The 72,089-nt window shown below is 42.7% G+C and overlaps 1 protein-coding gene and 1 long non-coding RNA gene across 2 annotated transcripts in view; both read right to left on the bottom strand.

Annotated features, from left to right (window-relative positions):
* Window positions 1-19,429: 19,429 nt before the first annotated feature.
* Window positions 19,430-43,337, bottom strand: YWHAQ (tyrosine 3-monooxygenase/tryptophan 5-monooxygenase activation protein theta). Its single transcript, XM_054062596.1, has 6 exons — window positions 43,189-43,337; window positions 41,030-41,414; window positions 24,645-24,768; window positions 21,994-22,157; window positions 21,532-21,627; window positions 19,430-20,504 (listed from the first exon to the last, which is right to left on the bottom strand). Exons 2-6 carry the CDS (start codon window positions 41,321-41,323, stop codon window positions 20,445-20,447), a joined length of 738 nt encoding a protein of 245 aa, XP_053918571.1. The 5' UTR covers window positions 41,324-41,414; window positions 43,189-43,337; the 3' UTR covers window positions 19,430-20,444.
* A 16,623-nt stretch (window positions 43,338-59,960) lies between these two features.
* The window catches only part of LOC128851717 (uncharacterized), a 20,484-nt gene continuing 8,355 nt past the window's right edge, over window positions 59,961-72,089 (bottom strand). Inside the window, exons 2-3 of the long non-coding RNA XR_008449125.1 lie at window positions 66,578-66,656; window positions 59,961-62,865 (exon numbers count right to left, since the gene is read on the bottom strand). This is a non-coding gene — a long non-coding RNA (uncharacterized LOC128851717). The remainder of the gene's footprint in view (window positions 62,866-66,577; window positions 66,657-72,089) is intronic.

Raw genomic sequence — 72,089 nt, 5'->3', positions numbered from 1 at the left:
CCTGCTTACAGAACCAGAGCTTTGACACTGCTTTAAATCAAAGCAGGAAGGGGTTAAAATGTCATCCTAAATCACTTTAGGCAATTTAGGCAATTCTGTTAGCCTTGATGCTGATGTGGACAGGTCCAGTGGCCCCTGGTTCCACTGTGCACACTGGCCTGAACAGACCTTGCAAAGTCTAATTTGGGGGGGGGGGGGTTTGTGTCACACCACACACATTCTATTTGGTTTGATCATTGTGATAGCTTATTTGTAATTTTTAATCTACTGTCAGCACTGGGGTTACATTTATAAGTATATACAACTGTCAGAGAGCAACCAAATTCCTTTTAAGTTCAAGGATTCAATTTTTTGAGCTTGGTTTGTTTGGTATCAGATTTTCTTTTCACCAGGGCAATTGTTTGGTAAGACTCATGGCTGTAGTAAAAAAAGAAAAAAAAGAACAAGTGGACCTAAATTGAAATTTCTAGGGTTTGTTATGTTCTGGTGCTGAAATACATCCTGGTGATTTTTCTTACCCACAGAACAACTGTCACAGGCACCAGTGAAAGTTAACATTTCTGATACCAATCTCCTTTTCAGAGGGCATCAGACACTTCTATTGGTTCTCTTTTCTCTCCTAAGAAAAGAATTTCTCTGATTTGGTATATCCTCCAGTACCTGAAGGGGCTACAAGAAAGCTGGGGAGGGACTGTTTATAAAGACTTGTAGTGATAGGATGAGGGGCAATGGGTATAAACTGGAGAGGGGCAGATTTACACTAGACATAAGGAGGGATTTCTTCACGATGAAAGTGGGGAGGCCCTGGCCCAGGGTGCCCAGGGAAGCTGTGGCTGCCCCATCCCTGGAGGTGTTCTAAGGGCAGGTTGGATGGGCCTTGGGCAGCCTGATCTAGTGGGAGGTGTCCCTGCCCATGGCAGGGGGGTTGGAATTAGGTGGGCTTTAAGGTCCCTTCCAACCCAAACTATTCTATGATTCTATTATTTATTAGCATTGTTAATGTAAAAGCAGCTAATGTGGAGGTTTTAGGAAGCAGTGAGATGTGGGCTAGTCTCCAGCTGTACTGTTTTAATGTATGAGACGCTGATTGCCAGTGTACTCCCGCAGCCCAAGCAAAAGCTGGCAGCTGGACAACTCAACATTATCAAGCTTCAAAAAAAAATTAGTAGAAATTTTAACTGATTAAATTTTCACACATATAGATTTGGGAAGATCTGTTGGGAATCTACCTTATGCTGACTACTTTGGCCATATATCTGTGTGTATCTGTATGTATCTCTGTCCATATATATGTATGAACAGTCCCTGTCTAGGCTTAGAACTGTACGGGAAACTCTTTTGAGCAAACCGTGAAATCGGTGTTCAGTGGCTCCATGAGTGAGGTTTATTCCCACGAGTGAGAGTTGCAAGGTGGAACTCCTGGGTTTTACTTTACCCATAAGCTAGGTTGGCAATGTGGGACTTAGGTGTAAATGGAGACTTAAACATGCCATGAAAAATTAATATATTGAGTGCTGCACAGTCTGCATTGCAAAGAAACAAAAAAAAGAGTAGTCTAGGTTAATGCCATCTAGGCATTTTTGGTAAGATCTCAAATAGGAAGCAATTCATGGAATACATGGAACGTAGCATTAGGCTTTGTTTGGCATTCCCCATTTGAGCTGTAGCAGTCCACACTTGTGAATGTGGCGTTGCTGAGAGTTGCTTGAAAAGAGACAAACGCAAATAACACTGTGCATCTTCCTTGGGTTCCACAGGAAAACAGGAGCCCAGAGCCACTTGCTCAAGTGCTCTTGGAAAAAATCTGCCATGACGAGATGTTGCAGTGACTTTCCTTCTGTGTAATGAGAAGCTGCATGGCTGTCTTAATGCTCCTATAGGTACCATCTTGAAAGCTTCAATGGAGGGGCAAGACCAGGATAAGAAGAATAAATTCTGATCTCTTCTAATGACCTGAGAGCTTTGCAGCAGAAGGCCAAGGCAGATTCAACCTTACCGTACACCGCTGGCTGAATGAGCCCTTTCGCACCAAAACTGGAATAATGCAGGCAGATTTTCGCTGAGCTGGTGCAGCTCTCAGTGTCAACAAGCTCTCAACCTGTTTGGAGGTTTCATTCTTGTTTATTTTTGACCCTGTCAACTCATTGGTATCTGAGCAATCTAAGTGTGAAGCGTTACTGCTGCAGGCTAGCAAGCACTCACACTCTGAATAGATGTAAGTGACTGCACTGAGCGGGAAATCTGGATCCACCTTCTCACAGTTTTCTCAGACAAAATTGTCCTCCTGACTATGTGAGGGAGACCAAGAGGATTTATTTTTAAGTCACTTCTTTGCAAAGAAAAGAAATTCACCAGATGCCTTAGGTCTATGAACACTATACCAAGATCTTTACACTACCAGGATCTGCACGTGCCATCTGTTTCCAAATAGAAAAGGAAATACCTGTGAGCGACATATGTCAGGGATACCAGTTCACCACTGCAAAATGGGTCTGTTTGTGTCTTTGGCTTGCATGCAACCTATGGATGTCAGTCTTGGGAGCACCAGCTGGCTCATTTCATCTAACAGCTGGGGTTCAGGTTACCCACACAGGGCATCCTCAAGGTGGAACTTTGATGTAGGAGCTGCGCTTGAACTGATTAAAATCTACATGAAATTCAAGAGTCACCAGCCCATCAGCTGAGATTTCAACCATGGTTTTTATATGTCTTTATATTTATAGGCCTTTGATCTCTCATTTTCATGGTGCCTCATTTCTATCCCCACTGCAGGCTTTTCAGTTCCGCATGCTGAAAATGTGACTCATACAATTGCCACTCCCCAGCCCGACCTGATCACACTCCTCTGTGATTTGCTCACCAGCTAGATCTGCTATGGGACACACAATGGGAAGACAAAGAAAAGCATACTTCCAAGGAGCACTTCTGCCTCAGGAGAGTGCTGCTAGAAGGCATATTCCCTTCCTACACCTGTGCAGGCTCTCCTCCTTCTCCCAGTCTACCTGTACACCTGGAGGTTTGTTTGGAAGTATACTCTGCGTAGTGGTAGTAAAAAAGCCTTGAGAGATCTGCCCTCTGGGTCAACAAATATGCCAGAGCGCTAGTTTATTCGAGCTGTGACTTAGACTGCGCTGGTAGCACAGCTCTGCCATCACAAGGCACCAGGGAGCACTTTGGTGATTCTCTAATCACAAATGTCGAATTAGGTCAATAGTCTCCAAAAGGTTTGGACCACTCAAGTGTAGTGAACTCTCAAACCTTATTGTACCCATTAAAATCCTGCCTGAAAACATGTTTTCATATGGTTATGCAAGACCATACCGGTGGCTCTTGGGGCACGATAAAGAAAGGACTGGTTGGAATACTTTAAGTAACTCAGGGTAACTCTGCAGATGCAGAGAGACCTCCAGACAGGTCTTTTCACCCTTCTGTGTGTGAATTAGCTTTGTAATGGTAGAGCAAGAAAATTGATATACAATAAGTATGCAATGTGAGTGCTAAGGATTTGTAGTTATTGCACACCTGCTGGCCTAAAGCACCAATTTAAAAGAACGGGGGAATAACCTGAAAATAAGCACAGTGCTAGACCTATTCTTAAGTGATTATCTTAGAGACAGTTTTCTTTATGAAAAGTGAGACTGATACTTAGAGTTCCTGTTTCTCACATATACGACTGCGTGCTGTTAATGGTGAAGGACTGGTAGGCAGGAAGTTTCTGAGGTCCCTAAAGCACTAAGGACAAGCACAGAGTTTACTGCAAATCAAGGACAGAAGCTCATACTCTGTTATCACTCTTTCAGTGTTTTTGATCTCCAAAGAATACTGCTTTATATTTAACTAGGGATGTTAATGTACCTGTTAGTAAATGAAAGTATTTTTGCACTTGAGAGAAAAGATAATAAAGGGAGTGTTTGAGCGAATGTCTGTCCTGAGCAAGTGCCTGTTAGTTAAGATAGTAGGTAAACAGCACTGTAATGAAAGGACTCAAACTCTTTTGAACTTGCTGAGGAAGTATGTGACAAATATCATCAAGAATGCAGTTCAAAGGATACAGTTTATCTCTAAGACACATGCAGAAGGCCTGATTCTGATTATATGCCGCTTGTATACCTGGCTATAGCTGAATCAAACTTACTCTGCTGTCAGAAACCAGCAGTGGACAACTGTCCCTTCTTGCTCTGGGATATTGAGAAAAGCTGACCCCATGGGGCCAAGGGAAAGAAGGACTCTGCAATAGGCCATAAAGAGGGCATGGAAGATGAGGAGGTCAACAAGGTGACCAAGAAAAGTTTAAGGGAAAAAAAAAATCAAACTCTGTAGTGCCATCAGAGCTTTTGCTCTTGCATCGATGATCCGAGGGCTGGAGCACCTCCCATACGAGGACAGGCTGAGAGAGTTGGGCTTGTTCAGCCTGGAGAAGAGAAGGCTGTGGGGAGACCTTATAGCGACCTTCCAGTACCTGAAGAGGGCTACAAGAAACGTGGGGAGGAACTGTTTACAAAGACTTGTAGTGATAGGACTAGGGGCAATGGCTATGAACTGGAGAGGGGCAGATTTAGACTGGACTTAAGGAGGAATTTCTTCACTATGAGAGTGGTGAGGCACCGGGACAGGTTGCCCAGGGAAGCTGTGGCTGCCCCATCCCTGGAGGTGTTCAAGGCCAGGTTGGATGGGGCCTTGGGTAGCCTGATCTAGTGGGATGTGGAACTAGATGATATTTAAGGTTCGTTCCAACACAAACTGTTCTATGATTCTATGATTTGTTCCCTTAACTCTCCTTCTCTGCTTTTCTGTTGCCCTTTCAGCTTCACAAAAGCTGTTCCAGTTTGATCAGTTCCACTGTGCTGAATGTAGTTTGTCTTCATAGATATTAGTAATTAAACTGCACTGAACTCTATGCGCATCCATGGTTTGTTTCATTGGCTGGTTGTCTTCTTCATTTATTTGTGTTATTTCCAAATATGGATAACAAAAAGGAGGGAAAGGTGTAAATAGTTATGTCAAATCAAGGTCTGGAAAACCTGGTTGACTGGAAGATTCCCCAAAGCTGACTGAGAAAAATCAGACACAAGCGGTAACACTTTTGATGGAACAACCATGGACCTTCTTCAACTTGTTGGGCAACAGTGTTTGAATTGCAAGGCTCCTGAACTCTTATAATGATGGTCATCACTCTTGGGCATCTTCCAGAGGATTCCAGCCAGCAAGTTCTAGTGGCGCTTACAGAGGCCTTGCTGTAGGGGTCGTTTCCCAGTAGGAGTTAGCAAGATCAGCAGACTGTCCCCTGCAAATTTAACCATCCTTTTGGTCCAAAAGAAAACCATCCTTTTGGTCCAGTTCTTCTATGTCTTTTGATGAGAAACATTGCTGGAGCCAGTGTAGGCAAGGATGTGTTGCTCCTTTTTTTGATGCAGTTATACTGAGATTAAAGAAAATGTCAGTTTCCAGGACTTTTTACCAATACTAAAGCGATTAGAACAAAATTAAACCAGTTGCATTTTAGTGTGTTGCTGTTGGGCATCTTTTCTCATTTATCACAGCTGATGCAAAACCAGGTCTTTTTCCCTTAAGAATACAGATTATTTGCTTTTATAAGTATCTGAGTAACGGCAATCTAAAGCGTAATTCACCGAGCCCCACTCTTCAGAACGCAGTGATAGTTCACCAAGAATAAAACCACCACCACTGACTAGACAAATATCTTTGTACTTACCAGCTTTTTGCAACAAGGGGTCTAAAATAAAAATAGGATAGTAGAAAAATAAAAGCAGTTAAGATCTTGAGAGAAAAACAGCTAAATCCCTGCTTGTGTGAGATGAAATAAGTATAGTGGCTGAGTTCTAACACAGGATGAGTCTAATGTAGCTGGTTTTCAGTGGATTAGTAAGAACAACTGACTACGTTCATGCTTTTAATGCTATGTAGAGTATTAGGACTGTGTAGCATTAAGTGTGTTTCAAAGGCAAGGCCCTGAGGAACCTGTAACTTTGAAGTCGGACCTGCTGGGAGAGAAGAGTTAAACCAGGTGATTTCCAGAGGTCCCTTCCAGCCTTAATGATTTTATGACTCTAAAGCATTAGTGAAACCAGCCTGCTTTTATTAAAATATTAGCCCTGCTAGTGGCTTACAACATTGTCTGATGATAAGAGCAATGCAGGTGTGATGTGAAGCTATAAAAAGTTATCATCAGTACTGTATAAAACCATAAAGCAATGGCTGTATTTTATAAATGCATGTGCAATGTAGGGAAACAGTTTAAATATGAAATGTTTTTGTAAGATCTCTTGTCTTGCTCCTATTAGTATGAAGATATTGCATATACGATAGTAAGTAAACCTGAGTGGTTTTTATATTGTATGTGTTTATTAGACTTTTACATTGTTGTTTTTACTGTGGAAGCCTCTAGTATTTCCTATAAGAACTTCAACAATGTTCAGATGAGCTATTTGAAAAGTTAAATTTCATTAAAGAATAGGTATTTAACTGTCTATTCTTATGTAAGTCTACAAGAACATCTGGAAAATAGTTTATCTCTGTCTTTAAGGATTTATGCTTTTATTTCTGTTTTTCCAGACAACATGATGAGTAATTCCTGTGTCAAATGTTGTTTCTAAATAGTCCTCACCTGAGATGCCATAATCAAAGTATTTGGTACAAAATTTTAACTGTAACAACATTTTTCTGTCCCCGTATGAGTTCAGAAATGTGAGTTATGCAAAGGCATGAATCGCTTGGAGGACTGCAGACTTACAGTTGATGGTGTGTAGTTACTGGCGTGGGTTCAGCCTAGGTCCTTAGCAACCAAAAGTTGTTACCATCTGATTATAACTCGATTTCCAAAATGAAATGAGTCAGTCTTCTGCAAACAGATGTGGTCACGACTCACAAATAAATAAATATACATACATATACAAATACATATAAAATATAACATAATCTTTATAAATGAAATATATATTTCAGTACACACACCCCAGAACAACTGAAACCAGTTGGCGTGCTGCTTATTACTCCTCCCTCCCCTTTACTTCCTATAAATGTAGTGCATCTTTTAGGTTATAATTTTAAAGTAGGGATTCCAAATACCCTTGGCTTCCCGATGGAAATAAGTAGGAGTCTTGCTTGTTGTATTCATCCCATATTCTTCCATTTCCTTGATTACAGGCTTCAGTACCAGGACATTTCATTCTGGAACACTACAGAAACAGCCTCCCACACAATAAAGCACGGGAAGAATGAAAACAAATTTTGTCTTTTGATGCTTGAAATTGTTTTTTAACCCTAAACCAAATTGCAAAGGTAGGAAGATATTTGAAACATACAGAACACGTTAAAATTGTGGTAAAGCACGTTTCCTCACCACGCCGGTGTTCTAGGTTGCCGTTTGGATTGGTTGTTCTGCTAAGGATTCCAGGGTTTCTTCCTTGGTGAAGATCATAGTTTTTGTCTTTTAGATGTAACTCTTATTTTTACACTACTTACTTTTGAGTCTTGGCAGCTCTCACTAACGGAAAGTATTACTCCTAAAGAGACTTCTGTCATGCAGCCCTAAGGAGTGTGAATCTGGTACCGCTTACTTTAAGCCAACGTAAACATTACAAGACCAGATGCAGAATGCATTGAAAACCAGACAAATAAACCCGCCTTGAGTCTGAAAAATGGGAGTGTCCCAAAAGTCCTTGTACTCAGGTTTTTGTTATGCAGCCACATTAGCCCAACATAATTTGCCTTGCCATGGGAGGGGTAGTCCTCCTGGTTTCTCCTCCCATGCCTTTCTCCTGTTGCAGAACTAGGCTGGATGTGGATCAGGATGTGGTTGGGGAAGCAATAAATGAAAGGTGTCCATCTTCGTACTTGGTTTTGCATTCGGGCTGCCTGATGCCAACCCAAGGGAGGTCGTAGGGGCAAGCGCAGATGAGACAGCAGAAAGTTTTGGAGGCAGTATGGATTTATGTTGGACTAAATTGACCAAGTAACTGTAGCCTCAGGGGTCCTCCAAAGCATGGATCCAGTGCAGGAACTGCTTGTCAGCACAGGAGCTCCAGCACTTGCCACTGGAGCTTTGTACCGTGGCAATTCCCTTTTAATGAGACAGTCCTCAGACACCACTGGCAGCAAATAGAAACCAGCAGAGCTTTTGGGTTGCTCTAATTTATGAGGCTCAGACCAAGACATTTCATCCCACAACATTGTTTCAAAGCAAGGTGTAATGTTTTTAAGCCAAGAATCTTTGAAATAAGAAAACGAGTAAACAAATTACTAATAGCAGGAAGAGTTTTGGGAGTGGGTGGATGCCAGTGAATATGAAAGCTGAGTGACAAGGAAGAAAAACTACATGTACCAGTTACTTTTGTCTCAGTGAGGTAGGGCTCCAAGGCAGTTTCCCTGAACAGCAACAATCTCTCTATTCCATTTGGAAAAGGGAAACATGGAAAAACTTCTCAAGTCAAGGGAAAAAACAAGTAGTGACAGACAGGAAATATGCTGTTAAATGTAGGATTTTGAATTTTTGGTCATTTCTTCCACAAAGGGCCCTCAATAGTCACACATTCCTCATTTCTAAATGCTGAAGTTAAATTTTCTTCATAATCAGAGTACTTTTCTAATAAAAAAAATAAGATTTTTATATTCCACATGTATTTATATATATTTCTTAAGACCTTAAAGATATTTTTCTCATTGTCTGTTTTAGAAATTGGCATTGCTCTGCACAGGGAAATACTTTAGGAATGCAGGGTGTGGAAAACAGTTGCCATCCCTGTATCTTGTCTTTGGCTCCGCAGGTAGAGAGAAGAACTGATGACCAGTGCCAAAGGAACACAGGTCCAGCCTTTTACATCTGAGCAAGCATGTAGTAGGCACAGAATAATAGAATCATAGAATAGTTTGGGTTGGAAAGGACCTCAAAGCCCAACTAGTTCCAACCCCCTGCCATGGGCAGGGACACCTCCCACTAGATCAGGCTGCCCAAGGCCCCATGCAACCTGGCCTTGAATACCTCCAGGGATGGGGCAGCCACAGCTTCCCTGGGCAACCTGTCCTGGTGCCTCACCACTCTCATAGTGAAGAAATCCCTCCTTATGTCTAGTGTAAATCTGCCCCTCTCCAGTTTATACCCATTGCCCCTCATCCTATCGCTACAAGCCTTTGTAAACATCCTCTCCTCAGCTTTCTTGTAGCCCCTTCAGAGACTGGAAGGTCGCTATAAGATCTCCTCGGAGCCATCTCTTCTCCAGGCTGAAACACCCCAATTTTCTCAGCCTGATGAGAAAGGATGGGAAAGGAAAATGTCACAAATGGTCAGAGAAGATTTTACTTGCCAAAAAAAGGAGAAAAAAATTCCTTTGGGTCACAACAGCTTACGTCGCAGCCAAGATATGAGCAGCAGGAAAAAGCCATCTTAACACCAGTTTAACCGACTACGCAGGCAGTGATTTCACACCTTGAGTCGGCAAGGGAGCCCGTGCCATTTGTGTACAAGGTATGGTAATGTAGAAGTAGTCAGCACAGTGCTGCACTTCCAAAAGCTTGTTGAGGATGAGTTGTGTGGGAAATTATTAAATCAGGGTATGGATATATTACCTCTGTAACTTCTTTGAGTTTTTCTTCTCAAGTCTTGCATATATTCACCCATCAGCTGCATCAAGCAGATGCCTCGTGCAGCTGAGAAAGCAGTTCTGTACTCCAGGCAGAGCAGATGGCAACCCAGTGCTGAAAGTTTCTTCTAAAAGACCAGCATAAAGATGGAAGACTATATGGCATTCAATTAATCGGTGCTTGCAAGGTGATGGAATCAAGAAGAGCAGGTTTTCTTTGTTATGTTGGGAGACATGTTTTCCATATTTTTTTATCCTTCTTGTCAGTCATGTGCTTGTATGACTGGCTGGGGAATCGGAGACAGCTCTAATGGAAAAGAGAAATTAGGTCATCTGGTCCATCCTCACTGCCAGGGCATGACTGTTCCCTGCAGTGTATCACTTCCCACACAGTTATCTTTCCAACTGTCTTTTGTAAGATGGAAATGCAATTCAGAGTCCCATTTGGTTACCAGAGCTTTTGAGCTTAATGAGCGAGACAAGGGTAACAATTTGAAAGAGATTTAAAAGAAAAAAAAATTGAATCTCAGAATTTGCTTCTCAGTAAAGTTTTTAATAGAAAAATTGTGCAATATTGGGGATAATTGGGGACACTGGTTTCACTCAGACAGGAAATAGTTTCTATGACTCAATTCTACAAATTAAACAATAGGTTTCCTGCTAAAGAATCAAACAACTAGTTCAGTAAGTAGTTCAGGGAGCAGGCAGTACTTGTAATGCTCTGAGCAGACTCTCATCAGGAGACTCAGCACTGGTGCTGGTTGGCTGCAGGTATTCCACGCTGCCTTGATAAATTACTCTAAGTGCTTGGATTGCCATCCTTCAGCAGAGCGTCTCTGTGCAAGCACTCAGACTGTATGGAGCAGGATTGGTTTATTAAGGGAAAAAAAAGACAATTACAAAAGGGAAAACAACAATGTAACCTACACATACAGAAATTGACAGGCTGAGAAGGTTGGGGTTGTTCAGCCTGGAGAAGAGAAGGCTCTGAGGAGATCCTACAGCGACCTTCCAGTACCTGAAGGGGCTACAAGAAACCTGGAAAGGGGCTGTTCACAAAACCTTGTGGTGATAAGATGAGGGGGAATGGGTATAAACTGGAGAGGGGCAGATTTAGAATAGACATAAGGAAGAATTTCTTCACCATGAGGGAGGTGAGGCTCTGGCACAGGTTGCCCAGGGAAGTTGTGGCTGCCCCATCCCTGGAGGTGTTCAAGGCCAGGCTGGATGGGGCTTTGAGCAACCTGATCCAATGGGAGGTGACTCTGCCCATGGCAGAGGGGTTGGAACTGGATAATCTTTAAGGTCCCTTCCAACCCAAACTATTCTATGATTCTATAATTCTAAATGGCAAAGTTCCCTTCTGGCAGCTTTAGTATTACTAACTTCCACACTGCCTGCAGGTGAGAATAGCACCCATCTTTTTAGCCCTTGACTGCATTACGATGCTCATCGAGTAAGTTTAATGGTTTGAATTAGAAAGTGGCAGTCCAATGGGTTTCCTATGGTTTGATCTCCTTTCCCAAAGGACCTGTTTGCTGGGTGTTACTGGGAGGGGCCATTGTGTAGTATGGTTTAAGGATTCATTTTCCTAAGTTAGGCGGGGAATCTCCAAACACTGCTCAGTTTTGCTATGGAATTTCCTTTTGCCACCAGATTCTCAGCCTTCTCTGCCCTCACATGCTTATCTGCATCGCTTCTTGTAGTTTTTAGACCACCAGCTTTCACTGGATAATTTTGTTAGCAGTGCACCCTGCAGCAGCATTTTTACTTGAGAGGACCCAAGAGCATTTAAGGAATTTCAGCAGAAATCCAGGAGTTCAGAAACAAGCTCATCATGACAAAAGGAGTAATTTCTCCTTTAAAACTTCTCTGAAAAGATCACAAGCACCGCAAGCCCAAATACAAGTGCATGTGGTTGGGTTTTATGTCCTACCAGAGGAACTGTAAGATTTTCTTAGTGAGAAAGACACCCTTTCCCCTTCTCTAACAGAGGAAGAAGAGGTCTCTTAGGTGCTTCTGAGTTCAGGAATTAAACAGGTTATTCTCTACAGGTGCCTTATTAAATCTACAAATAAATCCACTTAAGCTTCTCCTTTTGCATCCAGGAAATTAGACTCAAGACTACAAACAGATTACAAGGCTATTCCTTCTCTACTATAAACTCTTAAGTCAACATGAAGTTCTTATCATGCTACGTATCCTTTAATGTCCATGAGAGCACTCTGCATTTCATTCTTTTACATAAATAATGCTTGACCTTGTGTTAGTTTAAAAGGGCTCTAGGGCTTTGCCCCATGGTTTTAGGTAGTTCTTGAAGCAGTCTACTAGTTACAAAAAAGTCATTAGTTATGAAAGCAGGGTCGGCTTTTCAGGCATGGGCTTCTTAGGATGTGACTTTTCTGGATGCTTGTGTATTTAACACCCTCCACAGCCAGGCTGTGAGGCTTTGCTGTAAAAAAAGTAATGATTAGATCCACTCTGACATGACAATTTTCATTGTTTTTCTTGAAGTAGCAGGTTTCTAGACTCCACTTGATGAGCAAAGATGTGATTACTAACAGAAGAACACACTAAATTACAGTGTTTTTGTGGGTGGAGCAATTTCATACTGGTAGAGGAAACCAAACCCCATTCCAGTACTACAAATTCACTGAATAGTCAACTTGTTTTCTTTCCCATTATTTTTGCTACTGCACTGTTTAATTCCAGTGATTTATTAATTAGTAATGAGGACTGCCTCAATTGTCTCGACAAGTGAAATATAGAGAGTCAAGTAATAAAGTTCCAGGATACTGATATTGATCTTACATTGGCATCTGTCTGGAAAGAAAAAGGTTCTCTATGTTACATTTGGAAGGCTTAAGCACGTTTTAAAAATTGAAGCACCTTTGACAAGAACGATCCACCCTTTCTCCTTTGGTTCTAAGTAGAGAACAATAGTATTTCAATTTGACTCATCAATCAATTCATCAATAATGAACAATTTTGTCTTCTACGACAGTGAAGTAACCAGTGACTCACCTTTATAAAGAGCAGTAATTTGGAAAAAGAAAAGAAAATGGTTAATTTCTTTCAAATATTGATGCCCATGCTGTTAAAGGTCATTCTAACAGGCAACCAAAATGACAACTTAAGAGATTCAATGCAATTGAGATACAATCGAGAGCAGCCCTACAGAGAAGGGCTTGGGGGTGCCGGTCAATGAGAAGCTTGACATGAGCCGGCAATGTGTGCTCACAGCCCAGAAGGCCAAACTGTATCCTGGGCGGCATCAAAAGCAGCGTGGCCAGCAGGGTGAGGGAGGGGATTCTGACCCTTTATTCCTCTCTTGTGAGACTTCATCTGGAGTACTGTGTCCAGTTCTGGAATCCTCAATATAAGAAGGATATGGAACTGTTGGAACAGGTCCAGAGGAAGGCTACAGAGATGATCTGAGGGCTGGAGCACCTCCCATACAAGGACAGGCTGAGAGAGTTGGGCTTGTTCAGCCTGGAGAAGAGAAGGCTGCAGGGAGAACTTATAGCGACCTTCCAGTACCTGAAGGGGCTACAAGAAACCTGGGGAGGGGCTGTTTACAAAGGCTTGTAGTGATAGGATGATGGGCAATGGGTATAAACTGGAAAGGGGCAGATTTAGACTAGATATGAGGAGGAATTTCTTCACTATGAGAGTGCTGAGGCTCTGGCACAGGTTGTACAGAGAAGCTGTGGCTGCCCCATCCCTGGCGGTGTTCAAGGCCAGGTTGGATAGACCTCAGGCAGCGTGATTTAGTGGAATGTCCCTGCCCATGGCAGGGAAGTTGGAACTAGATGATCTTTAACGTCCCTTCCAACCAAAAGTATTCTATGATCCTATGATTCTATGATTCCTCCTTCCTCATCTGTTTTTTCCCTTTGCAATGTAGATTCTGTGCACACACCCCAAACCAAAATGTCCTCCTTGCCTACCAAATAATTATTTTAAAAGACAAATCTACATATTGCAGACCATCTGCAAATGGAATCCCCACTAAAATCAGCAAAACTGGGAGCAAAACAAGGTGCAGCATTAGAACCTGCTTCTGAAAAACGGTCACTATTACAGATACATCGAAGCTCTGCAATTCCTACCATCACTGCACACTGTTAAGAGGCTCCTGGAGTGCTCTGATCTATTAATTTAAGATTTTTCTCCTGACAGCTGAATGCTTACTGGATTTTAGCCAACAAACAGCACTGACACAAAATCAAGTGGGTATAAACTAGGAGTAAGCTTTTTAGTTGTATTTGTAGCTATCAGCAGGGTGAGGACCTGGAACAGGCTTCCAATAGCAGAGGAAGAAAAGAATCTAAATATAAGGCTTGATAAACATGCTATGTAGTGCCTGTGATGGGACTGAGTGGGATGTGATGATCTAAGGGGTCTCTTCCAGTCTTATTTTAAGTTCATAAACCACGGCATGCGTTGTCCCACTTTGAAGCAAAATTCTCTAATTGGCACACTTAAGGCTCTCTTCTCCATAGGGACCATTTATGTTATAATAAATTAATATTGTTCATTACTTATTGATGCTGATGGTTTTGAATCACATTCAACAGTTCCACCAGAGGTAACGGTGCATTTTTGATACAGACCAGCACATAAATGTACTGTCTCGTTCCTGGTAGAAGAATGGAGCACCACATCCATGGAGCTATAAACATCTTTTTAGCCTTGATGACAAAAGAGACCTTCATGCCTCTGCACATCCACGCATCACTGAGTGTTTAAAGTAACAAGGTATTTTAAATTCTTTCCACTTTAGCGGTAATAATGAGACAGTCATGTCAGCATTCGGTACTGCTCTGATCTATGGGCTCTTTTCCTTTTTATTCTCTTGGCTTACAGTGCACTTTCAGTAGCCATCATCCAGTTGCACCTTCTCCTCTCCAGGGTCCTACACACCTTGCCGTTCCCTCTAATAAGTATTTTCATGGTGCAGGACAGTAGAACCACTCATGCCTTCAAGAACATCTCCTTACTGACCGTACAGCATGCCCAATCCTTACTCCAGATCCTTAGCAGAGAGTAGAAAGAAAGGGCAAGACCCAGAACAGCTGGAGTGGAGCAGAATGACCAGAACATTAGAAACACGTCTGTAGGAACAGAAGTTTTATGGAGGAGTAGTTCTACACTCAGTTGGTAAGGAACTAAAGGGCAAGCCTAGCAAAAGCTATCATTTTTTCTCCCATTGCGTATTATTGAAACTGTCACAAATGGGATAAAAATTGAGGGAAAAGGACAAGACAGAAGAGCAAAAATGTGGAGTCAATTAATCTGCCTCTAGCTATGGTACTAGTGTACACAAACTTCTCCAGCGATGCTTGGTACTGCTTGAGAAGTTCCTCTTGTTCTTCCCACTTATAATCATGTCAATCATTTCCAACAAACTGGCTGGTTTTCACTTTATGTAATATTTACTGGGCACTAACATTTATTTAATGCAATTTAGCATAGCTATATATTAAATATATATATATATACACACACTTGGAGTGTGTGTGTATATATATTTTCTGAATTTTATCAGAATAAAACCAGATTTTGCATGGGTACCTCTAAAACCAATGCTAATCCTGTTAGCATAACATCCTGCTTGAAGACCTGATCTATGAGAATTGAGTTACATTCTCAAGGTTCTGTATTTAAACTGATTAATTCTAATATTAAACGTGAATTAAGCAATGAATAAAGTTCACCAACTACTGAAACCTTTTAAATCAGATAGAATGATCTCGTTCAGATGATTTATTCTGACCAAATTAGCTGTAATTGGAATTTAAACCAGCTATACATTGAAACCAACGACAATCATGCTAACAGAGCAAAAGCAGCTTTTTATGCCAGTCCAGACTTTTCAGTAGGGATAAGAGAGCAGCAAAACCTTGATTCTGCCGTTTTATAAAATAGCTCCAAAGCATTCTGTTCCCTCCCAGTTCACATTGGTGTAACTTCTTCTCTGAGTAGAAACTTTGCATTTTCTAAACTAAAGTAGGCTGATACAGGCATCCTGTACTACAGAGTCCATAGTATCCCTAATATGCACACAAAAATCTCTTTGAAGACCGAGTTATGTGAATAACACCATAGCCTACAGCTTTGCTACTGCTGTATTGCTAAGGCCAAACTTTATTGCTCCCTGGTCATAATACATCAGTTTTCCTTAGAGTATGCAATTCAAATGATTTAGAGCACAGAAACAAACCTCTCTTCTCCCTCTCCTTTTCCTCCCTCTCTTACAGGGCTGTAACGAGTCCCTTTCAGTGTTTCCACCAGATTTACAACAAATCTGAAATGCCAACATCTGCTCAGCAATAACAAGATCAGCAGCTATACATAATGTGAAGCCAAGGCCTAACCCCCACCTCCTTCTCCTCCTGAACAGGTTTGACAAACTGTCCTTTCGTTTCCACAAGTAGATGTATTTTCTAATTATGATGACCACGACAGTATGAATGAGGATTTAACTCAGCAAAGAGATTGGACAACTAAGAATATCATTTGCAATAAAAGAGCTTATGAGCCACTTCTAATGGCATTTACAGAATCTCAGCTTGGGATTCTTGCCTTGATGTCAACGCACAGATCCTATGCTACAAACTGCCCTGATACAAGGTTGCACATACAGAAATTTAGGTTTTAAAATACTTAATCACATGGTTTGAGGCTACACTTTGTTATCAGAGATGTACTTGTGTCTGTTTATCGATGGAAGGATTCTGGACGAAGACAACAAAAGCATTCCTCCAGCAAGTTGGAGTCTTCGCAGAGTAGTGGAAAATATCATGGCAGTAATCCAGAGCTGGTACTAACATTTCACCCTTCCCACACTGGCATTTAATTCATCTGAAAGCCAGCCAAGCTGTAATTGCCGGAGCTTTCAGCAGCCGTGTCACCTAGCTGCACTCACACAAAAGAGGGCCATTAGTTCTTGTTACAGTGGTCTGGGATTTCAGTTGCAGAATTGGGATTCCAAGTCTGCAGTCTTCCAACAACGTTGAGAATAAATGTCAAAGTTTGTCCTTTTCCTTTCAATTTACCCCCTTGGTTTGGTACGAAAGATAATTTTAGGTGGCAGCAGCCCTTTCTCAGACGTATTTAGGATGTTGTTATTACTTTGAACACCACACTAACATTAAAAATGCTGGTATTTTTTGTGTGTTCATGAAAATCCTGGTTACCTGAATCAATATTTCTACTGCCTTCTTTTTTTTTTTTTGTTTTGGGTCTGTGTCTCTCTCTAAAGTCTAAAGCTTTCACCAAGATCCTAAACCCAAAAATACCACACAAACCCAAACTTACCCTGGTCTCTCTACACTGCTTCATACTGCACAAACAAAGTCAAGTGCAAAGGAGCAAGTGCTCTGTTTGCTTTACAGAACCGTAATACGATTTGTGTCCTGGTATGACTGGTAGCTGCCGCCACACCAAGGATGCTGCAGCTAGACCTAGAGAACAGGAAAAGAAAACAGCGCGTTTGTTGATATTACTAATTCTTCAGGATCTTTGTTGAAATGAAGTACAGAACTCCTTGTTTTGTTGCTGAACTGAGTTAATAGCACAAATACCATAAAATAGAGAGGTTTAGTGGGAAGTACCGCCTCTATTACCATAGAATCATAGAATTGTTTTGGTTGGAAAGGACCTTAAAGCCCATCCAGTTCCAACCCCCTGTCATGTGCAGGGACATCCCACTGGATCAGGTTGCTTAAAGCCCCACCCAACCTGGCCTTGAACACCTCCAGGGATGGGGCAGCCACCACTTCCCTGGGCACCCTGGGCCAGGGTCTCACCACTCTCATAGTGAAGAAATTCCTCTTTATGTCTGTTATCACCCATCCAGCAGGAAAGTGAGAATTCTTTTTTTCCTTAATATTCCGAAAATACAGAGAAGGAAGTTGAAACAACTAATGCACGAGTGTGAAATTGGTTATGGAGGTTAAGACAACAACTCTGTCCCATTGTATACAACGTATTCAGCATACAAAAATCCCATCCCTAGTTTAACAAGACCCTACTGTTTTACTAAGGTGTCTTGGACTGTACTGTCACTTGTGTCTGGCTTCCAAAGAATGAGTGTTGTTTGGGATTTGAGGCGGTAGCCTGTCCAGCGACTCCCAAGCTGTGGGGCACATCCTCTCACACAAGGCTGGTCAGCATAGAAATAAATGTAAATTATCTCCTAGAACGGGAAACCACAATCCCACACGAATTCACCCAGTTGCTTGGGGTGTTGCACTAATAATGGAATTTACCTGGGAGCAGGGAACTAGGCAAAGGCATTCAGGGAATTACAGTCTGTTCCTTTTTTGTATCATCTTCCCCTCATGTTCCCTCCCCCTTCAAAATAATACAAATAAAACACCAGATTCCGGAAGTAACAATATGAGAGAAGATGTTACTGCATTTGGCAGTACTGAAATTCAAGAGATGCTGCTGCAGTTTCAAGACTCATGTTTTCCACAAAATGTAGATGCAACAAACAAGCGGCAGATAGAATTTGCACAGCTTGATAGACATTAGAAAGAGCATTTAATAAATTAAGCTATAATCTAGATACAAGGTCCAGATACTGTTCCTGGAACTGTTCCTGTAAAGAAAACTGACAACTGTCTTGACAAGCTGCAAATGGAAGGAAACAAGAGAACGGAGTTAGCTGACAACGAAGCGCACGCTGAGACAGCACTCCAGAAGACAAAGAAAGCAAACCCTTAAATGAGCAGACAGAGTCAACTGCAAACACATCAGCACAGAAACATTTTTCCCAGAGAATGAGAGCACTTGGGAGTTAACCTTTATGAAACAAAGGATCAATAAGAAATGCAAGGGGAGGGGAAGAAATTATGAAAACAAAACACCAATTAAGAAGCATATGAGTTTATGTAGAATCCCGCCACACAATACTTTGACAGCAATTCAAAGTGACTGCATGAAGAAAATGGAACTGATACAATTTGTTTTTTAAAAAGCACATAATTGAAGCACATCATCTGAACAGTTTTATTGTCAGAATACTCGTGCACACTCAAAGAATGAGCAAAACCATGGAAGGTGGAAGATGTACCATCAGATGCCTGCAAGTACTTGCAATATATCCTTTTTCGTGACGTCATGTCCCATCTAGCCAGGACACAGAGGAGATAAATATTTTCAAAAACCCATTGACATGGGAAACTAAGAGGTAGAGGTTTAGGAAAAAAAACTCCTAACTGATCTAGGGGAGGAAAGAAAACCAAAACCAAAACAAAATAAAGGCAGAGCAAGGTGTTATCACAAAAAGCTCAAAGAAAAGGGGAAACTAAAACTAAAAGCACTCTAAGAACAACAGGAAGCAGATTATGATGTGGCAGCACACAAACTAATGTTCTAGAGCAGGACGAATTCCTCTCAATTTCTAATAGTGTAGCTGGAATACTGCAAGGATGATGACCATCAGTGAAAAAACACAACAGGAACACATTATTGGGGAATTTCAGAAGATTACAAAAAAAATGTCTAATTTAGATGGGAAGATTTGCAAGCCATGGAAGAATAACATGAAAGTAGCTGTTTTTTCTTAGGTCATTATTAGGGTGAAGCTATCAGCCCAGGTAGATTTAGTTATTACGAAGTCCACATGTCAGGTTAACTATGAAAAGTCATACAGGGCATTGTCATAAAACCAATGTTGCTCAAATATGAAATGAATTCATTGAAGAGCAGACTTTTAAAAGTATGCCCTAAATTTGAGAAAGATACTTCTAGTACAAGATACTTACAGTTAAGTTTAGCCCTTAAGAGATTACATGGAATTGTTACAAGTCAACAGTAAGTGGTTTATAAAATGTAATTTTATTTAATGTTACTTTGCTGTTACAGAGGGCATAACATTTTCACAAGGCTTTTTTGGGACTACAATCAATGATTAGCAACACACAATAGTGGTCCAAACTCTCTAAATAACAATCACTGGACAAACTTGACACCTTCTCACATGTGCACAAACCTGCATGGAAAAGTACTAAATTTTATACTTGGACATGTGAACTTCAATTGGTTTTCCCATTCCAGTGTATTAAGAAATGACATGCACTTTAGTCTGCCAAAAAGCACTGCCTGTACTCCGGCAGTAACATGCTGCTTCTAATACATAGTAAAGTGAATACCAGAACTACGAAGACGGGAGTGTAAGTGAACTTTTATTGGGAAGGGATTCCAACTTAAACAGCAGCAACCAAAGATTAAGAGAAGCCCCTGTTGTCAAACACACAAGCTTCTGTGTTACATGATACAGGAACCAACTCAATTTGTCATTCTCCAAACTAGAAATGCTCGACTTGATCTGGCCCAATACTTCCCTTTTCGTACTGAAAAGAATACACAGTAGCGTGTGAAAGTCAATTATGGAAAGGAAACCCTGCAGAATAAGAAGGGAATGTGAAGAATCAAAAGCTAATGTGGAACACTCTTTAGTTGCAATTAACTACATTTTCATATCTTACTGTAATACAAAACACAGTTGACTGGCAGGAACTGGTTCAGATTTGTTTTTAAATACCAGGTACACTTTAGTCCGCTACATAAGTGTTTGGAAGTTACTTATGTTTATATGAAATGAAGCTATTAATACTTTTCTACAGCAGTAACCGCACACCAGGAAGGCCAGGACAAACACAAATCAAGGAATGGAGTTTTCCCAAAGCTGCAGTGTGAAAAGACTATAAATTGATTTCCATACACATGGATGGGTTTTCTTTGCTATAGGAAATCCAAGTGGAGCTATAAGGAATGGAGACGTGTAAAAAGGTTTCTTGAGAAGGAAAGGGAAGATGCCGCCCCATGTGCAGTTTAGTTTTCTGCACCTTCTGCAGCATCACATTCTTCTCCTGCACTGTCTGATGTCCATAACTAGAAAGGAAAGAAACACAGTGTCAGCTTTCAGAAGCATGGCTTTACTTCCAAAAAGCAACGACTACTGATTGTATAGAAACAATAATGAATTAGACTTAAGGATGTCTACAAAGTACCGGCAGGTGGGAGCTGTACTCGCTCAGAAAGGTAACTGGAAACATCTCCTTGTACCCCAGGCACAACCAGCTCTGCACCTCCGGGATCAGAGGCAGAGCAGAGACCTAAACAGGTCCAGACTTCTACACTTAATGGCGAGCTATGTCATTGGCCCTACATCACTCAACATGTGGCAGCTTCATCAAGTAACAGCAATTTCAAAAGCAGCAGTCTAAGCCCTGAAAGTGAAGGTTACCACTTAGGTTACTGAAGCTAAGTGTTTTACAATGCTAATAAAAGGCATTTCTACTGAAGGGAGTATAGCAGAATAATAAGCGCTGCTGTGATTTTAAATACAGTGAATATCCAGAGATATTGCCTAAAAAAATTCCCCTAGTTACATATTTTAATAGAACCTAGTAGTCCCATTAGGCAGTTCTTAAAAATAGTTACTTTCAATACCTATCAACTAATTTTATTCTGAAATTCTGGATTTTTTCTTTTACATGAAAATTAGGAAAACAAATGTAGCAAGCTGCACTGGATGTATGATGGGAAAAATATTTTGTTTCTGAGGCAGTCGTCAAAAAGTTTGATTAAGAATACCTGACAGATCAGACTGCTCTTTTTTGACCCCTTTTTCTATCGGTACTTTAAGACCCACATGCACTTTCTCCCCTTCCACAGCAAACTGAAGAATGTGAGCTATCCAAGCTGTTATTCTACATTACACAGCACCAAGTTCTGACATCAACTTACATGACATTCTAACTAAGTCATAAAAAGGTATAGTATGGTAAAGAGCCCGAATCAGTGCTATGTTTTGTGCTAGAGTGAAATAGTTTTTTTTTCCGCTCCATCACAAATTCAGTTTAACTCAACAAATACATGATTACAGAACCAGACAGCATATAAAAAGGCAACTTACTGTTAGGTTGTCTCTAAGCAACTGCATGATGAGAGTACTGTCTTTGTATGAGTCTTCGTTCAGTGTATCAAGTTCTGCAATAGCCTCATCAAACGCCTAGAATAATTAAATCATCTTTAGTCTTTCCATTAACTGATCATTAAGCGACGAGAATCTAAGTCTATCAGTAAAGGTAGATTAAAAACGAACAAAAAGAAGTTAACAAACTTGAATTATTCCGTTTGAAACAGACACATAAAAAAGCATAATAAAAGCTTGCCATGTTGCTGAAAATTTAAGGTACATTGTAAATACAGCCTGCTTGTACTCCTTTAATCCCACTTAACAAAACGAGCTTGGAAACCAGACACATTAAATAGGATCATTTCCTGCATAAGCTCTGGAAATAACCATTCATATTATTTGAAGCATAAACTCTCTTCTACTGACCCCGAAGGCACACAGAAGAAAAAAGTAACTTACTGTCTTTGCCAGTGTGCAGGCAAGCTCAGGATTGTTGAGAATCTCGTAATAAAATACAGAGAAGTTAAGAGCTAGACCCAAGCGAATGGGATGTGTTGGCTGCATCTCCTTCTTGCTGATATCAAATGCCTCCTGATAAGCTCCCTGTGAGTTTTCTATTGTTTCTGTTGAAAGAATGAAAAACATTTCAACATTAAAAAGAAACAAACCACCAAATGTTAAAGATATGACTATTTAAAGCACTCCATTAGCAGGAGACTGAACAGTCCTCTCTTGAAACCTCCTCTTAGCAGAACACTGCACTTACTTTAATCAATGTAATGATTTTAAACCCGTTTTAAGTAAAGCTGCCACACTGACAAAATGCAGGGAGCAAATTAAGCTACTACAGAGCAAAGGTATTTAAAAGACTGATAAAGACACAGAAGCTGGTAAACACAAGAACCCAGGATGACAATGTTGTTACCTCAATGGCCTTAGGTACAAAAAAAAAAAAAAAAGGAACTGTGCTTAACTCGTTCTACAAAACTCCTGCTTCATTCCTTGCACTGGATGGACACGTTCATGTGAGCCAAGCATGCAGAGTAGAACCAGCCACTGCCTGCATTGGCCCTACCTCCTCTTGAGGGAGTCTGGAAGGCTGGTACTGCATGTGCAAAAGTTTGCCTCCAAAAACTCAGTGTAGTCAGGTCAAGAGGAAAGCCCCAAGGTTGTGGCCAAACTAACTGGGAGAAATGCCACAGAGAAAAGAGGTTACCAGGCTAGAGTGGATACTTTAAAGAGTGCTATTTATTGCCTATTTCAGATTCTCTTCCAATACACAACCAAGGGCCAAGAGCCGCCCTAAACACATAGGCAGAATGGAAGGTGACTGCAGGAAAAGAAAGGCCATTATCAGAGCTCAGAATCCAGCTAATACCATAATTGCTCTAGAAAGTGCTAGGAAAAAGGAATTTCGTAAGTAAAATCTGTTTTCAGGAAAAGTCACAACATTGACTTGGGTTTTTTAGTATCCACACTGTAATGAGTGCTGATGGGTTATTCATTTGTTGAGAACAGGTGACTAAAAGCAAAACCGCTACAGCCTGTAATTATATAAAACATATTTGAAGAAGAGATAATAAACAGATGCTTAGGAGGTGGGACATCAGAAAAGCTTCAAGTAAAATTCCTGGAAGTTTGTGAGAAGTCAAGCATGAAATGTATGGTTTGTGACACGTAGGCTGTAACTTCCCAGCAGAACACCAAGAACTGCTGGTAAGGTTGTCGATCAGTCCCTATTCTATATGCATCCCTACCAGCATGCATATCACTTCAAATGCAACCTTTTTTGCCAAGATAAGCTGCTATTTCTCCTCTCGGACAAGCCCATGGATTTGAAACTGTTGCTGGAGACAAAATATGAATCTAGTTATCATTGTGAAAGCAAAGACAAGTTGTCTCCACTAAGCTTGGACCTGCTGCTTAGTTGTTTCCACTAAGCTTGGACCTTTCCAGTCAGGCAAAGAGTTAAGAATTTCTGAATGCAACTCATTAATGCAAAGACTTCTACTCCATTTCATATATTTTCATCTTTAAGTTTATACGCTCTTACAATACAAAGAGGCTAACAAAGCCTTTATTTAAGTGACAATCAGCTCTGTCCTCCCACTTTGCAATTCAATTGGTTTAAATTAGCCAGCACTGTCAGATACCTACTATGCCCAACCCATAGGCACAGTCACTTCAGCGCTCTGCCAGCTCCAACAGTCCTTCTCCTTTCTGCATCACAACATCACTCCAGGACTAATTTTAGTTTATGTAGAAACTTATCAGTAGCTTATGCCAGACCAAGAGCTTTTAACATCACAACAGTACCTGGGCACCTTGCAAGACAGTTCTAAAACTTAATTCAACAGAACTTCTGAATGGAGAGTTAAAACCCTCCCCGGAAGAGCTTCCTGAGGTCCTTACAACCACCTATGTGCATGCTCTAAATTCTAAGAATGTTCTACATTCTCAGAGTGCCCAGTATCAAGTGACAGTGCCAGCTGTGAAGTTTTCCAAGCCTTTTCTGCTGGATCCAAAAGAGCAAACTAAAATTACAGGAACAGTATTATCCCCGTGAACATCAACCCCTTCAGAGTGCATCTCACACTTTTTTTGGACAGTGGACTGACCTAGTAATTTCATTCCATCTTTACAAACTCAGGTGACTACAATGAAGTCTGCTTCACACTGATATGGTTAAAACCTATGGATCAACAGGACTCCATCACCCAGTAAAAAACATTGCAGCGATCTCTGTACTCTTCCTCACCAACTTCATAGCAGTAAAGAAATATGAACACATTAAATACGTTAGCAGGCCTTTACCTAGTTTTCCAGAAGCTCTGAATAAGCAGCATAGAACAACTATCCAGAAATTTAGGGTGGATGATGGGAACACCAGCTAAAATTCCCTGGCATACTATGCTTAGGGTCTATTCAGAATTTCACTCTCCATCTGTATGAATGATGGAGATTTCCAACTGAAATGTTGCTTGTTCCCACCCAGCTAACTCACATGAACTCATAAGACACTGCCATGCACACTTGATTTACTGTTCCAACCTTGGCCCCAAACTGAAATTTATCAGCAATTACAGACCCAAAGCCCACAAGGTACTTACGTTTTCTGTCATCGCCACAGGCAACTTCAGCAAGGTATCGGAAGTAGTCTCCCTTCATCTTCAGGTAGAATACCTTGCTCTCTGGATTAGTTGCATTAGCTATTAAATATTTGTCCAACAGCTCCTGAAACAACAACAGACATTGACGTATCACATATGCTGTTCCAACTAAATGCAATCTATTTTTCTTCTCTCCAGAAAGTCGGGGTGGACTCAAGTGTTTGCTATAAGGGAAAAAGGAGTTTAAAGAACATTTTAAATCATAGAATCATTTGGTTGGAAAAGACCTTTGATATCATCAACTCCAACTGTACCTGCCCACTACTAAACCATATCTCTGAGAAAAATAGATGCATACTTATTAAAACGAACTGTGTGAAGGCACAAAGCTAGAAACTACATCAAGATGATGAGTCCACCACCTGATCAGAGTGCAGAAAAGGTAACAGGAAAAGGCTTACTGGTGCACAGTTTCAGGACCTGTAACTGAACTTGGTTTTCATTTTAAAAATGCTGTTGCAAATGAGTAAACTTTTACTGGAAAAATGATACACCATGCAGAATGTTTCAAAGCTATTTGTAAGTAAGAACTTATTCCCATGTCACAGGAAAAAAAAAAAAAGAAAAACTCGGCGTTTTTTTTTTTTTTATTATTATTAATTGAATTCATTAGACTTGTAATAAGGAACCTCCAGCTCAAAGCCAAGACAGGCAAGGATTTGAACCCGTCTAGTTGGTAACCAGTCTCAAACTGTGCCAGTTCTTTGCTAGGCTGTAGAGTAACATCCCTGCAGCGCAGCAAGGAGGCATCCCTCATATTTGCCCTGCCACTCCCAGGAATGGAAAGAGCTACACACTGCTCTCCAGCACACCCTGAGCTGCTGCTAACACCATTCCCCTTGCTCACAGCTCTCCTGCCCGACAGCCAGAGGGACAGGGAAAGGTTTGCAAGCCTCCAGCAAGAGGAGACAACTCTCTCTCCAAGGCCACAAGGCCTCTTAGCTCTTCCAGGATAGAGGTGAAGGCGAAGGAGAAAAGAGGAACAGGATTTTTCCCCAGTGAAGGCAGTACTTCAGAGAACTGAGAGAGAGCAGAGCAGCTTTGGGTGACTTCCTTGTCCCTAAGCCCCAGTGATTTTACTCTACTCCATACTGCAATCAACCCATGTTCTCTCAAGTTGACAAAAGTCCAACAGACTCAAGGAAACCCCACAACTCTCACAGCAACTTTACACTGAGAATTTAATTGATAAGGATCTGCATTCAGTTACTTGGAAAATAAACAGGTCAGAAAAGCAGCAGAAAGTTTCCACAGAAGCCTGCAAAGGGTAGCGTTAAATCAGATTTTTGTTACAGGAACATGCATCCAAATTCACAAAACAGCTACACTATAAGCTCTCAGGGCAAAACCCTTTAGCATTTTAATTAGCAACTGCAGCACTATAATCAAAACAAGCTAATTTTAGACACAAACCTACTCCCTATGCATACCATCATACCATTATTACTTCCTTTAATTACCAACAGTAGCAGAGCAATCCAGCTGAAAGTGTTTACTCATTCCAAGTCCATCTGAGGTACTGGCAATTATTTCAAACTGACACTTGTAGTAGGGTGCTTCCAATTGGGTGAAAAAAGCATTTGTGTGTCCACAGCGTCCTTACCATGGATCATAGAATCATAAAGGTTGAAAAAAGACCTCAAAGGTCATCAAGTCCAACACCACCATGCCTACTAAGCCATGTCCCGAAGTGCCACATCTACACTTTAACTCCTCCAGGTACAGTGATGCACCATTTCCCTGGCTCCAGAAACAAGCTCCCTTCAGAGATCCCTCTACAAGGCAGTAAGAGACAGCAGAGTTACAAGTGCTGTAGCCATCGCCCTAGAGAAACCACAGTGAAGGCAAGATGATACCGAGCCTGACGTGCCCTTCCACTTAACAAATCAGCAACAGGCATCAGGATGGGGCCTTGAGCAGCTTTGTTTAGTGGGAGGTGTCCCTGCCCATGGCAGGGAGGGTTGGAACTGGGTGATCTTTTAAGGTCCCTTCCAACCCAAACCATTCTATGATTCTATGATCTTAAGGACTTTCCATAAGACTGGAAAACCATTGCCACAGACCAGACCCAGGCTAGTATGGCGTAGGGATAGGTGGGGAATTTGTGTAACAGTTTAACACAGTGAAGTATGCAAGGGCTTGAGCAAGCCTATTGAATGGTACACCGTACTGTTTCCCTAACACTGGCGTTACAGAAAAAGCAGCAAAACCTTAGGAATGTTTCTAAACAAGAGTTAAGACACCGTAGGCAGATGGGAAACACAACCTCATTTTAATACTGTTATTTTGCATGAGTCACTCCCATATTAGAATGAATTACTCCTACCCTACAGGTTTCAGCAGTGAGAAAAACTTCGCGTTTTGTCTTGATGTTTTCCTGATGCTTCTCCCAAGACAGATGTCAACGCCAGCCATAAAAGCAGAACACTGCCCAAACCAGTTTCAAAGTTTCAGAAATAACAATGCAGTAACCTCAAGTTTAACACAGAAATTTGATTTTGCAGGAAACTGTCCAGAATCAAGAAAGTTGACATGTAATAGCTTAGAAAGGTTCTTGGATCAGTTACAACCAAAGAGTAACTTGCAGCCTCTGAAGGGCATTCTCAGGCTGGGACTGCATTAAGCAGCTGAGATGTGATTTATCCATGTGCTCAGATTAGATGTGAAAAACTATGCAGCAATCTAAGGAGCATCAACCAGCCACCCAAGAAAGATTTGTACAGGACTTTAAACCAAATATTTGACAAAACTCTGACTTTGATTGTTCCTTTAAATGCTGAAATAAAATTTTTCAAGATGTTTGAATGTTCAGGCACTTTTCTTTTATGCTTTCTGAAACCTAAAGGTTTATTGTAAACTTAGTGCACAAAAAAATATTACTCATCTTATTATAAAAGTCTGCCTTTGGCAACAGCTCTAGCACTAGAGTGCTGCACGAAACCAATGTGGCTTGATTATGGCTTAAAAATACTAACACCCTGGAATCTAGTGTACACTACATAATGTTTACAGGAGCACTTCAGCATGTCTAATCTAAGATGAGCCTCAAAACCTACATTCCTTAGAGCATTAATGCCCACTCTGTTTTCAGATGGAGTAGGCCACACACTTCTTCCAGGAGCACAAAAGGACTAGGCCACGGCCCCAGACCTATCACAACCATGTAGCGCTGCAGCTGGTGTGTCAGTGCATTCTGAAAGTGCTGCCTTCATCATGCAGGTATGAAAGCCAGTGGTTGTGTGCAGATTTCTGAGAAACTTTGGAAAAAAATGGATGCTGGGAGCATGCTGTAGTTTTTCAGACAGCAAAGAGTGTTACATACACTGCTTGATTTCCTGGGCACTCCTCAGTTAGAAGAGCTGAGCTGCCCAGTCAGCAGCTCCCACTCCCAGTTCACCTGGAGGGCTTCCTAATCCTTACCACTGTGCCTCCATCAGCTACAGTGGAACATCCTCACTCTGGTGTTTACGTATCTAGTTTTGGTTTTTTAACAGCCTTAAATGGAAAAAGATCTTATTCACGAACCATGTGGGATAGAACAGAATACAAACAAGACTTTGAGTAAAGCTAATTATTTACCGAGCCAGACATTATCTTTTGAATCGATAATGTATTTGGTACACTTAGTGAGCCACTCATCTCAAGACAGCAGCATCATTTCCTGGAAGGCATCTTACCCTCTTTAAGAGACAAAATGTTGGCAGGGCAGTAATAGCAGGTAGCACAATAAGTGAAATTATTTACTTTATACTGTTGTGGGTCAATAATAGCCAGGAAAACTCAAGATTTCCTACATCTGTTCTCTATCTTTGCCCACTCGGTCTCTTCTACCCTTCCACCTGACAGAAATCATCCAGAATCCTCATTTTAAACACCAGTTGATAGTAAGTAAAATGAATACAAGCATTGAGCAAAAAAGCAGACCTCAGCCAACCTCAAAATTTAATATGATAAATTTTACCTAAAGAGGGACAGGTACTGCCACAGGACTGATTCTGTGATAGAGTCATTCACGTCATAAACAGCAAACACGCCCATCACTTTTTATTTTGGTCAGAGAAAGTTATGCACCAAAATATAGTTGCCATCATCACCAAAAACTGTGACTGCTCTTGTCACCTTCTACACCAAGACCTCAACAACCAGCAAGTACGTGCTCTACAATGTCAAACATGCCTCAGATGCTGCCAAGAAAAACCACATGATGTTCAAGCTGCTGGCCTGCCCTCTTGGTAGGTGACTCCCAGAACCATGAGCAGTAGGAAGGTGTAGGAACTGAAACTCTGTCCTCAAGTTAGACCCTTTGTGTCCTGGTGCGGCTATATTAAAGGGTTTGCACTCACAGTTTGTGGTTGGTATCTGCCACTTCCCTGACACAGACGCATTATTCTCAAGGTCCTCCTGTAGTGTGACAGGATTTCACACTCCACTTCCCATTAGTGTTGCTTATCCAGCTCTATATATTTCTACCTTCAGTGTCCCAACAGTCCTTCTGTCCTAAGAGCATCATATTCTCATATACGATATTGTTTTCCCTTCTATGGAAGGCAGGCTTATTTATTTATCTATTAAAGAGATGCCAGCAACAAAGGGCTGCTGGTCCCTGGGACAGATCTGCAGCAGCCTGAAAGAGCTGTGGGGAGCAGGAAGGAGTCTGGCAGCAATCCAGCAATCCACTTCTTCCTCCTTTGGAGTTACAAAGTATTTTTATTTTTTTCTCTCTGTTAGTAGACTTATTCCTTTACATGCCAAGCAAAAGTTAGATTGCAATTGCCTTTTGGATCCTCCTCCAGTTCTACTTTTGTTCTTTCCCAGCTGAGCAACTCTCCTTTCTCAGTCTCTTTTCAAGCAGGAATAAGGGTTGAACCTGTAGTACCAGACCACTGCAATTAACCTGGGCCAGAAATATTTTTAATTCATCTGCTCTCACCCCTTCCCCATTATTTCAGCTTTATGAAGAACAAACTCTGAAGGAATGTACCAGCCGTATCGTATCTGTACTTGAAGTGCACAATACAGACAAAGCAGCTCCCTCAATTATTTGTTGTGCATGCACGCAGCCAGCCTCTCCTCACATATATCACACAACCCCTGCAATTCAGGTACCAGTCCCACTCCACACATGCTTTCCGTTACCTGTTTTCAGGACTGTTTTCCGCCAACAGAACAAGTCCCACCAACCCCCACATCCCCATCTAAGCCTAAGGGTAACCCTGACTGAGATGCCAAGTTCAACCACAGTGTACACTGAATAGTTTCTGTACAATTTAACTGTGCGGTACACTCAAGTGGCACTATCTGATCTGTGGTGTTCTATCAACCCACATATTCAGCTATAAAGAATGCTGACAGCAAAGATGAATTAAATTCGGGAATACCAAATTGACCTTTGAGCCACGTGCAGCCCTTGTGCCATTTGGAACTCAACTTAAGTAAGAAAAGCAAACACCTCAGCGTAAGTCTCTGCATGTACCCTAGTACCATGGACTAGTAGATAGATTCTTCACGCATACCTATTCGCTACCACAGGATGAACATGAACCAGGTCAGCTCCAGAGCTCATCCACTGATCACAAGTAGTTTGAGGTCAATTTTCAAAGCAAGCTAAAGATATCATGTGCCAGTACCGACAGAAGTTCTCAATGTGGTAAACAGAAGTAACTCAAAATATTTGCAATCCCATCATCACTCAGATGTCAACACCTATGACACGTTTGGGTCACGTCACCAGCACCAAGTTATTTAATGTTATTCTATTAAAAGACTGATCTACATTGCCATATGCATTTCTCACCAACTTTGTATGGTATATCATTACTTTTGCTTCACCAGAAAGAAAAAAAGTCAATGCAAAAGCAATTACTATGAGCAGCAATACTCGCCAAACATCTGCCAGCATAAATATAAACTGGTTAAGCTGCTGCATGACCTTCAGCAAGAAGGAGCTGCTGACACTCAAAACTTCTAGAGCAGAGTTTTGTGAATAAAGCCTATAAGTTTGATTTTAAAGTCACACTGTTTCAGCATTATTCTTCAGTCTAAGGCCCACGTATCTTATTTCAAGTTGTTGAAAACACCTTATTCCAAAACCACCTTCAACTTCTGAGCATATCATTTTAAATGCTATTCTTTAAAAGTAAGCACCATAACAATTTGTGGAGAGTAGTTTGTATTTGTTTTGAATGGCTAAAGCCTACAAAGTCCTCTGCTGGACTTTAACTCATATCACAAAATCACCTAGAAAAAAGAAAAATTAATAACATTACTCCTTTTTAATACAAGAACAAACTAATTGGTATAAATGCATATAATAATTAAATATATATATATATTCCTCCTCACTCCATGATGGAAAAAGTTCAATGATACGAAAGAAAAAAAAAAAAAAGACCAGCTTGAACATCAAATCAACTCTTCAGCAGTTCTCTACTGTCCAAGCTCTCATCAGACCTGCCCACAGAGGAGGTGCTGCCGTTCCACAAGGTAGTAAGTTTCATAGGTCTTGCAGAGACTAGATTGAGTTTTACTGCTGTTTCCTAAACATTCCTTCCCCTCCTGAGCACACTGAACACACTACTTTGACCTTTAAGTGCCTTTTTTTTCCTAAGGAGTATTGAAACTGGCCACCAGAACCAGGGTGACAGCAAATAACTCTCATTACTTAATGCTGTACTTGGCTATAACAGCACATACTTATTAGCCAGAGCCCACAGAAACAAATCACAGAATCATTTGAATCGAAACGTCCTTTGAGGTCATCACAGTCACAGGCAAGCAAAGAAACTGCTAACCTATTTTGAAACAAGGTACCTTAAAAATAATGAACACACACACAGCGTGGATGTCAACATTGCTTCTTTTAGCAAGTTGGCTCTCCACCATGAACATGGATTCAATGTCAGTCTCATCTAGAAGATGAACAGCTTGTATCTGACAGGCACACTATGCAAGGTCTGTGACACTACATAAATTCAGCCAGGGCTATAGCCTGCAGAATACCTGGAAAAAATCTTCAGCCTCAAATATTTCTGAAGGTCCGTCCAGATCCAATGAGAAAAACCACCTACAGGCAGCTTACAGGGAAATGGTTTCCACCCTAACCACGGTCACAAAGTAAAGCTAAAAATTTGGTGAGGCAGCTCAGACCAATATATTCCCCTAACATTAACTCTTAAACGCAAATTTAAACACATTAAATGTTCCAAAGTGTTTTACAGCACACACGATTGGTGTAGGCTCAGATCTTTCAACAGGGCTTCTACTCATAAACGACTGCCTGTTTTAATCATCTAGTAAAGTGGTATTAAGACTTTGAATGTTCCAAGTACAATCAGTCATTCCAAAGTCCACAGTATGACTCACTGCAGCCTAGGTGTGTTTTAACGTTCAGTGGTTGTTTTCTTGACAGGAAAGGGAGAGTCCCCTGCTGCAACAGTGAGATCACTTTACTTTCAGAAGTGCAATTCAGCAAAAGTAAGCTCTTCATCCCGCTGGATTCAAACTCTATGCATCGGCTCTTTTTAGGAGGACATTGTTTTCATACAGATCTCCCAAGACCACTAGTATTTCAGGTTATACACTGCGGAAAATATGCCTTTCCAGTAATGGCATGGCCTTAAGATGTCCTGACAAAGCACTGTCAAACACAGAGACAAACGTACCTGGAATGGAAATGGAGAGGGTGACCTAATTCATCCGTTTGGTTCTGAGTCTTTGTCTATGTAGTTTTAAAAACTGGCAGTCCATATTTAAGTTTGGCCCTGAATGAAGCATCTGGAATCCCATTTAGTAGATGCATTAGAAGCCTGAGCGCATCTGCCCACACTACTCCCACCTGGCGCCAAGATTAATTTCATCTAGAATTCACATACACTGCTTACATTTCTCCCGAAACGAGAAGTTAGAGAGTTCTGTAGTCCCCAAAGAACTATGTAAGCCAGGAACTAGAAGTGTGTGGAAATGCAAGTTCTCCTTTATACAGATTTTCATCACACAAAGCCAACAATCTAGTGAACATCTATTTAAGTTTTTATGGAACAGCCTAAAGTTTTCCAGTTTCCCCCCGCCAAATGTAGAAATTGGTATTAGAAAAAAAAAAAAAAAGTAGTTTCCCTTTTCAAGAGTCACAGATTTTTGCTGAAGCTGTGGCCATACAACAATTCTTGGTATCAGATTTACCTCAAAGCGATTCTAACATTCTTCCATGATTGCATTTTCCATATTTCTAATTCCTCAAAATACTCCAAGTATAATGTTCCTCTTAGTAAACATGGATTACAGACACTAAACGCTTCCCTTCATAATCCTGACTACCAAAAAGTGTCTTTCAGCATCCTCCATTTGTTATCTTCCAAGTAATACAGAATCAAACAAAAAGTCTAAATTTGCATTTAAAAATATTTCTGTGCTCTGTGGTTACAGAAGCCCCGAAGGTACGAGTAAACGATTGACCGAACTATAACTAGACTAACAATACCCAAAATGAACAAGAATGTGCAAGATTTATGTGGATTTGATGCGCATTACCCTTGTGCAGATAACTGATTTTTAAAGCCAGCCTTTCATGATAATTAATAAGCTTTGGAGGGCCTTTGCTTCAGTTCTGTTCCCTGTCTGGGAGCCCTCAATCAGAGGCTTGTGATCACCAGCTTCCAGAAAGAAAGCTAACAGAATAGATGCGCTTCTGCCTGTCGCTTAGTGCAGCTAGGAGAGCCTTTTGCATTGTCCAGCTTCACCTTGAAGGAAACCCAGCAATGTAATATTTCATTTGGTATACTAGGAGCATACCAGTAATTTGTTATTCCCCAAATGACACAGCCTACAACAGTAAGGTCTAACCTTTAAGTCACAAAGCCCAGAAGCCAACTTTTCAGACAACCTTGTTGGAACAATTTCTTAAAACAAGTGAGCCTTGACTTTCTTGCTAAGGCCCTGGTACCTACTTCCATCTAAAAAATTCTGCTTACAGAAATTCTGCAAAAAGTATTCAACTTCAGAACAGAACTCCCTGAAGAAGTTCTATCCACGAAATACGAGGCTGCCATTATAACAGCGTACACAGCATATTTAGAAATTTTATTATCACAGCAAATAGAAAGTTTTCTGTTTCCAGAGCCTAACATGACTTCTATGTCCAACTACTTCAGTGGATGGATTGTATAAATTCAAGGACAGAATAAAGACTGTTACAGCAAGGAATAAACCTTTGTCAATGCTAGAAACTGGTAACCTGAACCCTTGATTCCTTCAACAAATTAAGAGAAAAGCACAAGAAAATCACAGCTAATTCAGGACTTTCTGGTTCATAAATCTTTACATCTGTTTTGTAGGGCACACAGAACCACAGCATGTGAAACTTGGCACTTAAATTATTTTTACTGCCTCCTATGTCAAAAGTGCCTGGTTCACATGAGCCATTACTGAGACGTAGACTGAATTAGCAAATGACAAGCTTACAAATCAGCTGTACGCTCAGCTGGAACATTCTGATGTTGGTTCCAGCATCCTGGAAAACAGAAAGGATGACGAAGAACCTGTAAACATCAGGCCAATGGACTCCATAGAGCTATAAGGAGTAAGCGTCACAAATTAAATGTTCCAAGAACAGTCTCACTTACCTTACCTAGTCAGCCTGTGATAAAATTAGCTTCAAGTTTATGGTCAAGTACAAAAGCCTTAAACACAAACAGCAAGTAACATCTATAAGCACTAGACCCATCATTCTCAAAGGCTAAGAGCATAAAACTAAAAAAGGGTTAAGACCTGCACAAATAAAAAACCCCACCCAAACACCGACTAATCGAGCACACACCTTCATCCACCAAACTTACAAAGAAAGAATATTCATGCACTTTACCAGCACCCCCCCACCACCATTTTCCTCACTACCTTTCTCTGAAAATCAGGTATCCCCCGTTACTGAAAATAAAACAAACTGTGCCAATACAGAAACCGGTACCATCGACTGCTTTAATAATGTGCTGAACAACCCAAATTTGCATCATCATAAAGAAATCAACTGCTAACAACCTTCAAGCTAGAGTATGTTCTTTCCACCTCTATTTCTTGCTTCTCTGATGCACATCCTTCTATGGTTTACATCAAAAGGGCATCTAAGGTTGCAGAAATGCCTGTGAGACAACTATCTAGCAGGTAAGCATGACTGATTTACAAAAATCTGTTAAAAGCTTCAAAGCATTAGCATAAAATTAGAATTTGTGGTGGTGTTGTCCAGTTCAAGCACAGAATGCCAGGCTAGGATGGACCTCAGGGACCATCTGGTCCCACCTTTTAGGTGATATACAGTTTAAATAAGGCGAGCCAGAACCCTCGTAGAACTAGTTCTACCTAGTGAGCGCACCCTATTTTCTCAAGGCCACCAAACCAGTAAATGTCCTCCAAGAAATTTAATTCTAGGTGTACAAGTGGACTGAGGTATCACATAGACAAAGCTTCAATGACCTTGACTACAACCAGGCTAGTTTATCTATAGCTTAACCTGATCAAAAAATGGATTTGATGCTGCAGATAGATGAGGCTTTGGCTGCCCTATTCTCTCTAACTGGTCACCTACATTGATACTACAATATACTATTTTCAGTTGCTCCACATCCTGATTCACACAGGATGTTAAGATTCAGGACAGGCCTTTCAGAGCTGTTGGGAGCTAGGGCTTTGCAGGAGTGCAGTTCTCTGGTGGTCATTTCTTAAGCTTTAAGAATGGACAAGCCACTGATCATCATTTTTTTCTGCTTTCAACAGACATAAGTTAGTCCTATTCTCAGTTTCACCTCAAGAAGGAGATATCCACACAATGAAATCAGTGATATAAACTCACCTCAGTAGCTTCTGAGAAACCAAAGGACACTGCACACAAACAGGGTAACGGTACAAGTTTTCAGAGCCCTAGACAGAATTCCTTGATGCCCTTCATCTTGTAACCTTCACTAACTTGCATGTATCTTTTAGAAATTCAGTATCCAGGCTCAGGGGGAGGGGGCAGCAACGGCTGCATGGAATGAAGGCCTCGGCTAACATCAGAATTCCTTGAACTATTTTTAGTTGTGCTGTAACAGTTTTCAGCCGCTTCAGGAACCTCAGAAGCATTCTAGGCTTTGTTTCTGCAAGCTTCAGTTCTTTCTTAAAAACAGGTTTAGTTTTCCTTGCACAAAAGTGTTGTACTACAGCAGCAGAGTCTAACAACAGGGGAAAAATGACAGAAGATACAACTATCAATAAGTCAAGTTCAGATCATGAATCAAAGTTAAGTTTCAAATGTATTAAACTAGAAAACATTCATGCATTTAGTTACAGAATTCTTGCCACTAATGTGTTGATATTTGCTAGAAGTCATGCTTAGAACACAGAGGAGAAACAACTCTCCCCACATATTCCCTTCAATCAAAAAGACGCCTGTTATACCAAATCAAAACTTTCATTTAACATTCACTCCACAATTCTGGATTTGCCAAGAAGTAATGTTCTCAACATACGGTCTAGCTTTGAGCCATGAAGCAGCCAGTCAGTTCCTTAACAGAATGAGTAAATAGCCTTTGCTTTCATTTACAAAAGGTAAAAAAATTAATACCTGAAACACTGTCCCAACTACTATCAGGAAAACAAATTCAAGTCTAAAAGTAGCATTAAGTGATCAGCATGCCTGACCATCATAACAAAAATGCATCCTGCATAGTTCCCAGTGTCAAAAGACTAATATTCTTTCATTCAGAAGCAAGTTTCACCTCTACAACACTACATATTTCTGTATAAACTCTGGCCTTTCACTGAAATTAGGAAAGCAGAGAAAAAGGATTCACAAGACAAAACTGTAGTAAATTGTTCATACAGCCGTATCAGGCTGATGCCCGTGCCAAATTTCTGCATGCATAACAAAAAAAAAAAAAAATAAAAAATTAAGATTTCACTTCTCTGTAGGCCAAAAGTAACAGTAGGGAAAAAGCAGGGCTATGGTCAAAGCTTATTCATCATCTGACATCAGCTATTTTAGCTGACATGAAAAATCTATTGGCTGCTGCAAGAGAATACCAATTTAATTTTCAATGTAGCTATGAACTTATCCTGTTGAACAAAGCGGCTTTGAACATTAACTTCTAGTAGGGGGGCCTTTTGGTTTATTCTTAAAGGATTAACGTTAGAACCAGATCTACAAAATGGATAAAAATCACAACTGGACATAAGATTTTTTTTTTTACCCTTGTTTTTATTAGCATTTATTGTTTCTTAATTACACAAAACAGAAGTAGTAACAATATTGCGACCTTAGGGAGGGGAGAGAGGGAAGGGGAAGCAGAGTTAGTGTGTTGCTTTTGCCAGCTCTGATAGGTGCTTTCAACAATTAACACTACAATCTCACAGAAGAGCAAATATTTACAAACTTCCTCTCAACTTTAGGACAGTAAAAATTGAAATAAGATACACCTTTTTAAAAGTTCGTGATGCCCTTTCCCATTTCCAGAAAAACTCGTCAACATGGGCTTGGCACAGAGGACATTGTAAAATCATACTTGGAAAGAACTGAAACCCCTCATATATGTAACTTTTCTACACAAACAAAAACCCCTTGAAAATATATTAAAACAAGCTTTCAAGTTTCTGCTAGAGACATAAGGCATAAGTGACCATCAAGCTACAGCTATTTCCAAGTCTTGAAGATTTTAGCCATTGTATCTTCATCAAGTTTTAAACTGTAGGCAACTAGTTATCAAATCTCATCTCTATTGCTCTAAGAAGAGCTCCAACAACACAAGGACCTAGAAACTGAACATATTCAGAGCACTACCAAATAGCCTAGAGATGTAGGTGGAGAATGAACTAGTTCCAAGCAACTGCTGGTGTCCCTCCTTCACACTACTTCTCTCTGAGGAAGGAGCTTGAATGCAAAGCAAGGTATTGTTATGCAAAGGGAGGGAGGCTCCCAGAAAACCCAGCAGTTTGATCTGTTCCCCCAGAGAAACTCCAGTTCAGAAGTTACCTTTCTGAAAATGCCATGCCACTGAACAGCAGAGAGTGTGTACAATAAAGCATTGGAAGGTGGAATGTCCAATGTAATACCAACTTCCACACATTATTCCACTAATTACATGAAAGTTGCTGCTGCACCCATCCCTTGTACACTACCTCGTATCCCTGTCTTTAAATCCCTCCAAGAATATAAAGAAACATGAACTTTGTGCTCAGAGTATACACGAAACAACATAGTTCAACTTTACCTTGAAAAAAAGTTGAGTTGCCAACCTGTCTCTTTATTCAAGGACAACAGAGCTTCAAACTAATTTTTGACTATGATTCATAGGGGATGATTCAACATCAATTCTCTGTTACAAAAGAATTAGTCAATCAATACAGGTATGCCAATAAAACCTCGCAGCGTACCTTTCAAACAAAACATTCACGCAAGCTGTTTGACGAAGTAATACCATTTTTTCATTAAAGAGCCATCAGTCACAAAATTAACAGTTAAAAAGGGGTTCGGATCACATCTACTCGTATTTGCAAGATAGGCAGTTAAAGAAATGTCTTCTCTGCCTGGCATGAGACAGAATATCCTACTGTGACCACTGATTGTGGCTGTACATTAACTAATTGTTAAAAGCTTTATCTTTATTTGCGTATCTATCTATCCATATACAGATCTGAAGATAATTTTGGATATTTGTATCACAATGGTGATTAAATTTAAGATCCTTATCAAACCATGGCCCAAATCAGTGCCTTACCTAGTTGGCTTGAGGCATTTCTACAGGAAAAAAATTAATTGCAGATTCAGGGTGGCTGCCTTTTTAGTCAAAAATTAGTGGTATTTTGTAATACTAGCACAAGTGTTTCTAAATTAGGGTTTCTATAACAGCAGATATTCTTTGTTTTGCAAAGCTGTGCCATACCAGTAATAAAAAGAAAAAAAGCCTTTTGAAAAAAACCCTGTTAGTAGTATGAGTAACAACAGTGCCACTCCACCCAACACATCTACCCTTGCTAAGCCCAAATACTCCAGATGACAAGCAACCTTTCCATACTACTTGCCAGCAGTTGTTTCAGTTTAGCTCTCTTCCTAGAATTAAAAAAAAAAAGCATCTCTGAGATTCAAATCAAGAGGTCTAAAAAAAGCTACAAGTAGTTAGTAAAGCATTAGTAAAGAAGAAATTATCATTTAAAGAAAAAGGAGTCAAAACCACCTTGTAGCTCAGCTTTGGGAAACCCATCCTTTGCAGTGCCTGCACATTGTGAGTTCCAATCGCTTCGAAGCTGACTCACGGATCATAGGAGCGGTAGATGGAGGAGGAAAGGGAGCAAAGCAGAATAGAACTGCACATGGCCCTCAAAGGAAGAGTGAAAATGGGAAGGCTCGAGCAGAGAGCTGACATCTCCTCCCACCAAAGGCAGGCACATCTTTGCCAGCCGGCCAGAACAGGAAAAGAACGCACAGCTGCAGCTTTCGGTCTTTGCTGCTTCCTGTAGCCTTCCAGTTGAGAAGGGAAGGAGAGAGTTGCTAACCAGCCCACCACTGAGAATAGAGAAGAAAGACTAGAATGCAGGGAAAAATTCAGCTGGCACAGAAAGAACTTGCCTTCCTTATATCTGAGGTTTGTGTTTTCACAGCCAGACTGGACCTGCTGTCCACCATTTGATGCAACCGGAATAATTTCAGTATAGACACTGCATGAAATGGCTCAACGCCTTTATCACAGACATTCCATCTTCTCAGGGAAGCACAATCTCCTTGCTAAGATGGCATAGCAACCAGTATGAGGTTTTATGTATAACCTTCTCTTAGGAACTAGATTTGGTAGAGGACAAAGGGAGATGAAGTTTGAAGAGCGAGCCTTATGTCGAGGCCCCAAGAAGTTAGTTCTGAAGTGGGAAGGAGCACAATGCTGGAATCCATCACACAGGTTCTAGTGAAACTCTTGGCACAGGGAGCAGAAATCAGTGCCCTCCACAAGTCACACCACTTTCACAAAGGTAAAAGTGTTACAAGTTAACTGTGCTTTTAATGGTAGGAACAGATCCTTTGGAAGATATCTTTTAAATGTGTTAAGGAATTAACTCAAATGATTCACTATGCTAATAAATTTCCAAATGATTTTCAAGCAAAGATAACTCATTTTGACTGATTTAGAAAACGAACACCTAGGTGGCAGCATGCAAGGAAGCATACAGGCATTTTCAGTGCAATCCAAGGAAGTATCCCCTCATACGTGAGCCAGAACCGTTAACCAAGAGGTAAATTCAGTTACCTCCAAACCAGTCAGCTTGAAATTCAGGTCCCCTAAACCAGCCTAGGATAAATTCACCTCAAAAAATTTATAAACTTGCTTCTTCCTGTTCTCATAGCTGCAATACTACACACTAAAAGAAAAAAGTAAATAAGAGGAATAAATTAACCGCTGAAGATTATCTGCCACACGATTACTACTGCCTTACATATATGCAGTTTCCTGCAGCCACAACTCCCAAAGGCCAGCAGCCTCCACACTGCTGGCATGCATCTCTCCAGCTCCCACTACAGTGCAGTACAGTTTTGCTGTCAGTAACGTCTGAAATTCTGCTGCTTGTTGAGAAATGTATTCCCGGGCTTCGATGCATGTTTGAGGTATCATGCCAGTCTTCACACCTTAGTTTTTCATTATTGCGTAATTACTGCAAATTCATCTTAAAGATTCCTCTGAGAAGTCAGCTTGAGTTTGACAAAGCCAATTTCTACATCTTTACTTCCCATCTTCAGTTAGATGCCTTACCGTATAAAATCATATTTTACATTAAAAAAATGCTAAAAATACCTCCTAAAGACCCCTTGAGAGTGTTTTTCTTCAAGAGAAGTAAATGAACTGCACAGCCACTTACTTCAAATGATTTTAACAGGTTATTAGCTCTGATCTGAAGAAATACAAGGGGTCTTTCATTTTCTTGTCAGCTCATCTTATGATTAGATAAGCCTACTAACCAGAGCGCAAACATTCACGAGGCTAAATTCTCTGCACCTCTGCAATTACCTGGCAAAATATGCCTATGGATCACTCCATTAAAAAAAAAAAAAAGTACTTAAAACGCACTTAAAATTGAGTGTCCCTCAAATACCTCTGCACATATGGGACCCATAACACAGTGCAATGATCTTCCTCCTCACAGCAACCCATGTAATGGTCACATAAGTTACTGCACTGACTTCCTCCACACCACAGTACTTCACATGTTATTCTCCAGCCAAGTTCCCAGTCATATTCCTCAGTACAGCAGCATACATGAATATTGTTTCTCTTAAAAAAAAAAAAAAACAAAACAGAAAAAACAATAAAACCCTCACTCACCAGCACAGTGGTGCAGATGGACCTGAGCTCAGACTCCACCTTCTCCCGATAGTCCTTGATAAGCTGCATCTTCTTGTCACTGGTGTCTGTCTTCTGCTCGATGCTCGAGATGACCCTCCAGGCAGAGCGTCGCCCCCCCACCACGTTCTTGTAGGCCACCGAGAGCAGGTTGCGCTCCTCATTGGACAGCTCGGCACCTTGCTCAGTTACTGCCTTCATGCAGGTGGCCATGTCATCATAGCGCTCAGCTTGCTCAGCCAGCTTGGCTTTCTGGATCAACTCGGTCTTATCCATGCTGGCTGGCAGTGGGGCAAGAGCAGTACAGTAGCAAAAGCAGGAGAAGCTGGGGCTGTCACACTACCAACAGGAGAATACACCTCAAAACCTGCCAGAAAGAAGACCACGATGCTAGGATGAAACACTACAGAACACCACCTCATGCCACCTCTTGCAGCCTACCAAAAACCCCGGATCACAGTAAGAATTGCCTTGGAAGGGAGTAGATTTAGATTAGACGTTAGGAAGAAATTTTTCATGATAAGGGTGGTGAGGCAGTAGCCCAGGGAAGCTGTGGATGCCCCATCCCTGAAGGTGTTCAAGGCCAGGTTGGATGGGGCTTTGAGCTCTCTGATCAAGTGGGAGGAGCTCCTGCTGATGGCAAGAGGTTGGAACTGGATTGGCTTTGAGGTTCCTTCCAACCCAAACCATTCTACTATTCTATGATCTCCAGACGCTTCTCATGGAGAGAAGGACTGCAGCATCCCGCCCTTCCACACAGGGTTACGGGGAATGGCACTCATCCCAAGGGTCCAACCCTAGGGAAATCATGACCTAGAAACCCAACAGGGAATGGAACACTCAGCCAAGGGATGCCAGCCTGAAGACCAAGTGCTGGAAATAACTAATTTTTTCCATCACAGAGTACTTTTTGTCCTCACCCTGCTTTTCTTTTTTACCTCATGCGAACACACTGATCCACTAACAGGGACCTGATAGGGATGTTCAGCCTTACCCAAAGCCCCCATGTGCCAAGGAAGCACGGGTGCCCCATGGAAATGGGGCCAGGAGAGAATAAATCACAGAATGGTTTGGATTGGAAGGGACTCAAAAGATCACCCATTTCCACCCTCCCCCCAGCCATGGGCAGGGACACTTCCCACTGGATCAGGCTGCCCAAGGCCCCATCCAACCTGGCATTGAACACCTCCAGGGATGGGGCAGCCACCACTTCTCTGGGCAACCTGGGCCAGGGCCTCCCCACCCTCATTGTGAAGAATTTCCTCCCAATGTCTAGTCTAAATCTTCCCCCTTCCAATTTAAAACCATTCCCCCTCATCCCGTCACTACAGACACTTATAAAAAGCCCCTCCCCAGCTTTCCTGGAGCCCCTTTCAGTAGTGGAACGTTGCTATAAGGTCTTTCCGCAGCCTTCTCTTCTCCAGGCTGAAGAATCCCAACTCTCCCTGCCTGTCCTCATCGCAGAGGTCCTCCAGCCCTCGAATCATCTTCATAGCCCCCTCTGGGCTCGCTGCAACAGCTCCATACCCTTCTAATGTTGAGGATTCCAGAACTGGACACAGGGTGCCAGGTACAGTTTCAGAAGAGGGGCAGAATCTCCTCCCTGGCTCTGCTGGTCCCACTGCTTTGGATGCAGCCCAGGACACGGTTGGTTTCTGGGCTGCGAGAGCCCACTGCCGACTCATGTTGAACTTCTCAACCCCCAGCACCCCAAGCCCTTCTCGCCAGGGCTGCTCCAAATCACATCATCCCTCACTGAGAAACCGCGGCGACCACAGCAGCACAGCCGAGCTCGTCCCTAAGGGGAGTGATGGTGGAAGGAGTTAAACCCCTCGGGGCCCGGGATCCGTCTGCCGCGGGCACCGAGCGGGGCGGGACGGGGCTGCGCGGCCCGAGTTCCCCCCACAGAGCAGCGGGGGGCCCCAATCCCGGTGAGGGCGGGGATCGTGGCGTCTTCAGTCGGAAGAAGAAGAAGCCAAGCGGGTGCGAAATGGCGCCTGCGCCTCCTCCTCCCGCTGCTCGGGGCCGCCGAGGGCTTCGCGCCGCCATCACAAAATGGAGGACGCGGAAAGGAAGGAAAAGGGGGGGAGGGGAGGGAAAGGAGCGGCGCCGCAGGTCCCACACGCGGACACTGCGTTTACCTGGTGTGCGCTGCGCTTCGGGCCGGGCCGCGGGCGGCACCCGATCCGTCTGCGTCGCTGCTGGGGCGGTGGCGGAGAGAAAAAGGAGCCGCTCCCGTCTCCGGCGAGAGGCAGCGCTAAAGGGCGTTGGCGCGGGCCGAGCCTACCCCGCGGCCGGGCCCGCGCCCACGCGCGGCCAATCGCAGCGCGGCCTCGGCGCCAGGCCCCGCCCCCCGCCCTCCCCGCCGGCCAATGGCAGCGCCGCGCGCCGCCGCGGGGGCGAGCGCCGAGGCAGGGCGGCCGCGCTCGGGTTGGCCCGTGGGCTGCGGCTGGGGCCACGGGGTTTCCTCCAATGAGATCCAGGGTGAGATGACGTCACTGTCGCCATGGCGATGCTGCTACAACCCCCCCTCCCCCCACCTCCTCCTCCGCCCTATTCCTCCCCCCTCCCCCCCCCCCCCCCCGCGCCCGGGCGGCCGGGGCCCCGCGCGCGCGCCACTGGGGTGGGGGGGGGGGGAACGGACGGACGACGACACGGGACGGGACGGCGAAGCGGCGGGGCGTGGGAAGCAATGGCGGGAAATGAGGGTGGAGGGTGGGGGACACGAGGAGAGGGTTGTTGCAAGCGTGGGTGGCCAGAAAGGCCGAGGAGAAGCACTGCGGAAAGGGATCGGGAGTCTGTGGTTGATGGAGAGGTGGCCATGAGCCAACAGTGAGCCCTGATAGGCAAGAAGACAGCAATAAGCCCCTGTCAGCCTAGAAACCAAGAGGGAGCTCCTGGTAGCCGAGGAGTGAGCAGTGACTCCCTGATAGTCAAGGACCGAGCAGCGAGCCCCTGGTAGCCAAAGAGACAGTTTTGAGCCTGTGGTAGCCAAGAAGCCAGCAGTGAGCTCTGATTGTCAAGGAGCCAACAGGGAGCCCCTGGTAGCCAGGAAGCCAGCTTTGAGCCCCTGGTAGCCATGTCCTGGAGCGCGTCCAGCACGGCATTCCCATCCAGGTGGACGGAGGAGATTGTCCCACTCCGCACTGGTGCAGCCTCACCTCGAGCACTGGGGGCAGTTCTGGGCCCACAGGATAAAGAGGATCTAAAGCTGCTGGAAAACATCCAGAGGAGGGCACGGAGGTGGGGAAGGGTTTAAAGGGGGGAAGCGTGTGAGGAGCCGTTGAAGTTACTGGATCTGCTCAGCCTGGAGAAGAGGAGGCTGAGGGGAGACCTGATAGAGGGCTGCAGCTTCCTCACATAGGGAGGAGGAGGAGCAGGCGCTGATCTCTCTGACCAAAGGGAATGGCAGGAAGATGCCCTAGGGGAGGATTAGGTTGGACATTAGGACAAGGTTCTTAACCCAGAGGGTGGTGGAGCACTGGAATAGCTTCCCGGGGAAGCAGTCATGCCACCAAGCCTGACAATATTCCAGAAGTACCTGGCCAGTGTCTTCAGATCTACGGTGTGAATGTTGGGATTGTCTACGCAGAGACAGGAGTTGGAGTCAATGATCCTTGTGGGGCCCTTCCAACTCAAGTCATTCTGTGATTCTGTGAAAGGGCTCCCTGGCTGCTCCCTCCGCCCACTTATCCGCACAGTGGGAGATCCTGCAGGAATTGGGGCAGGAGTGTCTCAGAGTCTTCTTTTTCCCAATGGCAGGATCTCAGCAGCCATTTCTGAGAGAGGGTGTCTGCATGTTGCCCCTGGGACCAGCGTAATGGGAGGGTGTTTGTGAAAAACTTATATTCCTGAGGCCCCACACACAGAGAGGTGAGAGTGTCCCATAAGCAACAATCAATGCATTTACACCGTGTGTCTGAAGGCATTGTCCAAATTCTTCTGGAATATTGTCGGGCTTGGTGCTGTGACTGCTTCCCTGGGGAGCTGTTCCAGTGCTCCACCACCCTCTGAGTGGAGCACCTTTTACTGATATCCAACCTAACTCTCCCCTGGCACATCTTGCTGCCATTCGCTCAGGTCTAATCTTTGGTCACCAGTTTTAGGTCCACGAATATGGATAATAAAATGTTATCCGCCCAGGAACAGATAAACATGAGGCACCTATTGCCTGGTTGCCCTGCCATGCACTCGCCCACCTTGCCAGAACTCTGGCCAGGTGGGTGTATGAATCTGTGCGCTCATGCTGTCCAAGTCTTACAGAACGTGGTAGGCACACAGTGGGTTTGTGCTCTTTGTTCTGGCATTCCACATACAAAATCCAGGGGTGGATCAAATACATCTCTCAATGTCAGGGCTTGGGCTACTTTGGATTCACCCATGTCTTTGTGCAGTACCAAGTTTCTGCGAGAAGCAATGAGATTTCTCACCTTTGGTTTCTGCATCACCAAATATAGTCATGTTGTGGAACTCCAGCATCCAGATGGGATGATGAATTCTCTGAATCAACCCCAGGATGTTATTGTCTCAACTTGTAAAGCTCTTGAGCTGTGTTTGGACTAGGACTGGGATTAGGTGCATGGAATTGGGTTCTGTGCTGAGAACAAGCCACTCTGTTTATCATTTGAGTTTGGGGAGCATTTATTCTGTTATAAAAAAAGACCTAGTACCCTTTCCTAAGTTAATTAAGCTCTTCCAGAAAACGTTATGGAAATGTATTACTCTAACCCAGAAATTACTGTCTTGGCAACTTGCTACAGTTCTAAGTTGCCTTTTTATTCTTCCTTGTCACTAGGGTACTCTTTCATTTTCACCAAAGTCCCCAACGATTATCATCATTTACACGTGAAGTAAAGACCTAAATTGACCAATTGTACAACAATCCCTTTTATGATTGACATTATGCCTCTGTCAGAGATAGAACTAGCAATTCCACCTGTATGGCATGGATGAGTGAGTTTTATTTGGGGAAGGGTAGGTGAACTAATCAAGCCTACCTCCTCCTTCACTGATTCCCCTAAAAAACGGGGAAGATACTGGAATTAGCCTCATACCATTTATTTCGCATCCTTATCCCACCTACTGAGAGGTTGTATTAAGAAATGCAGAACCATCTTAAAAGCTGGGAAGTGCTGGGTGTAGCAATGCCATGTGCATAGGGCTGTGAAATGGACCTAGACTTAACAGCATGTGTGATGTAGAGTCAGAAGGATGTGAGCAGGGCAGCTGCGTGGCCTGTGTGTCTGGCTTCAGCCTACAGTGTGCTGCAGCTCCTTGCTTTTCAGGTTTGGGTCCTGTGAGCTTGGGTGGCTCAAGACTGCACTGTGATACGGTTTTCAATCACATAGCCATAAGCTCATTTCCCTAGAGGAATCGTATCACTAAGTAGGATTGTTGTTCTTTGCAGGAACTTTTATGAGAGAAGACTTGAAGAATTTGTTGTGTTTAGCTTAGCAAAATAAAGGTTAAGAGAAGATTTGATGTCTTAAAAAGAAGAGTAAACAACATGGATGTAGAAATGTAAGTGGAAGACAAATGTGTGCAAAATGGATGTTAATGAATTTAGACTGTGAATTAGAATATTTGGAATTTTTGGACCAAGGAGACTGTGGAACAACTTCCTGTGCTGAGGGCAGGAAGGCCATCCACTTTGAAAGTGGAGACTGATCAATTTATGAAAGTGCTTATGTGATATATTTGCCTGAGATAGCAAGAGACTAAACTCCAGAAGCCAGAAGCTTTCCAGTTCTGTGTTTCTATTTAATGTTTCTTTTATTGCTTATTACATGTATACTTCAATGTAGTTTACTGTATAGCATTATCCTGTGTTAATAAAAGAAAAATTAATTTCCTTTAGAGCATTTCAGGAGTGCTATTATCCTGCTAACCATTAATGACTTCACCCTGGTCACACTAATATGAAGTGGTTGGCATTATCTTGTCTTATGCTCAGGAAATGAAAATTAGCAACACTTTAGGATACCCACATGGAGAAATATAGGACCTTTATCTCCAGAATGGTAATACTAAATCAAAGACCTTCATTTCCAGGGTGGGAAATGATTTGTGCTACGTGACATGTACTGAATGTCCACCTCCCACTGACTTCAGATGCACCTACTCGCATTCAGCATCTTAACAGCTCACACCACAACTTACTTAATTGGGAAGTGGGAGGAAACAAGGAATATATATAATGCAAATTCCTTAGACTTACCTGCGAACTTAAGGATAGTTAGAATCAAGATTTCTAGAGGCTCAGTTATTTGCTGTAACTGTAAAACTCTCCTTTCTTTTTCAAAGCAGAACCTGTCCTACCCCACTTGCTTTCCAAGTAGGGAAAAGGTAGAGACAGAATCTTCCTTCCCTACAGTCTGTGCAATGGGTACATGACAGGTGAAAGCAGTATCTCACAGAGCAGACATGTAGCACAGTGAGTTAAGGTGAGCACAGAAAGCCTAAAAAGCATGCTTCTGTCACAGGATTTACAGAGGCTGCCATGGAGCATCAGTATGACCGAGCCCTTTGGATCCACAGCAAACTCCTGTACTATCTGAAATTGCCCTGTTGTAAGCAGCGGTAGAAAAACTTACTCATTCTGTGTCCTGCCTTGAGTGTGATGGAGAATCTTTACAACTAGTCTCATGTCTGATTAATGACGAGGGGACACATTTCAAGTTTCTAAAGGATCTGTGTTCTAGCAGTTACAGGACTTTTATCTTTAGCTCCCAAGCTGCTTCCTGTCCTCCTCTTTGCCTTATTATCTTCCCCCTTATTTGCATTGCTATTGCATCTCAAAACTGCAATTGCCCCTGATTTTCTGTGTCAGAAACAGCTAAACCATGCTAGCTGAAACACGAGAAACATTCTAAATGTGTTCATACAGTCTGATCTGTGTTTAAGCCTTTGGAGAGGAACTAAAACAACAGTCACAACTTTTCTAGATAAAGTAAGACATTAGATTTGTTTACATCATGCTTGCTTTGGGGACTTGGGAATGGAGGGATGAGGAGAAGATCTTTTGTTGCATTACTGTGTTTTGTGTTCATATTGCAAAGGTGCTAGAGGTTGGGAGAAGTGCTCTTCTACTTATGTTAAAAATAAAATGTCACCCATTTAAGGGGCTGAAGCATCATCAGTGTCCAGTAAGTAACAAATAAATGTGAGCTAGTGGGATGAAGCTCTTTAAATGTTATTTAGCCTGATTCTGTATTGTATCTGTACTGTGCTGTGAGCAAGGCCATGGGACTCCTTTGATTTTCAAAATAGTTGCATGGCGTGTTCATTACTGGGATAAACTAATCACTTCAGGGAGGACGAGCCTCTGAAGGAAGTTGTTGAGTGTGTAGCTAGTCATGGGTGCTATTTTATGCAAACCATTTTCTTCTGCTGGGAGAAGAGGAATCGAGGAATACTGGGGTTAGGAAGGTGAGTGTCAGTGTGGAGGGTGGCACTGAACCTCAGTTTTGCTGCTGAATGCCATTTGTCTGGTTAAACTAGCTGCAGGATACGTGTATCTCCATGCTGGGAGTAGTTTGGTCTTTGCTGATGAAGGATTATATTGATGAATGTCTGCTGTGGGGTAAATGCTGCTATAGTCTGATACACTGAAGCAGCTACTGGTAGTGGTTGGTAGTAAAGTGTCAGCCTTTGGCATTTTTTCTTCCCTCCTACCATTACAGTAGTTGATGTTAAATTCCATTCCTGTTTCTGGAGGTGCAATATATTATACCTTATTGCACATAACAGTGTTTGTCTGCATCCTTCCCTTCACTGGCATGTGTTACTGAAGACTGGAACAGGCTCTAGAGAGCAGAGTAAAACCTGTGTTACATGGGTGAGCTATCACCCTGCATCAGAGAGCTTTCCTTTCCTTCTGTTGCACTGTAAGGGAGGGAGGATGCTGGCTACACAGAACCATTCCCTTCTTTGTGCTGTTAGCATAAAAAATACAGGTTAATCAGTCCTGGTCCTAGGCAGGTCCAGTGAATCTCTTGTGAAGTGGCTCCAAAGACCTGGGGCCCCACTGTGCTGCACCTGCCAAGAGTGTCTTGTGGAGGAGTGCTGTAGGGGATTCCTCTCCAGGAGGACCATGCACTAGTCTAGCTGGACACAAAGCTTTTGCAGATCTCCCTTGGGCCTCCCTCTTATTTTCCCTGGCTCTGTACCAGCAGTTGTGACTTGCCAGTAGGAGGACAGAGGAGCCAGCTGGAGCTAAATGAAAGTTGAGGTGTGTCTTCTTTTATAGAAATGAAACAAATAGCCTCATAATGGCTTTTGTTCAGTTAAATGCAACTTGCTTTTTCAAAGCAAAAAGGACTCCCTTATGCATGAACAAACAGGAGTCGCAAAAGTCACTGAGATTTTCACCTAATTTTTATCCTCCTGAAGCCTCTTCTATCACGAGGCAGTGATAGGGCCCCTAAAATGAAGATAAATGCAGCTAATTTCCCTTTAATGGTGATTTGATTATTCTTTCATTACAAGTAACTAGTTCCCTTTTCTAATTATATAGCATGTTTTTATCGAAGAAAAATTACCTAATTTATGGGAGTGGACCATTAAAGTCACTCATCCATGAACAGTTTATTGTGGTGCTATGAGATTGCTGGTTTCAGAAAATGTCTGTATTACAGTAGACATGTATAGATTTGTGGCTCTTCTGCTGTCTTACAATGATTGTGACAAATGAGAAAGCAGGGAACATGAATGGATGTGCAAAGCACAAATTAAATGCAAAGGGCAGAGGGCATAAACCCCGCACACATTTAGGATGTTGTGAAGGGAGTGAGAAGCATTGAAGGGGAAGGGGATACTGAGGAATGAGAAAGAAATGCTCAAAGGTGCGCTGGTACTTGGAAAGGCTTCGTCAGCTAGTTGTTTAGTGAATTCAGGTGCAGCTCTGTCTGTTATGCCTTTGATCTCTGCACTTCTTGGTTTTTATCTCTCTCTTCTTCTCCTTCCCTGCAGTATAAGCATGTTATTCAAAGGAGATCAGTCAACTAGATTACACAACAGGGACGGAAACGGGCCTGTTGGAGGTGTAGTGAGGAGCACGGTGAGCTTATGAGCAAGCCTCGGGTCCTGCAGGCAGGTCGCTGCAGGCCACTCTGATTATTTTGGTTATCTAAACTGATGTAGCTGTGATGGGCTAGCGATGACAACAGGCGGGAGATGTCAGATGGTGCAGAGGCTAAATCTCTTACTAGATCAATTAACAGTCAGAAAAATAGACAAGGATTTGATCTGAGAGCACCCAACATATTTTCTCTGTATAAACTAAACACACTTTTTTGTTCTATGCAATATAATATTAAGGCTGATGGATATTTGAAGGTCAAGTGTTTGTATGGGGAAAATGATAGGGTGAGATGGAGGTAAGATGGGGTAATTCTCCACGTGGAAACTCCCTTCTAGAAAGAAAGCCATTTCTATTCAAAATTCAGTGCCTGCTAAGGATGCAGTAACAATGAACTGTAATTATCAGGTTATTTTCAGTGTAGGCAAACCATAATAATAAAGCAAGTAAAGGAAGAAGACAGAAAAGACTGAGATGGAAGCAGGTAGTCAAGCAGTTAAGCAGAGGTGCCTGTGGGAAGATGTGATATAACTATCCTTTCTCAGATGAAGTTTATAGGTGAAAATAAACCTGTAGTAAGGCTCAGAAATTTGTTTAAAGGTAAAATATTTTTTCAAACTCAGCTTTCAAGAGTTCTTGCTTTTCCATCATTTCAACACGGATGCATATGTATTGATTTTTTCCTTACAATTTGTAATGACAAGGATTTGGTTATGAGTTTAATTAGGACTCAGTACTGTCTTCCTTGTACAAATGTCAGAAATCTAAGGACTATGAAAAGTGCATATTAGATCTCTAGCTAGTTATTATTATGTACCTGGTACATCATTAATAATGATTAATATATAGAACAAAATAATCCTTCAATGGAAGAAGGGAATGGCATATGCACATATATACGTATATACCTATATACAGGTACATATGTATGTATATATATACACACACATAGGTATATATATCCTTATGTACATATAGATATATATACATATATGTGTGTATATATGTATACATACCTATGTATATACATATTTTAGGCCGAAATGCTCTTTGATGAGCCAAGAACAGGACGCTATACATGCATCTTTAGTGTCTGAATTAATTTTGGCAGTTAACATGCTGTGTCTTTGGTTTACTGAAAAATTTTTTCACCATTGTACTTATCTGCCATCATTAGAAGCAAGCTACTTAATGATGGCCTGTACTAATGCAAGTTGTATCACTTAATTACTTGCGTTAATGTTGTAGGAAGCCTTGAATACACAATATGAGTGTCTGTGGAGCTACAAGCAAGAAAGGGAAGCTTCAGATTAGTGAAAGAGGTATCTAGGCAATGGGTTGCCTCCTACATTAGTGAGAAAAAAACAATGGGAAGTTTTGCTTTCTGGAGAAACCTAAATCAGAAAGGCTTTTCCCTTTCCCTCTTTTCATGTTCTGCTGCTACTGAGGGAGTAGAGCTTTCTGTTGAGGTAAAGAGCTAAGCTTATGACATATAGCACAAAAAAAAGAGCAAGATAACACACTGCTGTTTGCTGTGTTGGTAGGTAATGCCATTCCTGCAGTGGAGATAATTCTGAATAGAGAGAGTCAAATGTGGACCTGATCCATGGATGAGTACATGAGGAGTTTACTCTGAGGATGCTAGATGTTCACAATGCTAAATAGTGATGCTTGAAGAAATTTTCAGATCTAATTTCCATGTATTTGAACACTGGAGACTTTCAAATAGAACACAGAGAAAAGCTGTAATTAAATCCCAGTATTTTTTCCATTCTGCTGCTTTATGGGATTCTTCTCAGAGCAGTTAAATGGTTCCTGTTCTCAAATTATTCTTGTTTGTGTAACCTTCAGTGAAGTGTTTTAGAAAGGTTAGATGTTATTGTTATGTAGTTAGCATTGCCCCACTTCTTAAGAACGAGCAATTTTATTAATTGATCTAATTTATGTAGGTTTAAATACAAAGTTTCTATAATTTTTTGCCTGTGCTTAAAAGTTATGCATGGATCTTTAAAAGCATAAGGTATAATAATTACAGAGAAGGCTTTAGTATAAAATGTTATGTTAAATCTACCAAATATTTAATACATCTCTGTTTTTCTGGTGTCACAGATTACCTCTTTTCTTAGCTATTTCATTCAAATGTTTTCCTGGAGAACCAATGCCTTTACTTTCCTAGATGTGATATTGGAGGAGTCCTGGTTGGCCACTTTGCTTTATTGTTCCCATGCTGCTGTCGTCAGAGCTGGGTAGGAAATGAATGTCCTTCTCTGTCAAACTCTTCAGGAATTCAGGCTTCACCAGTGCCTCACCACCCTCAATGTAAAAAATTTCTTCCTTATGTCCAATCTAAACCCACCCTCTTTCAGTTTAAAACTGCTGCCCTTTGTCCTTTTACTACAGGCCCTGGTAAAAAGTTTTTCTCCATCTTTCTTGTAAGCCCCCCTTATGTATTGAAAGGCTGCAATAAGGTCTCCCTTATAGATTAACAGAAGGATACATCCTGGAAATGTTAAGTCTGTTTCACAAGACTTTGTTAGGACACTTCACAGAAAGACAGACATGGATTTCTCTCTTGTAGCCATAATTCCAGGCTGCTGAATTTTTGAGCATAACAGTTCTAGGATTTCTTTGAAGCCTGTGAAAAGTGTTTTCAGGGGACAATATTTCCCATCCCACTGAGCCTGTGGAAGTGTCTCCTTCTGGATCCTTAAGTAACTAAATAAAACGGAACAGGTTGAACATAAACCAAAGTCTACAAATATGAGAGCAGTTTTGTGAATATTCATAATGACTGAAGTTTGCTTCTAGTGAACCAATGCAAAGACTACATACTAATTCTGTGCTGGTACATTCACTCAGGAGGCACATAAGTAAGCCTGGATGTAGGGCTTAATTTCACGCTGTTTAAAGTGTTGGGTTTTTTTAGGGGGCTGAGTTCTCCAGATTTTCCCTTTTGTATCACAGTTACATACTTTCATTCAGAGTAACATATTTTTTTCAGGGGGAGAGGAATATTCTGTATCGCTGATGCAATTGGTTTTATTGTTGTTCTTGGCACACAGCCATTTATTTGATCTGAACCAACAGTAGTTGCAGGGCCTTATGAGTAGGATGATTATCACTAAGAGTCATTTAGTGCTTTACTTTCACAGTGCACAAACTCCCTTTGATTCATGTTAGAAGGATAAGGTCAGATTTTCATCTGGTGTAAATCAGAGAAAAATGCTGCCAGTTGTGAATGTGTGTCCTTTGTATTTAATTAATTGCTTGAAGATTTTTCTTGTAAGCCCATTGTAGGATTTGTACAATCTCATTAGTCCGTCCTTGCTTCTGAAATTCTTCTACTATACCTCCGTGGACACTTTCTGTTTCTCGTATATCTTTGTGATGGGAGACTTGGAACTGAATGCTGCTTGCAAGGTGAGACTGAATTGATTTAGACAGTGGTTTAGTGCTTTCAGGACTTTTCTCAGTCCAGGGCTTTCTCATATCCTGTCAGCTTTTTAGAGTGATGTTGAACATTGTGCAAATGTTCTTATTTTGCTGACCACATCAATACCTAAATGATTTCTTCCAAAACTTATACTCAATAACATGGATTTTCCTCTGTTTTGTGTTGTCCATTCAACCGCCATTTGTTAGGTCTGTGTGCAGTTTTTTTCACAGCCTTATCTCAGGCTCCTGTTTTGACTATCAAATAACATTGTGTCACTTGTAAACTTGCCCTGCTCACTCTCTTTTCCAGATTATTAGTCAAGGCATTGAGAAGTAGCCTGCTTCTTTAGGCACTGTGCAATTAATTTTTGGCGTAAGTAAAAAATAAAACTTTTATTCCTGCTTGTTTGCCTACACCCGTGACAATGACAGAACTTAATGCAGCTGAAAAGGCAGCTAAAAAAGTCATCTTGTCCCTGTAGACTTTAGTATTGGCTGATGTTTGAACCAGTTTGGATAAAAAATTATGCCGTGAACAGCTGTGGTGGCATCAAAATCTCAGGGTGGTTCACAGAAAGCTGTAGGAGCTGCACAAGTGGAGCCCATCGATGACTTTTTTGCATGGCGTACAGAGCTGTGCACTGGTTATCTGGAACCTAACCAGCTCTGACTGCCATCGTCCAGCAGCTAAGGTAATGGGTGCGTTCTGCTCTCTACAAGATGTGTAAGCCTGGCTGGTACACTGGAGATTGTACACAGCAGACCTGATTGCACTGGTTTCAGTGTAAGGCGCTCTCTACATTTTTTCTTTTTCTTTCATCAGTTATTACCAGGAATGGATGTTTACGCACATAGCTTGCATCACTGTGGCTCATTCAACAAGCATGGATAGTATGGAAGTCTGAAATCCCTGGAAACTCTCCTCTCTTTGCTATGCTATATTCCCAGAGCTTCAACATAGGATGATTAAGTCCTGGCATCTTTTACATTCCCAAATGATTGCCTGGCTCCTAGTCAGCTATGGGCTTTCTACTCTTCTCATGCTGCTGAAATATTGATACTGCTTCATTGCAAAAGAGCTACTTAATACCCATGTTTAAGTACAAGAGCCTGATGTGAGACATTCTATTCTGTATTTCAGCTCATCCTTCAGATGCATGTAGGCAGCTTGCAGGGTGAACGGGCTGAGGTGTCGGGGGAGAGAACGTGTGAGCAGATGGGGAAAAATGGGATCAGATAGCAAAACACCAGGACAGGAGTCTCAGCTGAGAAATCTGAACAAAAGGAAGTGTTTCATTAGTTGGAAGGAGATGGTTATGTCTAGTCCAATTTGGCAAGGAAGATCCACTTACTTTTCCACATTTTGCCAAGGCAGCTTCTGAGGGAGCCGTTCCTGCAGGCCTGTCTCCCCTCTTGGTTTGTCTTTAATTATGAACAGTAGAAGTTTGCTGGGGGTGCCTTCGGGAAGGCAGCACGAAGGATGCTGGAAGGCTCTGTGCTTGTTCACTGAAGCACGAGAGCAAATTCTGTGCACGTTTCAAGACAAGAGCAGACCTGGTTGGCTGTGTCTGCCTCAAATGCTGCAATCCTACCTTACAATTCACTCATACTGCCTGCACAAGAGTAGCCTAAATCTTCTATATGCTGGCCCCTTTGCAGCTCCCTCCTGCCCTCCATCCACCAAAACAGCCTCAGCTCCTCCTGAGCTGGAATTTGTTGTTCAAACAAAAAAGCCCAGTGACTTAGAGCATCCGAGTAAGATCCCAGAAGAATTTTCAGTGCCAGCACATTTATTTTATTACTGGTGAAAATGGCTCTTCTTACCCCTCTCAGTATCACACTTTGGGTAGTCAACCCTGTATCACATTAGCAGGGAGTTGTCAGATTGCGCTTAGCTAGAAATGTTGAGTGCTCCTTTTTTGCTGCTAAATTATGGGCTTCTGTGTTTGTAGCAGAAATTCTGGTGTTAATTCCTAAATACATGACGTTATATTCCATAATCTTCAGTTTTATCCTTCCTGTTTCACTGTTAGCCCACCTGTATAATACTCTGATCTTCCTTTGCACTGACACAGCCTTTGAGTCTTGTGCTATGCTTTAGTTTCATTAGCATGTTTCCATTTTTTTGTGCCTAAGTTATTAATGAAAGTATTTAATAAGATCGGTTCCAAGGTCCCAAGCTTTAAGAAGCCTTAATTGGTTGTGCAGGGTACATTTTGTAGATAAACAAAGGACACAGCACAGATCCTCATGCGACCAAATCAGCCTAATCCTGGTGACTTCTGTAGAGTTATTCTGGTTATTCAGAGGATGCTGCTTCATTTCAGTCTTTTGTCCTGCACACTTATAGCAAAACTGTCCCTTGTCCTATGGCTTGAGTAGCTTTATAAGGACAATGAAGTGTGATTTGGAAGAAGCAAGCATGACTGGATGGATAGCACTGATATTGAGGTGGAGGCTGGATAGAAATCCTAGTATTTTACCACTGAGTGCTTTTGCAGCAACTTTGTAAGGAAAAAAATGCTAGAAGGTCTTGTGCAGATGTGGGAAGAGGCCATGGATACATGAGCTGAGTGCCGTGAACAGCCAGATAAGGAGCCTCACAGAAATGCTGTACGTTCTCGGGGGCATAGAGTCAGAAAAGCATTGTGCTCCTGGTGTGACTCAAACAGCCACTTGTGAAAACAGATACATCTTTGTATAAAGCATTAGTCAAGCTTATTGCATGTCTTCTTGTGTATGAAATACTATTACAATGATTCACATGTATCTTTTACCTTATTTTATACACAGAATTAATCGCGCTTCCTGTGGAATAGAAAGATATTTTTGATTATTTTTTAATAAATAGCAAGGAGCACATATAGCCAAACACTGAACAAAAAACCATTACTAAGCATCTGAAAAGCAGTTAGAGGTATTAAAACCCATGGGCTCCAGGAGGGTTTTCTGCCTCTCCATGACCCCCAAGAGCTGTTTTGCTGTAGCGTATCAGCCCTTTTCCTGCCCTTTTGTGTCTCTCTTCTCTTTATTATACTGAAGCTCTGGGGAAACACAAAGGAGATGAACAAGAAGTTGCTTTCCAACTTAAAGGCATCAACTCAGTGCAGATGTTCTTTTGCCCTTTCCTCAGGTTTGGGTCTTCATTCTCACAGACTCTTTCCAGACCTAAACAAACCTGAAGCTACACGGATTTCATCTTCCTGAATTTTTGCTGGTCTCCTGGGCCTGCTGTGTAAAGACCATGATTGTCTCATAACTTGAGGAGAAATCTATTAAACACAGCATGGCTTTTCAGGCATGGCTTTTTGTGGCATCCAGGGAAGGAGCAGGAGGGTAGAAGGCTGTTATCTGGAGAGAGGCTTCAGGAGGTGTGTGTGTCTCTGCTGGGAAGGTTGATGTCTACTTTCAGTATGGGGTAGCAAAGTGTATGAAAGGCAAATTAGTAAGTGGGCACCTTTAGGGCTGTCCTCACTTTGAAGGTTGTCACTGTCAAGCTTATTGCCAGCAGGAAAAATCAGATTTTTTTTAATGAAGGTAGGGGCAGAGGTGAAAAAATACATCCTATTCTTCCAGAATACTGGCCCCAGACTAGACATAAGCTCTTTCCCTCCCCATATGAGCACCACAAAACAGCTGTGTCGATGCACAGTCTCTGTGCTAAGGGAGAGCACTACTTTTGGCATAAGTTCATTTAATTCCAGCAGGTCAGCATGAAGTGCACTGCAAAATGACAGGAAAGCTGCAGAGAATTCCCTGTAGCAACTGTCAGAATTGCTTTCCTTTGGCAAGTGTCTGCATTGCCTGAGCTCAGCAATTTCCCTCATAATAATAATTTATGCTGGCTCAAAGCTGAGGGCAGCAATTAAACTGTAAGCCAGCAACATGTCTCTAGAAGTTTTTCCCTGCTTGTTCAGTAAGCGCTGTTAGAATAAAAGAACTAAAAGAACTTTTCCTTCCAACTGATGTGGTTTTCCTTTAGCTGTGGATTTCTTTGACTGATGTAATGCCCTGTCATCTGGGCAGTCAGCTCAGCGGAGGAGGAGGCAACAAGCATAATCAGTGATCTGGACAAGGGGATCGAGCGCACCCTTACTAAATTTGCGGACCACACCAAGTTGTGTGGGAGTGTTGATCTGCTTGAGGGCAGGAAGGTCCTACTGAGAGATCTGGACAGACTGGATCAATGGGCCAAGGCCAACTGTATAGGATTCAACAAGGTTCAGTGTTGGGTCCTGCACTTGGGACACAACCCCATGCAATGCTGCAGCTCTGGGGAAGAGTGGGTGGAAAGCTGCCTGTTGGAAAAGGACCTGGGAGTCCTGATCAACAGCTGGCTAAACATGAGCCTGCAGTGGCCCAAGGGGCCAAGAAGGCCAAGAGCATCCTGGCCTGTATCAGAAACTGTGGCCAGCAGAAACAGGGAAGTGATTGCTACCCTATACCATTCTTGCAGCCTAGCTGCATTTTCCTTATTTTGATCACAATGAGTGTCCTAACTAATGTTGTATCCCTCATCTTATTTTCTTCCTGCACTAAGCACTTGCTAGGGACGTGACCAAGAGGCAACCTCTTCAAAAGGTCATCAGCTCCAGACTTCAGTATGAGATTGTAGTGATAAATCAATCGCTGCCAGCTAGAATATGGAAGACCAGCACTGGGCTGTTTGTCAGAGCACAAGAAGGCAAGTAATGGCTGCAGCAAAAAAGAAGTTGGAATGTCAGCAAAAGAATGTTTGCATAAGAAAGATGCACCTACTGTTATTCTGAAAGGGTTAGACTCCTCCAACAGCTTACTGAACTTGCTGCCAAAATGGGTTTAAATCTTGGCCAGCTTGCAATAAGTAACATTAGTTGTAGAAGTAAGACTAGCTAATACTAGTTTACAAGCTCTCCTACGCAGAACCTAGGTGGGGACGAGGATGACATCCTACCTTCAGTGACACTGATCTCTCTCTTGGTTCAGAAGACAAAGAGGTGGGAAAGCTTGTGCTTCTCCACAACCTCCTTTCGGGTAGTTGTAGAGAGTAGTAAGGTCTCCCCTCAGCCTCCTCTTTCCAGGCTAAACAACCCCAGCTCTCTCAGCCGCTCCTCATAAGACTTGTTCTCCAGCCCCCTCACCAGCTTCGTTGCTCTTCTCTGGACACACTCCAGAGCCTCAACATCCTTCTTGTGGTGAGGGGCCCAGAACTGAACACAGTATTCAAGGTGCGGTCTCATCAGTGCTGAGTACAGAGGGAGAATAACCTCCCTGGACCTGCTGGTCACACCGTTTCTGATACAAGCCAAGATGCCATTGGCCTTCTTGGCCACCTGGGCACATTGCTGGCTCATGTTCAGTCGGCTGTCAACCATTACCCCCAGGTCCTTCTCCTCCGTGCAGCTCTCCAGCCACTCTTCCCCCAGTCTGTAGCACTGCATAGGGTTGTTGTGCCCAAGTGCTGGACCCGGCATTTGGCCTTGTTGAACCTCATCCCATTGGCCTCAGCCCAGCAGTCCAGCCTGTTCAGATCCCTTTGCAGAGCCTCCCTACCCTCCAGCAGATCCACACTTCCTCCCAGCTTAGTGTCATCCACAAACTTGCTGAGGGTGCGCTCAATGCCTTCATCCAGGTCATTGATAAAGACATTGAACAGGACTGGACCCAGTACCGAGCCCTGAGGAACCCCACTTTTTTTGTTTGAGCCACATCTAAATGTGCAGTATTGCCCTTTTTCATTCCTGTATTAGTGTTTAAGCTGTAGTTCCACTGTTGTGCTACTCCTCAGGCTTAAGCAGCTCTCTGACTGCATAGGAGAAGGAATCACCATTCCCAGCTGGACACAGTTATTATCGTTTATTGTTTACTGTGTATTGAGTGTTCATCTCAATTCTATTAAACTCAGAGCAAGTTCGTGAAAAGCAGTATACATAACTCCTATCCCCCTGACATCCATCCAGTTGGACTTAGACATGGAAAGAGGAAGACAAAAAGCCCTCTTCTGGCTCATCCTTTGCTGTAGGAAATCACTCTCCTTCCACTTCCCCACATTCTTTGCATTCTTTCGCAACTGGGGCTAAGTCTGGAGTGAGAACCAGCCAGACCATGAGCTTCCTGCAAAGCCACTCAGGCACAGGGTTGAACCTCAGCAAATGTTCACCTGCGGGAGAAGGGGGAATGTGCCTTGCAGAGCATGTTATTCTTTCCACTGAAGGATTAGGGATCTGTATCTGCAAAGGAGAGGGAGCATGGAGGACAAATATCTTCTGTTCAAATCTGTTCCCTTTCAATGATGGGGAGAGGAAAGGTTCCTTCTGCCTGGTGGAAAAAGCAGAACCAACAGTAGATTTGATCGCTGAGCTCAGGACATCATATTATCTAGCTTCCCCATAAAATTCCCTGAATTTTACCATTTGTGTTTCCCCAAATCTAGGCAGAAGCTTCCTAACACACTTCTAGGAAGATGTGACACACATTTTAAGGTACACTGTGGGCAGAATGCTGTGTGTGTACAGTACTGGGCTCACTCCTGTTTTGCTTGCAAGCTTTCACTATCAAATACTTGGGAGTAGCTTAGTTCTTGTGGTAATGCAGGTATACATCTGCCAAGGTAGATCTGCTCTGAATGATGTTAACTTCTTCCAAACCTTTGTCCTTTGAAGCATTTGTCCAAAGAAGTCACTTTCTTTGTAAGGCCAACAAAGGATAGCTTGAGAAACAGAAGCAAGCTAGCTTCTGAGCTGGAAGGGAGAATATGGCCACAACAGTGCATTCCACCAACAGGGAAAATAAAGCTGAAAATGTTTTTTTTTTCCCTGCTCAAAGAAGGAAAAGTGAAATAGAAGCCTTGTAACTTTTAGTATGAACCTAATTGAACAGGAAAATGAAGGACATCAAGTAATTGGGACTTTATAGCTGAAATCTAATTTCTGTCAAATCATTTCAAGGATGTGCATCATGCCTGTTAAAGGCATTACAATCCTGGAAACATAACTTGCACGCTAATTTGCGCTGCCCTTGCCACACAGTACCTGTTGTACCATAAAGTACGATTTTCCTTCTGTCCTTTTTCTGCATCATGAAGGAGGCTGAGCCCACGTTAAAACTCACAATCAGGTACTGAAATTTTGCCTGCCTCACCCAGATGTCTCAGCTAGCTGTTAAGAGCCTGTAAGCAATTTAAAAGCAATAATGTGAGGCGAGGTCATGTGTGTTTTCAGGCATTGCTGTGCAGCAGGCAGTGATCCCTGCCATAGTATCTTTGCGAAGCTCCTATCACTTTGTCATCGTGACTGTTCTTGGTGCATTAGAAGGAGTATCCCTGTAGTTATGCAATTGCTGCTGGGTTTGTTTATTTAGTCCATTCCACACCTCCATCTCAGCCCAGTTACAGAAGCTGGGCAGGACATTAGGATATTTCTAATGAGGAAGTGTTTGAAGCATAATACATTTGTGCACACAGAAAGCTCTGCTCACCCTGAGTAGCTGTGGGTACAGAAGGCTGTTGGCCACAGCCCCTGCTCTCATCATCTTCCACTGCTCAGATGTCACTTACATGCTGCTAGTAACATGCAGCCCAAAATATCATGTTTCTCTCATGGAGTTTTTCAAGCTTTGTCTTGTTCATTGATTAGATTTAAATCCTGCTTCAAGCACTGCCTGAGAGCTTGTTAAAACTGAACATTAAATATCAAAGTTATATTCCAACACTTCATTTAATTTCTTGTCTTTTGCACTTAGTGCAGCATCTTGCTTTTGTTTAAAGCCTGCTTCCTCACCTGTATTTTGGGTGTATGCCTATGCAATATTTAAATGACTGAGATTGCTGTGTGACAGACATTTAAAATAATTAAACTGCAAGTTAAGGACTGGTTTATAACTCATCATTTTAGCTGAAATCATTAGGAACCCTGAAGCACTGGTTGGGCTTTAGGCCTGAAACACTGCTCAGCTCCTTTTCGAGTTTCAGAAGTTCAGCTTTTGCCCAAAGAACTAAAGTTCCTAAATGTTACAATTGCTGAAGTTTATAAAAAAAATGGAGATTGCATTAACAGATGTCATGCAGTTTACACTCTTAATTCCTTGTTAAATACCTCAAAAACACCATTAAAGGTTGTGGGAGCTGGGCACTTAATTAGGTGCACTGACTGATGGGCTCTGATGCCAGGAGGGAAAGTCAACTAAGCCAAGCCATAAACAAAGCACATTTTGCCCTCCAGATCCTTTTAGCAGATCCTTTCCTAGGGCACAACTTGTTGTTTACAACAAAGGAAATATTACAACTGAAATACAGTCCCCAGGGGGTACTTCCCTGTCTCCGTTAACCGGAGGAAATAAGACACACCTTCCATGTGACCTGAGAAACTGCTTTCTAATGTGCCACACAGACCTGAGGTAGGCAGAGATGCCAAATCCATCCCTAGGCTGCTGCTCTATCTCGTAAATACATGCAGCATTTGTTAAAACAACACATGTGAGCTCCTGGACACTGAGATGGAAAAAAGCAATGCAATGGTTTTGAAGATCCCACCAGGCCCATTGTATGATCCAAAGGTCACATATTGCTCTGACGTGTCTTGAAATAAGAAAGGCAATCCTTCTTCTTGATGAGTGGAAAGCATCTCTGCATGCTGATATGAATATGCCACCCCGTTACAATGTGGATCGTTTCCCACCAGTTGTAAACTGAAACTCTTCTTCGTCGAGTTGCTGCACAAACCCTTAAAGCACTTTGGCTTTGGTGGCAGCTGGAGCTGATAACACCTTGTGAGGGGTTCTCAGAAGTTTGTAGAGCAGTTTTCAATGGGATGGCAGGTCTCTGTTCCTCCAGATGATAAAATGATTCTTTAGGTTGGTCTCCATATTTGGAGTTGTATTACTGATAAGGTCAATATTTTATCAATGTAGCTGTCTGCATGTCGCTTTTGAAGACAACGAATATTTCAGAAGTGCTGCGCATTTGTGACTCCTGGGCTTCTGGCAGTTCAGTTCTGAGTTTCGATTTATGTATTTAGCTATGATATTCATCCTGCATTTGTTATGCAAGCCAAGAAATATTTTCAAATAAAGCTCTTTTGCAAGTAGTAGCTCAAGTTAAGTCGCAGTGCTTTTTACACCAAATATTTTATTCAGGACTTGCTTTTGATAAATGTCCAACAATTTGAGGGATAGAAACATTTTCCATCTCTTCCAAGATCATTGCCGTGCTGTCAGATTCAGGAGTAGGCTGCAGGGGAATCCTACACCTTGACTTCTGGAGGCTGCTGCAGCAAGGCTCTGAGAGAGATACTTGGGTCAGGCCAGGCTGCAGCAACAGAGCTCTCACCTAAAGGAAATATCAAAAATATACCAGTTAAAATACTCTGCGGAATGGTGTCCAGCTCTAATCAGCAGAGATAAACAAAACAACATGCAAAAGTAAGAAAAGCCTGAGAAGGATCCTCCAGAGGTGGTGGTTTGAAATCTGCCCTTATATAACTTGTTGAAGTCACCGAATATGAACTGGGTCCAGCAAACTCATTCAATTTTTTATTCTATAAATAGCTTCCTCTCTCCAGCGGCATGAGTTAAGGCTTAAAAGTGGTTTGGCAGTTTCCAGGGAAAAACCTGAACAGTCTGCCAGTTTACTGCGAGGGAGAAGCAGAGGGATGGTGAAACACCCTGCGACTCATTCCCACTGGAGCCTACTGACTGAAGGTTTGAACTTAACCCCTTTGTGGGATTCAGCATGTCCAAATGTTCAGAAAACATATGAAAACCTAAACTTCATGGGAGGCTGTCTTCCCCAGCACCCTGCCTGCCAGCCTGATTCAGTGCTGGAGCCCCCACTGCTTTCCCCACTGGGCTTTATGCACACCAGTTTCTGCATAGTTTTTCAGACAGGGGAAAAGGATCCCAAATGTTTGGTTTTTTGAATGATTATCCCTTATGACTTGCTTTCCCAGCTCAGTCCTGTGTTGCTAGCCGGAAATGCAGAACTAAAGGATGCGGTACTAGAGTTACTAAAGAAGCCAGGCAATAAAGAGAAAACAATGGCTTGGATAAAAAACATCCTTCCAGACAGAAATGGACAACCAGGCTGAGAGGAATGAAAAGGGACCCTGAGCTCCATCCCCTGGCTGGGAGGCTGCTTTGGGAAGGCTGGAGAGAGGGAGGCAGGCTGGACTGTAGACATAGGAGCTCCACAGCAAGAGAGGGAGCTGGGGGCTGCTGGGAAGCTGGAGGTGGAGGGACCTGGCTGTGAGTGGTGCTGGCTGCGAGTGATGCCCATAGCTCCTGTGACCCCTGAGTATGAGCAGACAGGACTTGCCTGGGCTGGGAACAGAGAGGATACACATTGGTAAGGCAATATACTGGGAGAAGTATGTGTGTGCCAAGGAGGTTATATCTTGGCCATGTGTCCCTTTGATTTTTGGTGGAAATGAACTACAAAGGTTTCTGGGGGGAAATTGCAGATTCATATCCATCAACCGGCAGAGAGAAAACCTTTTTCCGGGAGAGCTGAAGTAGCTGTAGTTGGTTACAGCTTGGTGTGAGATGTGGCAACCCCTCCGCAGGAAAGGAGGAGGGACATGAGCCCCTCTGCTCACTGAGCATCCCTGCTGAGACTGCGGGAGGGAGGACAGTGTTTGTGGCCCCGCAGCCACAACAGGACCAAATTCTCATTTATTGCTGACTGCTGGTAGTCTTTAATTCAAAAATCATACAAAACCATCAGAGTCATCCCTGCCTTGGCTGTGGATCCTCTGCTTAGAGGAAGCCTCAAAGGGCCGTTCTTGGAGAGTAGTGGACTGGCTCAAGTTGCAGACTTGCTCTGTGTCACTGGCACAACTGTAAATGCAAACAAGAACACAGGGTTCTGTGCCCTGGCCTGACCTCAAATCGCTTTTGTGCACAGTTTGTTCTCTCCTATGCAACAGGGAGAGCCTGCAGGGAGAGCCTTTCCTTTCAGAAATGTACCCTGCTCAAAAAAAGAAAAGAAAAGGAAGAACATCCTTTCCAGGAGACACCTGAGAGGATCAAACAAGAAGAAACCTCTGAAGATTCTCCTTATGGGAACGTTTCATGGGTGCCCACTGCCATGGCAGGAGTGGAATTTGCCGCCCAGTAAGTCACAATGCCAACACTCATCTCCCATAGTTCTTTCTGGATTTGCCTGTGTCTTCTTGCACTAACATGACCCAGGTGATCTGCACAATATGCCAGTTGTCCTGGCTCTTCTTCACTGTTTCAAAACTGTTTTGCTGTTTAATTTCAATCCTCCTGTGCTCTTGCCCTAGGATCTTGCCTTCCTTAACAGTGTTTTCATCATTGTGATCATCTAGTGTTCAAGTGTCCATCTCTGTTGTGGGGCACCTGTAGATTGCCTATGGAAACATGATTCATTGGCTTCTCAGCTGGCCCAGGTTTTGCCTGTTGCCCTTTGCCCACCATGGACACTCTGTGTGACCCATATGCTGTGTAAGACTTATCAGGGAGAAAAGGTCTTCTCCAAACACAGCGTCCTGCAGTGCAGACCTTGGCCACGCTATTCTACCTCACACAGAAAGTAGAAGCTCTGTTCTTAAGTATTTTAAGTGAAATATTTTTCATTAATAAAACTTTCTGACATTCTTCACTATTTACTTTTTCTCATTTTCATTCATTGGGTAGAAAAAGGAACATTTCTTTTTCTTATAAAAGATTAAGGAGGGTGTATATTGTTGATTAACAAATGTATTAAATATTTCATCAAGGGAACTGTTTTAACAGTGGTTTAAATATTTCATCAAGGGAAATGTTTTAACAGGCATTCCTAGTTTCAAGCACTATTTACTTACAATAGCTTAGGGGAAAAGTGTTACTTGAGAGTAAACATGATATCAAAAGAAGTGTGGCCACCAGATCAGGGAGGTGATTGTGCCGCTCTGCTCCCTTCTGGTGAAACCGCATTGGGATTCTGTGTCCAGCTCTGGAGCCCTCAGCACAGGAAAGACATGGATCTACTGGAGCTGGTCTAGAGAAGGGCCAGAAACAGATGGAACACCTCTCTTTTGAGGACAAGCTGGGAGAGTTGTGGCTTTTTAGCCTGGAGAAGACGAGGCTTCATAGAGACCTTGTTGTGGCCTTTCAATAAAGGGGGCCTACGGGAAAGATGGGTACAAACATTTTAGCAGGGCCTGTTGCAATAGGAGAAGGGGTGATGGCTTTAAACTAAAAGAAGGTAGATTTAAACTAGATATAAAGAAGCAATTTTTTACAATGAGAGTGGTGAGGCACTGGCACATGTTACCCAGAGAGATGGTAGTTGCCCCATCCCTGGAAACATTTAAGGTCAGATTGGAGAGGGCTCTGAGAAACCTGATCCAGTTGAAGATGTCCTTGCTCATTCCTAGGGAGTTGGACTGGATGATCTTTAAAGGTCCATTCCAACCTAAACTATTCCATGATTCTATGATTCTGTTTTCTTCTGCCAAAGCAAAATATTTCTTAGCCCAAGTCATTACATGTACTTGGCCATGACCCTGACCAGAAGACTAGTGAAACTAGTTAATAAATTGACTTTCCTATCAGTGGCCTGATGAAAGATCAGATTTTGCAGACTTTAAAGACTGTGCATGGCACTATTTTGCACAAGTAGTGTTTATTATTATATCCTGGCCAGTATATTATGCAAATAATTAAAAGTTGCCATATGGACTGTCCCCTGTATGTGGAATGAAACCTGGTCTTAGCAAAGGAAGGATGCAGAACTTCACAAACCTTTAGGGCTATATCCTCATTTGGGATAAGTTGCATTTGACACATTGACTTCATTGTGTCTGTATCTGGTACATCTATATGAAAGTTAGTGGTGGTTTGGGCTGCGTTTACACATTGACATATGACTTAACGCTATGCTATTTACCTAGAGTACAGTATACGGGAATAGAGTCTGCTCTTTGTCAGTGAGCTTCTAAATCTGATGCAATATACCTGTGATCAGGGACAGCTGAAAATGAGCTGTCAGAGAAGATTTCATGAAACCAGGCTTAGCATACTATGTCAGCTCATCTAACCTTCGGCTGCAGGGGTGAAAGGCAGGGACGCGTTCTCTCTTCTTCTGTGGTTTAGCATCTAAGATGACTGTATTTTAGCCTGAAAAAAAAAGAGAAATAAAAACTAACAGGCTGATGCCACTTCCCTGGATGTTGCCTACAGGCTGAGAGAGTTGGGCTTGTTCAGCCTGGAGAAGAGAAGGCTTCGAGGAGACCTTTATAGCGACCTTCCAGTACCTGAAGGGGCTACAAGAAAACTGGGAAGGGACTGTTTACAAAGGCTTGTAGTGATAGGACTGGGGGCAATGAGTATAAACTGGAGAGGGGAAGATTTAGGCTAGACATAAGAAGGAATTTCTTCACTATGAGAGTGGTGAGGCATTGGCCTAGGTTGCCCAGGGAAGTTGTGCCTGCCCCATCCCTGGAGGTGTTCAAGGCCAGGTTGGATGGGGCTTTGAGCAATCTGATCCAGTGGGACGTGTTCCTGCCCATGGCAGGGGGTTGGAAAGAGATGATCTTTAACGTCCCTTCCAACCCAAACTGTTCTATGATTCTATGATAATCTGTTTCTGTATTCCTTTTCTTCCATTAGTCAAATGGTATTTTGGATGACAGTTCTACAGAGCAAATGGCTTGACATTAGATAATTTTTTTGGAAGTTGTGAAGTGAAAAGGGGAATAAGGAGATTTCTATTCTTTCTTCATTACCAAAAATTACTGCCCTCTGTCTTGGCCATACAGAAAGGATAATTCAGACACAATAGGCTTATTCCTTTCTCAAACACAACAGCACAGATCAATAATTCTACCAGAGTCAGGACTCATCTGCATGGGAATTCAGACCACTGTAATTATAGATAGATTGCTGCAGTTATGTCATATAATCTCCCATGTGGATCCTCTTATTACAGGATAAATAGTGTCTTTTTTCCAGCTTAGTTTAACCTATCTCTTAAGAAATATCAACTGCATTGAAAATGGCCATGGTTCATATTGGAAGAGAAATGTTCACTTGGGGAATTATGCTGCCAGAATGATTAATTAAATTCACACCTTCCTTTATACTGGTGTAATTCCCCTTATCCGTAGTTAGTGTCAAGTTCAAGGAAGTGTTAATCCTTCTCCCAGCCTTTTTAAACTTCTGTTGAGAGTCTGGTGCTAACAGGCTGTCAAAACAGAGAAGTGACATTTAAACAGGAAGGTCCTTTCTGCTGCTCTACTTGGCCTGGCCAAAGCCAGAAACTGCCGGTGTAACCATATCACTGAGACCTCAAAGCAGTGGATAGTGTCCACTAAACATTACTGTTCTCAGGTTTGCATCCTTTTTCATTTGTGCTTGGTACAAAAAAATGAAATATCGACCCTACTGTTGCCAATGGCAGAAATTAGAGATGGTCAGAGCAGAATGGATTTTTGCTCAGAAACTGCAGAGCAGTTCTCTAAGGGTTACCTTTGTCTCAACTCCTAACCCTGCCCTCACTCTGACAAGCAGCAGTTTTCTTCTAATAGAATTAGTGAGTTTGGTAAACCTTCCTCCATGAAACAGGTTAGTTTTATCCGCCTCAGTAGGGTGTAACTACATATACAGAAACATGCTCAAGTCTTCACATGAAGGCTGAGCTCAGACTAGTAATAAGGACCGATTTTTAGCCGTGGGGACGTTTCTCCTGGTTGCTCGGAATGGTCTGCCACATCTTAGAATCCAGAATGATCCCCTTTCATTTCTCAATCTGACTGGAAAAAAGATGCCATGTTGTCAAGTATTTTAGTCAGCAGTCTCGGTGCCAGAAAGGGCTGTTCTTCAGCAAATCTCCTTTGACTGGCAGAGCACCACTCACTGTGCCGTAGGTGGTGACCTTTCTCAGGGAAAGAGCAGTGAGAAGTGCCTGCTGTTGGCTGCTGTTAGTGTTTGCATTTTGGGTGAGTTGATGCCTTTTTATTCCATTTAAAAGCAAACTGAAATAAAATGAGTGCCCTTCATGTGATTATTAAATATACACATTCCTGGTTTTATTCAGTCAAGAAAATTAAATCTTGTAGTTTTGCTTTAGTGTATACAAACTTTTGAAAACCTAGGTTAGAAAGAAGTGCAAGATGTGTTTTAAAGCCGCTGAATACACTGTGAGTAAAGATGAACCAAGAAATAGCATCTGCTTCCCAACTTTGTTATATTAAGGTTCAACTTGTTATTTGAAGGTCAGAAATCTGCTTCCTGCGTCCTAGGGTTCTGGCAGGCTTAAACTGGAGATGAGATTATGCCCATCATTGAAAAAGAGAGATGTATTTTGCTTTTTATTTTTTAAGGAAAAGTGAGTTAAATTATACTGTCATGGAGCCAGTTTTCATCAGTGCCTTACTTTATGCAAAAGATGTTACAACCGGAATCCTACTTTCTCCATAAAAAAGTGACCAAAATCTCCTTCTGCTTTCTGTAGTTTGGGACAACCCATGGTAGCTGCACAGGGATAATTCCAACTCAGAAACAATGCCATACATACAGATTGCAGCTTGTTGGGGTGCTGGTAGATAATGTCAGGGTGGCATCAGTCTTGAGTTTTATGTCTCTCCAGACACAGCTTTCTCTCACCTGAAGCCATAAGAAGGTGCGACAAGCCAAAGTGTGCTCCTTGCATCACTCCCAAAGCACAGCTCCACATTTTTGTGTCATAGCTACAGAGCAGTTTCCCATACAAGAAGATACCAGCTTGTATCCAGACTGGACCGGTTTCTGTGATCAAACTAGCTCCCCTTAGCCTCCAGCAAGCTTAAAACCCCGTAACTCTGACAACAGAGAGCCCAAAGGTCTTGCTGCACGAGAGCTGATATGTAAACTTGATGATGAATATTTATGGTACAATATGGGCTCTTTCTTTAGTTGTGATTTTTCAGGGACAAGCTCAACAGTGTGCAAACTGCTCTATGAGTTCTTAGGAGCATTTCCCTTTCTGCTCCCAAGTCAGATGAACTTCTTTGATCCTGTTTTCCCTGGTAACAGCACACAGCAGGAAATCGGAAGAAACACAGCTGAAGCATGGTTATGGAGAAAAGGAAGAGCATCACAGCTGATGGATGTCGCTCACCTCTGTGTGTTACTGCATGGTTGGATGATTTACAGGGATGTACAATGTTGTGCCTTTCCCTGCGGTTTGTGTGCATTACTTTTCCCTTGAGCGATTCTTACATATTAGACCTGCTTCCTCAATACTTTTAAAAATCTTTTTATCCACCTGATGTATTTGGCATGCAGAGGTGACACTGCTGATCTGAATCACTCCAGCAGGATGAGGCAATGCTGCTAATGGCTCTCCTACTTGCTGGGGATGCTCTCCCCACTAGGAGTGGTGATCCAGAGACAGTACAGCTGATCGGGACGGGCTGTTCCTGCTTCCAGACCTCACTCCTGCAGGAGACTGCTTTATTTTCCTACTCTTCATCAAATTGATTAACCCCATTTCTTCAGGCTTTCTTTGTGCTTTCTTCCTGTACATCCTGCAGGCAAATACCACAGCCTGGCTCTGTTGGTTAACAGGGGTACAGATTAGTAAATCAAGGTTTCCTTTTCACACTGTGCATGAGCATCTCACCTGTGCAGTATCTCCTCCCTGCCCTCTCTGTGGGGTGCAAGCTCCCACCAGGAACTAGGAGTAAGCTTTGGCCAGTGGCAGCTCCACATGTCACACTGCTTGTGCCAGCAGGGTGTCCCTTTTCCCTTCAGGGTGCCCATGCTGCCTCTGCTCTCTGTAGCACCTGCCTCCTCCTGCCTATGCCTCCATCCCTCTGGATCTCTCTGCATCTCTCTGCAGTCCTGTGTGTCCTTCTGTGTGTCCCCTGCACATCTGGGTGACCAGAGTGAGGTGCTGGGCCAGCAAGCAGCCTCACTCTCCTCCTGCTTCCCCTGTTGGGAAGCAGCCAAATGTGACGAAGCAAGGATTGCTGGAGGCTGTGCCCGCTCTCTTTGCTCAGAAGCCATTTGCACTCTGTGGCCAGTATATTTGTTTTAATTATATTGCCCCTGGCTCAAGTGCCATTCACCTGGAACAGGCAGGTTTTCCTCAAGCTCAGCAGTGTACTTATAACCCTGCTAGAGCTGGCACAGAGAACACGAACCTGTGGGACATGACCAGGTGCTCAGACAGACCACAGAAACAAGGAGTTCTATCTATATTTTATGTTTTATAAGATTACATTTATATGTTATATTGCTCCCAGCCCTCCTCCCCTGTGACTGGGACAATTCCCTCTGGCAGGATGAGGCCCTAGCAGCAAGATCTGTGGGGTGATGCCCCTGTCCCAGGGACCACAGAGCATGCCGAGCACCTTGTGGCCGATCAGTTCTTATCTGTTCTCCCAAAGCTGGCAAAAGCAGGGATAAAGCTATATAGTGAGCATAAACTTGGCATTATCTGCTCCTACTAATTCTATACAAAGGTAACTACATGTTGGTATCAGATCTAGATTGTTTATCTTTTATTGCACAAATCTGATATTGACAATCACAGAACTGCAGCCGCGAGTACTCATAAAGAAATAGTCTTCACCAGGACTGATGGCTATAGAAGAGGGTGCCAGTGCTGCTCTGTGATATGAAGGTCAATTAGAAGGACATGACTTTTGGCACCTCAGAGGACTGGATAAGTTTTCAGAAGTTTCCCATCACTGGGAAGAGTCTTTTATCTCTGTGAACACTGCCACTGTCGCATTCCTCATGTTCAGCTGCCATTTCACAGAATCACAGAATCACAAGGTTGGAAAGGACCCATTGGATCATCGAGTCCAACCGTTCCTAACACTCCCTAAACCATGTCCTTAAGTACTTCATCCACCCGTTCCTTAAACACCTCCAGGGAAGGCGACTCGACCACCTCCCTGGGCAGTCTGTTCCAGTACCCAATGACTCTTACTGTGAAGAATTTTTTTCTGATATCCAACCTGAACCTCCCCTGACGGAGCTTCAGGCCATTCCCTCTAGTCCTGTCCCTTGTCACTTGGGAGAAGAGGCCCTCCTCTCCACAACCTCCTTTCAGGTAGTTGTAGAGAGTAATAAGGTCTCCCCTCAGCCTCCTCTTCTCCAGGCTAAACAACCCCAGCTCTCTCAGCCGCTCCTCATAAGACTTGTTCTCCAGCCCCTTCACCAGCTTTGTTGCTCTTCTCTGGACACGCTCCAGAGCCTCAACATCCTTCTTGTGGTGAGGGGCCCGGAACTGAACACAGTATTCGAGGTGCGGTCTCACCAGTGCCGAGTACAGAGGGAGAATAACCTCCCTGGACCTGCTGGTGACCCCATTTCTGATACAAGCCAAGATGCCATTGGCCTTCTTGGCCACCTGGGCACACTGCTGGCTCATGTTCAGTCGGCTGTCAACCAGCACCCCCAGGTCCTTCTCTTCTGTGCAGCTCTCCAGCCATTCTTCCCCCAGTCTGTAGCGCTGCATAGGGTTGTTGTGCCCCAAGTGCAGGACCCGGCATTTGGTCTTGTTAAACCTCATCCCATTGGTCTCGGCCCAGCAGTCCAGCCTGTTCAGATCCCTTTGCA

The sequence above is a fragment of the Cuculus canorus genome, chromosome 3 (genome assembly GCF_017976375.1).
Source record: "Cuculus canorus isolate bCucCan1 chromosome 3, bCucCan1.pri, whole genome shotgun sequence".
Lineage (NCBI taxonomy): Eukaryota > Metazoa > Chordata > Aves > Cuculiformes > Cuculidae > Cuculus > Cuculus canorus.
Note: the sequence above shows the minus strand (reverse complement) of the source record. Positions and strands in the feature narration are given on the sequence as shown.

What these genes read in the sequence shown, in the direction of transcription:
- YWHAQ (XM_054062596.1), bottom strand. Translation starts at nt 41,323, where the DNA reads ATGGATAAGACCGAGTTGATCCAGAAAGCCAAGCTGGCTGAGCAAGCT. An exon ending in CCTGCACACTGGCAAAGACA is followed by an intron (nt 21,628 to 21,993) that starts GTAAGTTACTTT and finishes TAATTATTCTAG; the next exon opens with GCGTTTGATGAGGCTATTGC. An exon ending in TGCTTAGAGACAACCTAACA is followed by an intron (nt 20,505 to 21,531) that starts GTAAGTTGCCTT and finishes TTTCCTTTCTAG; the next exon opens with TTATGGACATCAGACAGTGC.